The sequence below is a fragment of the Manis javanica genome, chromosome 3 (genome assembly GCF_040802235.1).
Source record: "Manis javanica isolate MJ-LG chromosome 3, MJ_LKY, whole genome shotgun sequence".
Classification (NCBI taxonomy): Eukaryota; Metazoa; Chordata; class Mammalia; order Pholidota; family Manidae; genus Manis; species Manis javanica.
The window spans coordinates 108,896,111-108,963,577 of record NC_133158.1 but is presented as its reverse complement, the minus strand read 5'-3'; the positions used below and the strand labels follow the sequence as shown (position 1 = coordinate 108,963,577).

Sequence of the window (67,467 nt, the reverse complement as noted above, 5' to 3'; positions counted from 1 at the left end):
TTTTGCTTAGTGTCTACAATTTTTTAAGATGATGTATGATCTATATTAGACTCAAAGTATTAGAATATTAACACTACTTAAGATGAGTCCTCTAACCTGTATGGTTTAGAAGCTTTTCATCTATTAGTACAGCTAAGGCAGTACATCTTTCCCCCCCACAGTATGGATTTGTGTCATTTAGATTGAAGAAACTGATCTTGTGTTATGGTAGGTGTAGTTCAGGGAGGAGGGGTTCCCCTCCCAGAGAAAGTTCCCAATGAATTTGATGGGACCAAAGGAAGGCAAGGGGTTTATTCTCAGTTTAGCCTCTCCTGGCTTGTACCAGCAGCTCTCTCTGGCACCACTAGGTACCCCCTCTTGCAGGGCTCCTGAGCTCTTTGTCTGGCTGCACTGTCAACCCTCCTCCCCGATGGGGAGGAGCTCTGTGGGCAGGTCACTGGTGACTGGCAGGCACCCAATCAGTTACATACCAGGAACTGAGGGGAGGAGAGAATGGGTGTTTCCTCTCAGCCACTAATGCTGGGGGTTCTTGTTCCCGAGACAAAGAATGAACTTAGCAAACACTCAAGGTAGGAGAATGAACTTAGCAAACACTCAAGGTAGGAGAGTCAGGGAGAGGTTTTTATTTAGAGATAAAGTGAGAGGACAGAGCTCCTAGTTCATGCCAGGAGCGAACAGGAGAGCCTGTAGTTGTGCTTTGCCTAGGTGATTTATAGGCAGCTGAGGATTTTTAGCAATGTGGTAAAGGGCTTAGGGGTATGGACTTGTTAAATGGTCTTAAGATGTTCATCCTTGATGAGACATTAAGTGTCTTTTCTCATCAGTCCTCCAGGTAATTCTGCAAAATTAACATAAGAAATTTACTGTAGATTCTTTCTCAGAATGGCAGCTTCTCAGTCTGAGAGCATATCAAGACTGCCTGCCCTGCCCTCAAGGTGGGCTGAGTTTTTGTCAGTTTGCTGAAGAGTTTAAAAGGCAATCTAAGATGGAATCTTTCTTGCTTTTACTATGTTGTTTATGGCTCAGCTTGCTTGTCATTATTAATTGCCCAGGTTGAAAATTACTTGATTAGGTCTGAAGGATGGAAAAACAGCATATAAGTCTGGGTCTTTTCGCATGCTAAAGTGAATCTTACAATGGCATGATTCTGAGATACTTTCCTTTATCTGGGAAATATTCAAACATTCTAGGCCAAGTTACTCCTGGCTTTTTGAGCTTTAACTGATCTCACTGAAGAATGACTCTAGAGAATTAATGTGCCTCTTTTTGTTGTTTTTATTTTTTTATTTTTATATCATTAATCTACAATTACAGAAAGAACATTATGTTTACTAGGTTCCCCCTTCACCAAGTCCACCCACATACCCCTTCACCGTCACTGTCCATCTGTGTAGTAAGATGCTGTAAAATCACTATTGTCTTCTCTGTGTTGCACAGCCCTCCCCGTGCCCCCCAGGCACTAAACATGCTAATCGTAATGCCCTCTTTCTTTTTCCCCACCCTTATCCCTCCCTTCCCACCTGTGGTCCCCAGTCCCTTTCCTTTTGGTAACTATTAGTCCATTCTTGGGTTCTGTGATTCTGCTGCTGTTTTGTTCCTTCAGTTTTCCTTTGTTCTTATATTCCACATATGAGTGAAATCATTTGGTACTTGTCTTTCTCCGCCTGGCTTATTTCACTGAGCATAATACCCTCTAGCTCCATCCATGTTGTTGCGAATGGTATGATCTGTTTTTTTCTTATGACTGAGTAATATTCCATTGTGTATATGTACCACATCTTCTTTATCCATTCATCTACTGATGGACACTTAGGTTGCTTCCAGTTCTTGGCTATTGTAAATAGTGCTGCGATAAACATAGGGGTGCATTTTTCTTCTTCAAACTGGGCTGCTGCATTCTTAGGGTAAATTCCTAGAAGTAGAATTCCTGGGTCAAATGGTATTTCTATTTTGAGCATTCTGAGGAACCTCCATACTGCTTTCCACAATGGTTGAACTAATTTACATTCCCACCAGCAGTGTAAGAGGGTTCCCCTTTGTCCACACCCTCGCCAACATTTGTTGTTGTTTGTCTTTTCAATGATAGTGATCCTTACTGGTGTGAGGTGATATCTCATTGTGGTTTTAATTTGCATTTCTCTGATGATTAGCGATGTGGAGCATCTTTTCATGTGCCTGTTAGCCATCTGGATTTCTTCTTTAGAGAACTGTCTATTCAGCTCCTCTGCCCATTTCTTAATTGGATTATTTGCTTTTTGTTTGTTGAGGTGTGTGAGCTCTTTATATATTTTGGATGTCAATCCTTTATCGGATCTGTCATTTTTGAATATATTCTCCCATACTCTAGGATACCTTTTTGTTCTATTGATGGTGTCCTTTGCTGTACAGAAGCTTCTTAGCTTGATATAGTCCCACTTGTTCATTTTTGCCTTTCTTTCCCTTGCTGGGGGAGATATGTTCATGAAGAAGTCACTCATGTTTATGCCCATGAAATTTTTGCCTATGTCTTTATTCAGGTCTTTGATCCATTTGGAGTTTACTTTTGTGTATGGGGTTAGACAGTGATCCAGTTTCATTCTCTTACATGTAGCTGTCCAGTTTTGCCAGCACCATCTGTTGAAGAGACTGTCCTTTCCCCATTGTATGTCCATGGCTCCTTTATCATATATTAATTGGCCATATATATTTGGGTTAATGTCTGGAGTCTCTATTCTGTTCCACTGGTCTGTGGCTCTGTTCTTGTGCCACTACCAAATTGTCTTGATTACTGTGGCTTTGTGGTAGAGCTTGAAGTTGGTGAGTGAGATAACCTCCCCCACCCCACTTTATTCTTCCATCTCAGGATTGCTTTTGCTATTTGGGGTCTTTGGTAATTCCATATAAATCTTTGAACTATTTGTTTCAGTTCATTGAAGAATGCTGTTGGTAATTTGATAGGGATTGCATCGAATCTGTATATTGCCTTGGCAGGATGGCCATTTTGACGATATTAACTCTTCCCAGCCAGGAGCATGGGAAGAGTTTCCATTTGTTAGCGACCTCGTTAATTTCTCTTAAGAGTGTCTTGTAGTTTTCAGGGTATAGGTCTTTCACTTTCTTGGTTAGGTTTATTCCTAGGTATTTTATTCTTTTTGATGCTATTGTGAATGGAATTCTTTTCCTGATTTCTCTTTCTATTGGTTCATTGTTAGTGTATAGGAAAGCTACAGATTTCTGTGTGTTAATTTTGTATCCTGCAACTTTGCTGAATTCCAATATTAGTTCTAGTAGCTTTGCAGTGGAGTCTTTAGGGGTTTTTATGTACAATATCATGTCATTGGCAAATAGTGACAGTTTGACTTCTTCTTTACCAATCTGGATTCCTTGTATTTCTTTGTTTTGTCTGATTGCCATGGCTAGGACCTCCAGTACTATGTTGAATAACAGTGGGGAGAGTGGGCATCCCTGTCTTGTTCCTGATCTCAGCCTCTCACTATTCTGTATGTTAGCTGTGGGTTTATGATATATGGCCTTTATTATGTTGAGGTATTTCCCCTCTATGCCCATTTTGTTGAGGGTTTTTATCATGAACGGATGTTGAATTTTGTTAAATGCTTTTTCAGCATCTATGGAGATGATCATGTGGTTTTGTCTTTCTTTCTGTTTATGTTTATGTGGGGGATGATGTTGATGGATTTTCAAATATTGTACCATCCTTGCATCTCTGGGAAGAATCTCACTTGGTCACGGTGTATGATCCTCTTGATGTATTTTTGAATTCGGTTTGCTAATATTTTGTTGAGTATTTTTGCATCTACTTTCATCAGGGATATTGGTCTGTAATTTTCTTTTTTGGTGGGGTCTTTGCCTGGTTTTGATATTAGGGTGATGTTGGCTTCATAGAATGAGTTTGGGAGTATTCCCTTCTCTTCTATTTTTTGGAAAACTTTAAGGAGAATGGGTATTATGTCTTCTCTGAATGTCTGATAAAATTCTGAGGTAAATCCATCTGGCCCGGGGCTTTTGTTCTTGGGTAATTTTTTGATTACTGATTCAATTTCATTGCTGGTAATTGATCTGTTTTAGATTTTCTGTTTGTTTCTGGGTCAGTCTTGGAAGGTTGTATTTTTCTAGGAAGCTGTCCATTTCTCCTAGGTTTTCCAGCTTGTTAGCATATAGGTTTTCATAGTATTCTCCAATAATTCTTTGTATTTCTGTGGGGTCTGTCGTGATTTTTCCATTCTCGTTTCTGATTCTGTTGATGTGTGTTGACTCTTTTTCTCTTAATAAGTCTGGCTAGAGGTTTATCTATTTTGTTTATTTTCTCATAGAACCAGCTCTTGGTTTCATTGATTTTTTTCTATTGTTTTATTCTTCTGAATTTTATTTATTTCTTCTCTGATCTTTATTATGTCCTTCCGTCTGCTGACCTTAGGCCTCATTTGTTCTTTTTTTCCCAATTTTGATAATTGTGACATTAGACTATTCATTTGGGATTGTTCTTCCTTCTTTAAATATGCCTCGATTGCTATATACTTTCCTCTTAAGACTGCTTTTGCTGCGTCCCACAGAAGTTGGGGTTTTGTGTTGTTGTTGTCATTTTTTTCCATATATTGCTGGATCTCCATTTTAATTTGGTCGTTGATCCATTGATTATTTAGGAGCATGTTGTCAAGCCTCCATGTGTTTGTGAGCCTTTTTGCTTTCTTTGTACAATTTATTTCTAGTTTTATACCTTTGTGGTCTGAAAAGTTGGTTGGTAGGATTTCAATCTTTTGGAATTTACTTAGGCTCTTTTTGTGGCCTAGTATGTGGTCTATTCTGGAGAATGTTCCATGTGCACTTGAGAAGAATGTATATCCTGTTGCTTTTGGATGTAGAGTTCTATAGATGTCTATTAGGTCTATCTGTTCTAGTGTGTTGTTCAGTGCCTCTGTGTCCTTACTTATTTTCTGTCTAGTGGATCTGTCCTTTGGAGTGAGTGGTGTGTTGAAGTCTCCCAAAATGAATGCATTGCATTCCATTTCCTCCTTTAATTCTGTTAGTATTTGTTTCACATATATTGGTGCTCCTGTTTTGGGTGCATATATGTTTATAATGGTTATATCCTCTTGTTGGACTGAGCCCTTTATCATTATGTAATGTCCTTCTTTATCTCTTGTTACTTTCTTTGTTTTGAAGTCTATTTTGTCCGATACTAGTATTGGAACACCTGCTTTTTTCTCTCTGTTGTTTGCATGAAATACCTTTCTCCATCCCTTGGCTTTTAATCTGTGCATGTCTTTGGGTTTGAGGTGAGTCTCTTGTAAGCAGCATATAGATGGGTCTTGCTTTTTTTATCAATTCTGTTACTCTGTGTCTTTCGATTGGTGCATTCAGTCCATTTACATTTAGGGTGATTATTGGAAGATATGTACTTTTTGCCATTGCAGGCTTTAGATTTGTGGTTACCAAATGTTCAAGGTTAGCTTGTTTACTACCTTACTGTCTGACTTAACTCGCTCATAAACACAGTCTGATGATTATTTCTCTCCCTTCTTTTTCCTCCTCCTCCATTCTTCATATGTTGGGTGTTTTGTTCTGTGCTCCTTTTAGGAGTGCTCCCATCTAGAGCAGTCCCTCTAAGATACCCTGTAGAGGTGGTTTGTGGGGGGCAAATTCCCTCAGCTTTTGCTTGTGTGGGAATTTTTTAATCCCTCCTTCATATTTAAATGATAATCGTGCTGGATACAGTATCCTTGGTTCAAGGTCCTTCTGTTTCATTGCATTAAATATATCATGCCATTCTCTTCTGGCCTGTAAGGTTTCTGTTGAGAAGTCTGATGATAGCCTGATGGATTTTCCTTTGTAGGTGACCTTTTTTCTCTCTCTGGCTGCCTTTAATACTCTGTCCTTGTCCTTGATCTTTGCCATTTTAATTATTATGTGTCTTGGTGTTGTCCTCTGGATCCCCTCTCTTGGGAGTTCTGTGTGCCTCTGTAGTCTGAGCAACTATTTCCTCCCCCAGATTGGGGAAGTTCTCAGCAATTATTTCTTCAAAGATACTTTCTATCCCTTTTTCTCTCTCTTCTTCCTCTGGTACCCCTTTAATGTGGATATTGTTCCTTTTGGATTGGTCACACAGTTCTCCTAATATTGTTTCATTCCTGGAGATCCTTTTATCTCTCTCTGCATCAGCTTCTATGCATTCCTGTTCTCTGGTTTCTATTCCATCAATGGCCTCTTGCATCTTGTTGATTCTGGTTATAAATCCTTCCAGAGTTTGTTTCACTTCTTTGATCTCCCTCTGGACGTCTGTAATCTCCCTCCAGACTTCATCCCTTAGCTCTTGCATATTTCTCTGCAGCTCTGTCAGCATGTTTATGATTTTTTTTTTGAATTCTTTTTCAGGGAGACTGGTTAGGTCTGCCTCTGCAGATCCTTTCTCAGGTGTTGTTTGAACTATCTTGGACTGCACTAAATTTTTTTGCCTTTTCATGGTTATAGTGGTGGCTGTAGGCAGGTTGCGGGTGTGTCAGCTGGGAGAAGAAAGTCCTTTCCTGCTTGCTGGATGCCTTGCCCTTCTCCACTGCCTGTGACAGTTATCCACCCTCCTTGAACAGCCACCAGGTTAGTCCCCTAAGCTGCTGTGGGCAAGGTCTCTGTCAGAGCAGCATGGAGCCCTGTGGGGAGTGGCAGGCACGCCAGGTGCGATTCTCCATGTTAGCAGTATCCTGCCAGGCAGCTGTGTGGCAGCAGCGGCCTTTGGGGCTGGCCTGGGCGGCTGTTCATTGGGCTGGGATTCCGGTCGGCTGCTGGGAGTGCACCTGCTCCCTCTGGCTCCACTGCAGGTGCACATGGGGCTCTCCTGCTTGGGCCTCTACCGGGCTCCTCTGGCTTCTCTGCCACTGGTGCATGCGAGCCGTGCACGGACTGTCCGGTCGCTCTGCTGTGGGCTTGCACAAGCCTCCCCTGGTCCCTTCTGGCGCTGCTATCCCTGGCACGTGCTGCCACTCTCCCGCTACTGGGCTGATGTGTCGGGGTCCACGCCAGTTGGAGGAATGACTGGCAGGCTGTTTAGTAACGTGAGGGGCTTCAGAGCTGCACTGCCTCCCTGGGGTTTAGAGCGCCTAAGTTTCCCCAGAATTCCCAGCTGCTGGCTATGTGTGCCGGGACAACTTTGTCCAGCTATGGGGTCCCTGTCTCTTTAAGACTTGCAGAAAGCACTCACTTTTCTTTTGTCTCAGGGGTGCTGGTTGTGGGGACCTGCCCACAGGTTTTGCTTTTCCGTTTCTCTAATATCCAGCACCCCATGCACCTTGTGTCTGTGTAAGGGGTGCGGATTTCTAGAGCTGGTTGTTTGGCAGTCCTGGGCTTTCACTCCCTCCGTGTTCTGACTCCTTTCTTCCCACCGGGTTCTGGGGTGGGGGAGCGTTCGGGTTCCGCCTGGCTGCAGCTTGTATCTTACCCGCTTCGTGTGATGCTGAGTTCTCGCAGATGTAGATGTATCCTGGCTGTTGTACTGCATCCACTGGTGTCTCTTTTAGGAATAGTTGTATTGTATTTTCATAAATATATATGTTTTGGGGAGGAGATTTCCTCTGAACTACTCACACCGCCATCTTCCTGTGATCCCCGACTCTGACTTTTCTTGATGTTTAACACAGGGTTTTGGTAGGGGATTTCTTTGCATATTGTTAACATTGTCCTCACTGTAATTATCTTGCCTTGCTTTTTCCGGAGGCCCTCACCCTACTCTGACTACACCCACGTTCCCTGTCTCACAACCTTGGACAGGAAATCTGTGACTGACCAGTTGCTCTATCCCTGGTAAAACATCCCAGGTGAGAATCCTGGTCACAAGGTTCCATTTTCCCCACAGTAGGTATACCTGAAGAGCCGTCTTTGAAACTTACATATAGCCTTGGCATGTGTCAATGCAAGAGGAAAGCATTCCTTAAACCAAAGAAAATCAAGGCAAGGGCAATGTTTAGCCTAAGTTCTTACAAGGTTTACAGACAGCATTTTTTCCATGCTTCACCTCCATGAGTTGGTATATTATGTGTATGAGCAAAATCCTGTCTCTGCCTGCTTTTTTAAATGAAGTTTTATTGGAATGCAAACATTTCATTCATGTAAAATAAACATGTAAACCAAACTCAGTGGCTGCTTCTGTGCTACATTTGGGAGAGTTAAGTAGTTGTAACAGGCACTAAATGGTCATATGGCTTAAAATACATACTATCTGGCCTTTTCATTAAATTGGGGGTAGGGTACATGCATCTTCCCAGTGACCTGGACCATATGCTAGTGCTTAACCCTTTTGTTTATCCAGTGAATCTTGGGGATTTGCTTTGCCAATTAAGCAACAAGAGTGGACTTCTTTAAAAGCAATTTAACCATGTTCCAAGTTATCACAAGTAGTAAATGACCTTTTCATTCAGATTTTCCCAGAACTGGAAATGATCTAGCCATATTTTGTTTTTAATACAAATTGAATAATCAAAATAAGTTATAGATAATTGTGCTTTTAACTCAGCCGCATTGGTTTTACTTTTACATGGATCATTGGAATTTTCCCTTTTTAACACTAGCTGGAGGCCTTTATCATTAAATCAGTTGAGAAATCAGATGATTAGACCTATTTTCTATTATAGCTACCACTTTTTTTGTGTCCTGTATGTATCAAACAGGGCACTAGATGCAGGGAACCACAGTGAACTCTCTCCTGATTTTATGTGTCAGACAACCACTTTTCTTCATACCCCTGGCTCTACCATAAGCAGGATTGGTAAATCACTGGCCATAATGGTAAGGGACTTGGCCTAGCCTAGAATTTCACAGCACAAATTTTAGAGGCAGATATGAAGTCACCATCACCAGGAAGGGTATCTGCAAGTTCTGCATGTGGGCTCCAGTGCTGAGTTCTGATGTCAAGGTCACAGATCTTGGGTGTTAAGGAAAGGAAGCAACAAGCAGCTTTGGGAGTGAAATAAGACGCCTGGGTTTCTATCAGACTCACAATTCTGTTTAATGAAGAAATCACTGACAAACACCAGATGAGTGAGATATGGTCGTTAGGTATCTGTGTTCATGTTGCTTTTTTTCTCAGAAATGAAGTAAACACAAAGTGCAAATCCCTTGGCTACAGGACCCACTCCCTTCTGTGGATATGTTAGTGGTAAATGAGAAGCAGAATAAGGATTATATTAGGGGAGAAAAGAGGATTCTGGTAGAAATGAGACCAGAGGTTCCTTTTGCATCCTCCAGAGTATTTTCTGAACCCTTACATCAGACTCTTGCACAGAGCATGCATGCAGCTTATACTTTCATGCTCTGTGGATTAATTTTACAGTCAATATGATATATTTTAGTAACTTCTTTAGAAACCCAAGAATATTACAAAGTATTGTGATTCTTTGAACTTAGTCCAGACACAAGAAGCCAGACTGTATTTTATTTAGGTGCTCACATAACTACTTGTTTAAAATAACACTTTTGAGTGATTTAGAGGTCATACAAATTTTAACGAAATACCAATTTCATTATTTCATGTACCTCTTTGCAAATGTAAGACAAAGCATTTTTAACAACTTTTAATAACTTGTATAACAGCTGAGGTGTGGTGTGTCTCAAAGATGGAATTCTTTTAAATTATAAAGGATTTTGTGTGCTTGAAATCCTAGGGAAAGAAAAAAAAGAAGTTTAAATATAATGTATTAACTCATATTTAAGGAGATACATAAATTTTATGAATGTAAAACTCCTAATACCCACAGTGAGAATATTACAGGTACAAACCAGCATCATGTACTTAACTAAATCTATTTGTGAAGACTTAAACAATTAAATCCTAGGAGATGGGTTTTTGAAACTGCCTAAAGGGTAGAAAAGCCGGAGCAGGAGTTAGAGGAGAAATCTTATTCACTAGGGGTACGCTACTGACACCTAGTGGGCAGAGGTTGGGGTGCTGCTGAGCATTCAACAGCACCCATTAGAGCCCCCCACAACAAAGGGCTTCGTGAAATAACAAGAATTCATTATATAAGAATTACAAGAAATTGTAATTAAAAAAAATCTAAGTTCTTATATAAGAATTACAAGAAGTTATCAATAGTGTCAAAGTTGAGACACCCTGCTATAGAGCAAAACTAGAATTGGAGACTAGCTCTCTTTTCATGCAGGCAACTGAGAGGAAGATGCAGACAAAGTGAGAGACTTTCATTCTTCCAATTCAGCCACAAGGTGTCTCTTACTGTTCGCTGGGACGAGGTTATTTTGTTCTACCTTCAAGGAGGATTCTCCACAAATTATAGGAATAAATATCGAATTACATATTGCTTGTCTGCTAATTTAAAAATACGCTTTTGGTGTAGTAAACTACAGAATAAGGTGACTTTTATGATAGATTCTGGAATTTTTAAAATAGTCAAATTTGGACAGAAAAAAACTATGGAGAAGTAAGGGGGTCTAAAGGTTAGTGTCCATTAAAATCACTTAAGTGTTTAAAATACTGATGCCCACTGCCACCCCCAGCTCTACCGAAAGGAAATCTAGAGAATCCTTGCCCTAGAGCACTAAGGAATTCATAGACCAACACTCTATTCTCAAGAAAGGGCTGTTGGCCACTAAAAACATTGGAACCTCCCTCTCCCCTTCCTGTATTCCTAAAAAATAATCTAGAAGGTTGTTCATCCGAAGAGCTACAAAATCTGAGCAGTGATGGAATTAGTGTTTCACGGTAGTGTTTATAAACATGAAAGTACACAAAGGTCCAAATGTCTGATTTCCATTGCCTAAACCCTCTGAGTTAGAATAATCACTACATTTTTTCAAGGATTTCTGAAATGCTCCTTTCAGGAAAAGCAGAGGATATTTCACATCCCTGAATTTCCCAAGTGCTTTGAATAACCAGAGGAGAGCCCTAGAACCACAGACCTGCAGAAAGCCATCTGCTGGGTCAAGCTGCAAACATCAGGGCACCTGAATCCCAGTTCCAGCACTGCAATCCTGTGAGAATTTGTGTCTTAATTTCCTCATCTATAAAATGTGGCTGATCAGAGACGGGTAAGATTCCTCAAGGGAGGAACAACCTAAGACAGGCACAGTCGCAGGGGGGCCATCAGTTGAGAAATTGGGGATCAACAGAGGTGAAGCTTAGAACCTCACCCCCCCTGTTTTGAGAGAAATCTTCTGCATCCGTGGATGTTTTAATGCCCTTGTCTAGCTTGGATTAATACTTAATCTATAGGCACAGACCTGATCATCTACATTTGCCCTCTTATAGCACTAAATTATGTTTTCTACCTTTATCTTGCATCTACCTACCACTTCAGCATTTTATTAAAATAATAATAATAATAATAATAATAATAGTAAGGGAGAAATGTGGGATTCACATATAAATCAAGTATAAAAATCAAACACATAATCATATCTGACTTGATTGTTTATAGTTCATGATGTGTGATCAAAACCGAAAGTTTCTGTGATGACTGCCCTTGCACTGTTCACCATGTAAGAACTTATTCACTATGTAAGAACTTGTTCACCATGTAAGAACTTGTTCGTTATGCTTCAGAAGATTGGAGACTGTTGAGAATTAGGCTTGGGGTTGATTAATAATTGTGCATTGAGTCCCCTATACAGAATTTTATTGTTGTTAACAACCATTTGATCAATAAATATGAGAGATGCCCTCTCAAAAAAAAAATGTGGCTGATAATGCCGGACCTAATGATACTAGGGAGGCTAATAGAGAAAAAAATGGTAAAGCCCCATTTGCTCTACAAATGTCAGGCAGCTTTATCATGCCGTGCCATACAGGGAGGAAAGCCAACATTTACTTAGCTCCTTCCAAAGACCAGCTGTAGACACTAGTACAAAGTATACTGAAAGTGAAGAATCCATCATTTTCATACAATTATTTCATTTCTCTGTCCTATTCCCTAAGCACATTCATTCTGTAAATATGCTTTAAAAATACTCACAGTTTCACTCATTGTAGTGACTTTAGATGCAGAACTACTCTTCCTGTTTGTGGAATATAAAAGACAACATTTACTATATTATCACTTCCAATTGTGAAATACATATCCTCTTAGTTAATGTTACCTCTATATATATTTTCAGCAGGAAGATGAACATTTATCTTAGCGGGATACAAAAAGTCAGTAACCCCTAACTGAATTTCTTATATTTCAACACAGTGTTCACAGGAAAAGCCATGCAACAAAACATCAGTGTGTGAGACGCCCTGTGTATCTATTTGTGGCCTAGGACTATTATACTAAAGATTTTTGTGGAATATAAAAAACAGAGACTTACTCACTTTTAACTTGCCAATTTATTAACATTTAACATTTTGAAAGATTGACCATTATAATCTCAAATTTTATTTTCCATGGAAAGAAAATTTTACATGTAGGGTTATGGGTTGAACTGTGTACAACTCAAAAATCACTGAAGTCCCAACTATCAGTATCTCAGAATGGGACTGTACTTGAAAACAGGGTCTTTAAAGAGGTGACTAAATTAAAATGAGGTCATCAGGATGGGCCCTAATCCAGGGGTCTTAAGAAGAGAGACTTTGGGCACGAACATGGACAGAGGGAAGACAATGTGAAGACAGGGAATTGTCCATAAGCCAAGGAGAGAGACCTGAACAGATCCTTCCTTCACAGCCTTCAGAAGAAACCAACCCTGCTGTGACCTTGATCTGGACTTCTAGCCTCCAGAACTATAAGAAAATTAATTTCTGTATAAGCCAACCAGTCTGTGGCACTTTGTTAACAGTGGGCGGGTTGGAGGTGGCTATGCCATAGGATACCCTGCCTTTCCAATCTTACCCCCTTTGCTACTGCCAGTTCTGATAACTTGAACCTCATCCTGCACTTGGACAGGGATATGGTGAGACTGAGGGACCAGGGTTGAGCAAGAAGTCTGGGAACAGGAATCAATGGCAGCCAAGTCTTCAAAAGACAGGCGATGGTACCTGGAGCCACAGCAGCTCAGAGGAGAGGGGAATGCCCATAGAACCAAAGCTGGGTCTGCATTCGCACACCTACAGATCAAGTGCACATGAACGCTGATCCTTATCCAGATCTCATGCACTAGTGACTCCTGAATTTCTAACTCTACTTATTTCCCCAAACTCCAGCTTTACGTATTCAGTTACTTTTACCCATGATTTCTTCTTGCAATCCTAACCAGCATCTCAAATATTAAAATTTCAAAACATTCCAGACCTTTCCACCTATGCCCTTACCACCACTTCCAAACCTGCTCCTCCTGAAATCTTTCACGCTTCAGTAAATGGTAACTCCATCCTTCTGATAGCCTTGGAGCCATCTCTGATTTCTTTCTTTTTCTCACAGCCCATATCTAATCAATCAAAAAAGTGTTTAAAATATATTCAGAATTCTACCACTTATCAACATCTCCAACACCACCGATTTGGAACCAGCTGCCATTTTCTCTTGCCTAGATTATTATTAAAGAGTTTCCCACTGGCCTCCCTGTTCTCTGCATACTTTGTCACCTTACAGGTTATTCTCAGCAGGGCTGCCAGTGTGAGCTTCTAAGAATTAAGAAAGAGGATGCCACTCTTCCACAGAAAGCCCTCCCATGATTTCCATCTTAATCAGAAGCAAAGCCAAACTCCTTGCAACTGCCTAGAAGGCCATAGTCTGGCCCCCCACTGCTGTGTACTCATTCCTCCCTCCATTGTCCTCACTCTGTTTCAGCCACACTGGCCCCCTTAATGTTCCTCAATATGTCAGGCATGCCTGGCCTCAGGATCTTTCTATTAGTTCTCTCCCCTCTGTTTGAGCACATTTTCTGTTGATGTCTGCATGACTTACTCATTTCAGCTCCTTCAAATTTTTCTTAAGTGCCACCTCATCAGTGAGGTTCTCCCTAACCACCCTTTTTAGAAGGATAATCTCTATTCCTACCCTATGGATTGCCTATTGTATTGTCTATTCTCTTACCTGCTTTATTTTTCTCCATCGCAGTTATCACCCCCTGACATACTGTAGAGTTTATGTATTTGTTTTCTTTCTGCTGTCTCTACTACAATGTAAGCTCCATGATGCAGGGGGTTTTGGGGGACCTGTTTTGTTAAGTGTTGTATTGCCAGTCTGTAGGACAGTGTTGGGCACAGAATTGGTATTCAATTAAATGTAAAAATGTTAGGTAAAATTTTACTTGAAAATTTTCAATTTAGCAAAATACAGTAAATACATTTTTTAAAGTAGCATTATAGAAATGCCTACAAAGTCAAATTACTCTTTCTTCTCTAAGTAATTAAGTATTGACAAGTAAGTATGAGGTAGGATGTATTTTTGATAAATTTGAGTCACTTCACATAGGATTAAACCTACACAAATAACACAACTTCCCACATTTGACTTTAAAATATAATTAACAGAAGAAGTAGTTGATTTGAGGAAAGTCATGCATTAAGAAAGTATACTTACTGAAAGGAGGTTTCTTCTACAAAAGAATAAGTATATATCATTAATGAGAGAGTTAATATAGTATAATACAGATTCATATAAAACTGAATTTTGGCTTAATTTCTTTTTCTAGGTTTTCTCTTTTCTTGACATATATACTTTCTAAATCAAGGGTTGGCAAGCATTTTCTGTAAATGACCACATGGCAAATATTGTAGAGTTTGTGGCCCAGGAAGTAAAATAGGATATTATGTAGGTACCTACATAACAAAAAAGAAAAAAATTTCCAAAAATTTTACCAATGGAATTAAAATAATAATAACAACTAAAGCCTTGTAACACAGGCCAACTAATTAGAAGAATGGAATTCTTTTTGGAGGGATAACATTTCTCTTACTTAGGGTTCAATGTTAGTGTTCTCTATTATAAATAGTTTGCAAATGTTCACCTGTAAAAACCATTCTTAGCTCATGGGCCATAGAAAGTCATGTGACAGGCTGGATTTCGTCCACAGGTCCTAGTTTGCCAAACCCTGTCTGAAATGCAAGTTCAAGAAAATGCTTCTCTTGGATAGAGAATGCTTTTCTGTCAGATGACATCAGAGTAACATTCTTATCTAATGAGCTACTAATACACCAAACAAATCTTTAAGTAACTCAGTATTTTAAGAAAAATTCGTTTGCCAAGTCTTCAATAAAAACACCCCAATTTTTTTTTTGAAGCAGAGAGATGATACGCATTTTGAAGTTATCTTATCTGTCTGTACTTTCACTGGAGGCCAGCAGGGGGCTCAGCTGGAGTCTGTTTATAAAATTACACGACCCTGGACAAGATTGGAGCATCACCCAAAGGACAGCTATTAATTCAAATACCAGTTACTCTGAAGTACACAGAATATCCTTGGACCCATGTTCATGGAAACATTTTATGACACTTAATACCTATTTATAGATATTACTAGTAAACCCTTTTAAATTTAAGTTTTATTTTGATTTAAAATATTTTTTAAACCTAAATTCCAAAATTAATGTTCACTGTAAAACAGTGGGTCTAAAACCTGTTCATGCTATAAATTTATTTATTATTCCATTTAAAAATTCTACTTTGTACACTATCCCCAATGGACTTGATGGAGTTGTAGCTTTTGAGCTCTCAAATAATTTTAAAGACTGGGAGTGAAGAAATGCAGTAAGAGAATAAAAAATTATTTTAAAATATCACCCATTTACATCAGATCTACTGCATCATCAAATAGGTGTATGGAGTTAGAAGAGGTCTAAATCTGAAGAATTTAAAACCTTGTTCAGAAGCAACTAATACAATAAGTTTCTAGTTTTTATTGAACAATTCTCTTCTAAATACAGTTAAGCTTGATATTCAATATTCCATTTTTCTACACTGAGAAAACATTTCACAGATTTATTTCAATGAAACTTCTTATCATAAAACTAGAAATCAATTTACATTTTGAGTATGCAATGCCTAACTTAAAGAGATCTTAAATACATGTAAATATGCTATAAAAATATCCACCCACACTGAGTTTCTCTCAGTACTGCTGCACCATGCCACTCCTCTCACATGTTCTGCTGTGTTCCCTGGAATCTGAAATGTTGTGATGAGGTGGCTCTGCTTTTCCTCCCTATGTGATAAGGTGCTTCAAGGCTCACCTACATGCCATCTGGGACATGTTCTGCTGCAGGAATATCAATGAAAAATATTCTCCAGAGTTTGTTAGGACATCTTAGGAGAAACAGTATCTCATGAGAACACTCTATATCCACAGAAAGTTGTCTAGCAAAGAAGGGTGAAATTCACTTACTTGAAAAGTAGCCTTTCCTCTGAGCATAGCACACGCCAAGGCCACAAACAGAAACCACTAAGGCCACGACTACCACAGCTGCTATGATGCCACTTACGTGGAGATCGTCTGGAATGCGAAAGAAGCCATGCATGAGGTCACATCAAATAGATGGGCAGATGGAGTCATTAAACTCAAAAGTTCAAGGAAGCTCCCCTTTGCAGTCATACCATAAATGTGGATAGTTTCATGTTGCTGAAGCCTGTTCAACTGACTCAACTTCCAGGACACAATTCAAAATTTATTGGAAATATTAACAACTAAGTTTTGTAAGGATCTTAAATTTTAAGAAGTCCTATGATCCAGATCTATGTATGATATTCTCTGACATTCATTTGAAGATGTAATAATTCATATGATTAACTATCAGATTGGAAGTTCTCTTCAAAGTTCACTGAGTTCACACAGTTTACTCCCTCCCCCCAAAATTTTACTTAAAATTCTTGTACATCATTATCTGTGTCCTTCCACAAATAAGAGAAAACTCATTCAGCCCCAAAGAAAGCCTGCGCTGTTGTTCTATAAAACTAAGTGTCAGGTATGTCTTCCTTCTTGAATTTGTATGGGCTTGTGTGTATGTACATATACACACATACATCCCTACATACATTTATGCCAGTAAACTGTCATCCCATTAAGTTTAAAATGAATTAAATACTACAAGGCTTTTTCCTGTTGATACTAAGTCATCCCTCCTCTAACCTAATACAACTGAATTTTTTGGACTCAAGTTTGAAATCATTACCATGTTAGAAGCTTGTGAGTTTTTTTTCAGATCATGATTCTGATTCCCAAGCATTGGATTATTAATCTTGCAAGGTTTATATTTCTGCACTTGGGAACTCCATAAAAATACCCTCATGCAAATCACTAGTAAAATGACAAATATGGCTTTTTTATGGAAATAACTATATAACAAGCTATTTGATGTAACTCTTCACATAAGACAATTTATTAGTATGGTCTGGGTGTGAGATCCAACTACATGTGAATCCATCTCAGCATTTAATTTGGGTCACATCTCTCCATTTTGTCCATAAAGATTTCATGAGCCATACTCTTCTGTCTTTTATAATTCCTATGTTTTAACATGTAAATTACCTGAACTTTTTAAAGGAGTAATCCCTCAAAGAGTTCTGGTTTTTAAAAGCAAGTATTAATTGGCATGACATTAAATAACTTGGAGAAAATATTAGGTGTCACTTTCTCAACAGCAATGTTAAATATTTAAAAGCAGTGCTCATTTTGAGAAAGATTTTTCTAGAAAAATTAAGTGAGTCTGCTTATCTTAAAACTTCTGGTCTCAAAATTCTTTCTAAATGCCAAACCTAAATAATTTTCTCAGATAACTGAAATATTAACTGTTTTTGTTTTGTTTTGTTTTATAAAAATAAACTGAATAAATCTTTTGAAAGGGCAAATAATTTGACCAGAGTGATAAACATTAACTGTTGCTTGGTATAAACTCAGTTCATTTTTGCTTGAATATTGAGAGGTCAATGAAATTCAGCTATTATTGGATGAAAACTATCAGAGAGAGAGAGAAAAAAACCCCACAATAATCATATTCTAATGCAAAATTAAATTAATAGCTAAATGAAACTCCTGAGGAACAAACTGTGCCTACTATTTTCTTTGTAGTAGTCAATGAATTTAACATCTATAAAAGGTTCAACCTAAAAGCAAATTCTAACAAAAATTCTTATCCTGTAAGTGCTAAGTCATGGGTAAATTTTATTTTACTTCCTTCAATGAAATAGAAGATAGAAGACTTTAAGTTAGAGGAACGTTTTCATCTCATTTGCTATTTACCATGAGATACTGAGAAAGTCATATAACCACCTTATGCTTCACTGAAAAGAAAATGTAACAACACACATGAGAATATTTTGTGTTCTTTCTCTGGAAAAAAAAAAAAGAGCCACTGTAGAAGGAAGGTATCATTCCCTTAACCAAAAGGAAAGGAACCAAACCCCTAAGATGCTAAGTGTGAGTGGGGTCTTCTGGAGTTACAGAATAAAGCAGCCTGGGAGTAATCAGCAAACCCATGATTTACTGTCTTTCTATACTTTAAGGACTTCTTTAGAACAGTTAACAGATTCTGTCTGTGGTTATAAGTTATTAGTGATAATTCACAAAGAAAACTGGACATGAGATTTCATGAATTCTTATGTATTTCAAAAGATCTAAGTTCCAAACCAAGGGCATGAAACACTTAGGATTGATAGATGAGCATTAAGCAAACTTATTTTAATTTTAAAGCGAACTTATACCAAAAGGAGTAGATATACAGAACTAGTATGTCAACAGCATGACTTCACAGATATTATTCTTAAGATGAGACTAAATTAGATATTGAAATTAAGCAGGACCACTTAAAGAAAATGTAAAAAGTAATAGCGTAGATGGTAGAAGGCTATGGTAAAAACTACGAGGATAGTATGTGAATGAATGAAGTTAGGAAAACACTGGATTAATGCATTAATTTTTAAGCATGTTCTGATGAAATTTTTTAATAACTCCAAAGCACCATTAAGAGGGTCACTTTCTTATATTTTAAGCAAACGTTTATGTTTGACTATATATGTCAATACTTGACTGAATTTGGTAGATAATATGTATCCCTGAATTTATTTATTTATTTATTTTTATTAAGTAATTTTTGATATACACTCTTATGAATGTTTCACATGAAAAACAATGTGGTTTCTACATTCACCCATGTTATTGTGTCCCCCCCATACCCCACTGCAGTCACTGTCCATCAGTGTAATAAGATGCCACAGATTTACTATTTGCCTTCTCTGTGCTACGCTGTCTTCCCTGTGATCCTACACACACCATGTGTACTAAACATAATACCCCGCAATCCCCTTCTCCTTCCCTCCCCAGCCATCCTCCCACAACCCTTCCTTTGGTAACCGCTAGTCCCTTCTTGGAGTCTGTGAGTCTGTTGCTGTTTTGTTCCTTCAGTTTTGCTTCGTTGTTATACTCCATGAATGAGGGAAAACATTTGGTATTTGTCTCTCTCCACCTGGCTTATTTCACTGAGTATAATACCCTCTAGCTCCATCCATGTTGTTGCAAATGGTAGGATTTGTTTCTTTCTTATGGCTGAATAGTATTCCAGTGTGTATATGTACCACCTCTTTATCCATTCATCTACTGATGGACACTTAAGTTGCTTCCATATCTTGGCTACTGTAAACAGTGCTGCGATAAACATAGGGGTGCATATGTCTTTTTGAATCTGAGAAATCATATTCTTTGGGTAAATTCCTAGGAGTGGAATTTCTAGGTCAAATGGTAACTCTATTCTTAGTTTTTTGAGGAACCTCCATATTGCTTTCCACAGTGGTTGAACTAGCTTACATTCCCACCAGCAGTGTAGGAGGGTTCCCCTTTCTCCACATTTGTTGTTCTTAGTCTTTTCAATACTGGCCATCCTAACTGGTGTGAAGTGATATCTCATTGTGGTTTTTATTTGCATTTCCCTGATAATTAGTGATGTGGAGCATCTTTTCATGTGCCCTTTGGCCATCTGAATTTCTTTTTTGGTGAACTGTTTGTTCACATTCTCCACCCAATTTTTAATAGGGTTATTTGCCTTTTGGGTGTTGAGATGTGTGAGTTCTTTATATATTTTGGATGTTAACCCCTTGTCTATATCCCTGAATTTAAAAGACTTGAAATTAAAACTTAACTTGTGTGAAATTAAAATATATTATTGTCTTGTGCTTTAGAATATCCTGAAGTCTAGTAAGATTATATTTTCTTTAAAAAACAATGCTGAGTTTAACTGTAGATAGACAATACAAACTAGTGTGCATGTAACTGCATACCTCTAATTACACACAAAAAAATGAATTTCCAACCCCACAAAGCTCAGAACAAGCTGCTGAACCAAGAAGATCCCTCAGTATTCTGCTTCGGGCTGTAGCCCTCCTGGGTGACCTTTAATGTTTCAGGTGCCATCTCCAGATATCCCTATCAATTACACAAACATTTCCAAAACATATGGCTAATGCAAGGAAGAATTAAACCAAATTATTAGAAATAAAATGAAAAAAGTTTGCTCTGAAACTCAAATAATCTGAAAAGAGTCTATAGCATTTATTTTATTGGATTCGAAGAAGGTTATTTTGTGAAATATAATGTATGGCAGCCATGTTTGATAGCAAACTAGATCCATAACTACATTCAGCATCTTTCTTGAGAGCCTACTCTGTGATAAGTATAAGCAGAGTATTTTAGGGGATTAAAAGTATTATCAACCACAACCTGAAAACAACTAAAAAGGCAACTCATAATACAGTACTCTAGCACTATTCTAACACTTTCAAATATTGATCATTTAAATCTTCATAATAGCTCTATGAAGACAGCATGTTACTACTTCCCTTTTGAGGAGGCTAAGGCACAGAGATTAAATAATTTGCCCAAGAGTATGTAGTTAGTAAATGATGGAGCCAGAATTCAAACTCTGCCTCCCCTACACACACACCAAATCCTTGACCCTGAAGAACTCACAAGACTTTTATCTTTCATTTGAATGAAGATTGTTCAGATGAGAATATTTTTTAAAACAATTATTTGAAAAATTCCAATATTTGTAAAGTGTGATGCTAAGTATTAGGAGATGATTAAAAATTAAAAACAGAAGCTTTGCTTCTTGCAACACATTGTCAAGCCAATTTTAAACATTACTCTGGTTTATACTTCATATCACTCAGCCCTTTCCTATACCTTGCTCCTTCCCATCCCCATATATTTGCATGCTCTAATTGCAAACCATTTGTTTCTTCCAATATTTCATGCTTACCTACTTGCATTCGTTTCCCAGGACACCTACGATAGCCAACAGAATTACGTGCTTCACAGGAATATTCTCCGCTGTCCACTTTTGAAACGGTGTTAAATTGCTGTTTGTGGAATGAAATATGTTTTTTAAGCAGTAAATTCATAAGTAGACTCCTAAAACAATTTTTTCCCTTGAATTTTACCATTAAGTTGGTCTTTCTGTAGGACTTTATATCTTGACTGCATAAAAAAATCTGCCATACCTTCAAGGAGTGAATAGCTGGGCCTCCTGTTTATTTTGACAGAGAAAGAAAAAATATATATAGGGAAATATCTCTTCTGTGTGATACAAGAAAGCAGTACAGTTAGGAAGGCAGTGGATGTTTTTTAAAGTTTATAGCACATGGAAGTATTGAGTATAGCAGGTATTTCTAATTCCTAGGAGACACCATTTGTAAACGAAGGCCTCCTTGCCCTGAAAGGGCTAATGCAGTTTCTACGTCATAGTGAGTTCATTGCAGCAGCACACATTTAACACTTCCTCCTAAAAGCCAGACCTAGTACCAGGAAGTAGCCTAGGGGCTAAAAAAGTCTTAATCAAGGTAGTTCCTAGAATAAAAATTCTATTGATTATAGAATTTTTGAAAACTCTGAAAAGATGAAAATGAAAGTCCAACCCTTGCTCCTTGCACTTCCTGTCAAAGCAACTGAAAGGTAAGACTTGGATATAAACAGCTTCGTAATTGTTACTAACTTTATCCCCTTGGAGAATTTCTGGAAGGAAGGGAGGAGGGATAAAGGGAGGGAGACAAGAAGGATGGGAAGAGAGATGGTTGGATGGAAGGAAGGAAGAAAGAAAGGAGGAAGGGAGGGAGGGAGGGAGGGAAGCGGGAAGAAGGGATAGATGAATAAATGGAAGTTAGTTAGTTAGTAGAGACGGAAAGCAGTGGGTCCTGGACACCCTAAAGTATCCTGCCAGGACCAGTGCAGAGCTAAGAAGAGTGCTGAGACTCATTCTTTCAGCACCCTCTTGCCACAACTCAACCTCGGGTCACTGCGGACTACACCCAAGAGACCCATGAACCTCCAAGGAGCACCTCCTCATTGTCTTAGATTTTCATGCAATATATGTTCGTAAGAACAGCCAGGATTTTGATCTGTTACCTTCTTTTCCTCTCTCCCTTCCCTTTACCCACTACCTACATGCCCCTTCTTTCTGTATACTTCAACAGACTGGGACAGAAAGCATCTCCTTGTGTATTTTCACTTTATGGAATCATCTCTCACTGTCTTAAAAGCCAGACTACTTTAAAAATATTCACCACAAACTCAAGGCCAATGCTGCATATAAACAACAGATTTAACTAAAACCCCAAATAATCTTCCAGCACATTATAACTGGTAATTAAAAGGAAATCATTATCATCCCTACAATGAAGTCTTTGTTGCTCATTTCTCAGAAAATAACCCATCCCAGGTCTGCCCTGGTGCCTCCCTTTGACATCATGAGATATTTCAAGGGTTGAGGCTAACTGAGGAAAGTGAATCTATATCGTTTTAGATGTGCCCCAGGGCTTTTATCACCTGCTCTGAGAAAAAATAAGTTTGAAAAGTAAATATAGCAGAGTGTGACGGCAGATTTTCTGCTCAGTTTCTCAGTGTAAACATCAGTTGGAACTGCTGACTGAGCCTGCTGACACCTGAAAGGGCCGGAGCACAGCCTTCCTCAGGCAGTAGCCACATCCATCAGTATGCTTTATTACTTACCACTTTATCAATATGCTTTATTATTTGTCAGAGAATCTAGTTTTAAAATGACATTGTGCACTTACAGATTGAAGGAATGAAGGGGAACAATTATACACTCCTTTTAAAATTCTCTAAAATCATTAATTACTATGCCTTTAAGATTTTTTGATAATGGCCCTGGCAGTGATTCTGCATAATTGGAAATCAGACATTTTAAAACTGGTATTTTCTATTACTTTGAATGAAGGAAAAAAAAAACTTCTTTTTTTTTACCCTGACCTCTAACCTGGAAGTCAGAGACAAAAAGGTAAAAATACCTTGATTTTTAAATGTCATTAACCTTAAGAACTTATTTTATTTATAGGTTTCTGTCAGTAGTCCTAGAAAGGCATTTCAATTGATCAGAAAGTTTGGGCTAAATCTAAAGTAATAGATACTTAAGTCAGAGGGTCAATAGCTGGCAGCCTAGTCATGGAAGAGTTTAATGACACAGACATCCTATTCTAGGTTGGCAAGAGTGACTATTCTCACATGGCTGGCACTGGGGTCAGGACATCCCCAAGAGAGCATTCATGCAATTCCCAGACACTGTAAAGATGAGATTGCACTTACCTTTTGAGGCCAGGACAGCTGCTATAGTGAGCGGCCTGGTCCCTCATCATGAATTACACTTGGCCTGCTTCAGGTCCCTGGTGCAGACCTTTGTGCCCCCAGCACCTTACTCCTCTGAACTGACATCCCATATCCTGTAGCAGCCTGTTCCATCACTTCTCTGGGCACATACTGCTGCCCCTTCCTCTTTCCACTTACCAAGCAATGGTATCAGCCCTCTATTGGCCATTACTTTAGTCCTAATAATATTTTTTCCCCAATGCAAGACAGCTGTTAGGCCAGTACTTGAAATGACCTTACCAGAGTTCCAGATTTTGTATTCATTGTGTATGAGCTGTTGGTGCTTTGGGAGCCAAGTTTTGGATTTCCTAACAAACGAATGCCATCCTTAAACCATGTGTACTCAGGAGCTGGATTCCCTTCTTTGTCCTGACATCGCAGCTCTACCACAGTCCCACTCAGAGCAGAATTGGGTACTTCACAGGATGGAACTCCTGGAGCCACTGAGGATGGAAGTCAAATTATACTGGTTATTTATAAGCTAAACAAGGATTTTAACAGCCAGGTAAAGATGGACTTAGTGGATGCCTGGGATAGAGATCCGCTACTTGTCCCAGAGACCCGTTTCCTTTCTTCCTGGGCACACAGCCAGACCACATTTTACCAGCCCCCTTGCAGCCAGATAGGGTAATTGCATGAGTTCTGGCCAATGGATGATGGGGAAAGTAACGCATGCCATTTCCAGGCCTGATCCATAAAAGCCTCCTCTGTGAGTTCCCATTCAGTCACTCTCTCTATTCCCATCCGCTACCAAGTAGGTGTCAACACCTCAGAAAGCTATGTGTTAAAGATGTGAGACTTACACCAGGTTGGGTCTCTAATGATTTCATGAAGTGAAACAATACAGTTCCACCATACTGTCTCTGCCCCAAGTGTTTGGACTTGACTTACATGAGAAAGAAACTTCTATAATATTAAGCCACTCACGGAGAGTTCAGGGTTTTACCTGTTATAACAGCAAGCATTACATTAGCTACTACAATAATTATCCCCTTTTTGCATAAACAATTTCTACTTTTTCCCTCACCAATGGTTTTAATGTATTATTATCAACTATATTCAAAAGAAGTCAAACCTAAGTATATTTTTTAGGCCCAATACTCAAACTAAAAATTTCGTGCTGGCCAAGTTAAACAATACCGAAGTTAAGGTTATTCTGGTCCCAGGGATTTACAAAGTAAACCAGACTTCACTTTGAAGTTCCTTCAAATCCAGGAAAACCAGAACTGTCTGTGGTAAAATTCAAAGATGGTACCCCAAGTTCCCTAGCCCTGGTATATATATCCTTTCTCTCAGCTATTCAATCAAACACTAAGCTAGGTATTACTCTGAAGGTATTTTGGAGATGTAATTAAGGTCCCAAATCCAGTGTCTTTTAAGATAGGGAGATTATATAGATGGGTCTGACCTAAACACATGACCTCTTTAAGAGCAGTTTTCTCTGGTTGGTCACAGCAGGGAAAGTCACAGATTCAAAGAACAGGAAAGATTCAACATGATTTTGTTGGACTGTAGAGGACCACACGGCAAGGAGTGTGGTGGCTCTAGGAGCTGAGCACAGACCCCCGCTCACAGCCAGCATGGAACGGGGGCCTCACCTCCAAAACCACGAGGAGCTGGAGTCTGCCAACACACATGACCTTGGCAGAAGCTGTTTCCCCAAACTCAGCCAGGCTGACATCTTGATTTCAGCCAGTGATACCTGGGGCAGAGCACCAGCCTCACTTACAATGTTGGACTTACCATGCTGGACTTCTGATCTACAAAATTATGAGCTAATAAATGGGTTTTAAACTGCTAGTTTTTGGTCATCTGCTGCATAGCAGTGGAAGACATACCAGCTGATTCTCTTGCAAGGTTTTCTAAATTAAATTTGTTCTATCATCACTAGTAGTTTAGAAAGAGTTTGGATTGCTTAGGAAAAGGAAGAGAGGTTATTTTATTCTTTTTGGTAGTTTATACTAACATGTTTGGAGAAGAAAAGGTTGTATTCTTCCACCAGTTGTCATCAGGAGCTGTTAATATCTATCTGGGGTACTTATAGTAACTAAATATATTGATTTTGGAGTTGACCCCATCAGGATTCAAATCCTGGTCCAGACACTTACTAGCTGTGTATACTTGCGGAAATCATTTAATTTCTATTTCCTCATCTGTAAAAATCCCATTGTTAGTGAAGAGTAAGTAAAATTACATATGTGAAAGAGCCTAACACTTACTAGTTGCACAATAAGTTCTAATTTCCTTTCTTTGACAAATAACTTTTAATATTTCTGCTGGCCTACCTTTTTTATTGCTTTTCTATCATCTCATGTGATACAAGTTTACACAGTAGGAAAATACTTCATAAGCTGAAAGCTATCAAAAAATGAACTCATAGGGGAAATGCACTCATAAGATCATTAAGATTTACCTCAATCTTAAGTGAAAAGAGAATTTTTCATAATGAATTAGTAATAGTAGAATTTCAGCCAATGAGGGGAAGGGAGAAATAGCCTCTCCATAGAAAAGGAGCTGGTGGTAACTTTACTGACTGGGACCAGGGCCAGGTAATGGGGAGGAGGGCGGGAACAGTAATCACACAGCTATAGCACTTCACCTAATACTTCTAGAGTGACTGTATCCTCTTCTAGGTTTTGGCCTTGCTCAGATGGGGCACTAACTTCACAGCGATATTTCCCAGCGTCATTTCTTGTAACATTTTTGATCCGTATACTGAAATCTATCATCTCAGCTCGATCTTTAAAATCACCTTTCAGAAAAACAAGACAATGATGTTAATAATAATGTAAATAACTTTCTACATATAACCCCCCTCAAGACCCTTTATTCAGTAACCAATGCACTGATATTCCCATTAATAAACTCAATTTAATATTTAAAAGTTATGTATATATGGTGCTATTTCAAATTTCTCCTTCTTTTAGAATGACATACTGCTCACAAAAGAACATTCAGTTCCAATTTCCATATTTTATTTTAAAGAATTCAACCCTCTTTCCTGGTCTCACTCCCTTGCTAGTATACTTATAAAAATATTCCCATGTTTACAAGATACTGGAGTGATTAGCTTAATTAGCTGGAAGAGTAACTTTATGTGTGGTGGCCCACATAATACTACTACAAAAATAAAGGAGAGGAGGTCTTAAGAACATTATTTTGGCTAATTTTTGATAGTAATGTGTATGGAATTAAAACAGTGTTTGTACAATGTTGAGGTGCCAGAATGGCAACTGTAGAAAATACAAGTAAAGACAGCTGTGTTATTAGCAACCCGTTGTCTATAGTCTTTATCATGACACTTAAGAACCAAGAGATATTTTAAATTATCTATGAACTTTAAGCATTAGTGCACTTGTTTTAATTCTTTAAAGTACAACATGGGTTTGAACTGCACAGTCCACTTATATAAATGTGGACTTTCTTCAGTAAATATATTGGAAAATTTTTATGGAGATTTTTGACAACTTGAAAAAACATTTTCTCTAGCTTACTTTATTGTAAGAGTACAGTATACAATACATATAACATACAAAATATGTGTTAATTGACTGTTTATGTTATCTGTACAGTCTCTAGTCAACAGCAGGCTATTAGTATTTAAGTTCTGGGGAGTCAAAAGTTACGTATTTTTGATAGCATGGGAGTTGGTGACCCTGATCCCCATGTTGGTCAAGGGCCAGCTGCAATATGCAGTACTTTTAAATAGTGACATGTTATTACACTCTTAAAATTACATTTCCAACTTTAAAAATATTTATGATGGAAAATTTCAAGCATACACAAAATTTGAGATACTGTATAGTAGAGTGAACTCAACGTACCCATCACCCAGTTCTAACAGTAATCAATGCATGGCCTATCTCATTACACCTGTACCTCTAACCACTGGGTCATTTTGAAGGAAATCCCAGACATCATAGCATTTTATCTATGTTTATTAACAGTTTAAATTAAAAGCTCATTACATATTCAACAGGAAGACAAGGGAGTAGAAAGAAATGTAATACAAATTAAAAATTAAGAAGTAATGCACTGGATGAAGGTAGTTGTACTGACCCTTCTACAAGTCTTAGCTCTCTGAGCTTCTCAGGGAAGGCTGAGCTTTCTAGATGGTGATGTGAAAACAGGGTAAAGCTATCACAGCATGCAGTGACCCTCCGTCCAACCCTGCACCATCTTTCTTTGTCTCAAAAGTTTAATCTTTTGGGCCAGCAAGAACAATCTCAATGTACTTCATAGGCTAGGACTGAACTGAGAAATGAGGGTCCGCCGTGATGCTTGCCTGCTTCTGTTCTGCCCTCTGCTTTTGTGGTGGTCGCGTTCTGGGTCTCAGCGACTGCTGGTTTCACCTCACACTTACAAAAACACATTTTCAGTAATCAGCCATGCCTTGCTCTCATTTGCAAATTAAAGGATTTGGCTGTACTTGGGGATCTTGATATCTCACCTCGTCAGGTCTGCAGCTTCTTACCTTGAAGAGCCTGTTGATAATAGACAAAGGAAACACTCCTCCCCAGTTTCTTCCACTCCAATCTGGAGGAAGTGGTCTTCCTTGGGTATTTACAGGCTAAAATAACCTCTAGGAGCAATAACAAAGATACTTAAGTAAATTTTTAAACATCTTTAAGTTATTCCTTTATATTTTCATCCATCCATCCATCCATTCAAAGATTACCTCAACAAGTACCATGTCGGCTTAAACCAAAGATGAAATGAAAGCCTTATAGCTCTTCTACACACTGTGTGACACTATGCTGTATTCCCTAGTTCTTTAGTCTCAGTTACCATCTGTAAAATCAGATAGTATCTCATAGAATTGTCATGAGTCTTCAAATACAAAAATGTATGCAAGCACACATGCCTGGACATAGAAAACAATTTTAAAAAGGTATTATTAAAAATATACAGATAGATATGGACAAAAAGCACATTTAAACATACTAACCCAGTGATGATTTCTATGATAGAATTATGAGTTTTCTTTTTTTCTATGTAGTTTCTAAATTTTTTTAATGCCACATATATTGATAGAAATACAGAAATAGAATAAAAGATAATAGAAAAGGGAAAGTAGGGCAGAAAAGGCAAAGAAAAAAAAAACAACAACACCCAGAAGTTGTTTTCAAGAATACCTAAAGTTTTTAAAGCTGGTTTTACATAACAAAGAGATCATTTTACAGACATGTTTACAATTATGCTACGGAGACAAATGTGTGCTGAGGGACTTGTCTGAGGAAACACGATTCTGTTCTGTTGATGAAGGAGAATGGGTGGTGACCTTCCGGAGTCTTGAGTTTTAGATAGGTTTCCTTCCCGTATTTTGTTGAGTTTCCAACAATTAAACACACACCCACACTCATTTTTAGCCCACACTCCTAGGTCTTAGGAATAAATTTATATTAAAAAAAATCACATTGCCTCATATATTTAACTACACACACAAACACACACACTCACACACACCCCTCCTGGTGAATTATTCTTCCTGATTTCTGTTCTCACTGCTCTGTGAAAAATGTCTGCAGAAATGTATCTGAAAATGAAATCAATGATTTTCCTAAATGTAATGACACCACTCCAGACTCACTCTCACTGACCATAAAACATGGAGAAATGATCTGCCCAGTTTGTCCAACCTATTGAATCCCTATTGTGTGTCTAACATTATTCTTGAGCTACATCAGTGAGCAAAACAAAGACCCCTGTCCTTTTGGATCTTAAAATTTGCAGGGGGAACCAGGCACACAAGAAACACCATTAAGTGAATTATGTAGTACATTAGGAGGTGATGAGTATATGGAAATAAAAGAGAGTAGATCAGAGCATGGGAAGTTTGGGAGTGCTGCGGGACAGGGATGCAATTTTTAAAAAACTGTGTGGTTAGAGTTCACTTCTTAGAAGATAACATTTGGCCAAAGACTTAGAAGAAGGGACTAGCATTCCTTAGAATTTGAATGACAGTCCCTTAGAATTTAAATTTAGAAATAACCACGTGGTACTATGGGAGGGTTCCAAGAAAGGAAACAGCCAGTGCCTGAATCCCAAGGTGCCAAAACCTTGACCTCCAGAATTGTGAGAAACACTCCATCTACTGGAATCACGGGGTCAACATGTGAGAAAAGGGACCAAGTGAATTTAGAAGCTACCACAGACTCCCCTCTTTCCAGCCAAAATTCAACACTCGTGGCCAGCATAATTCTGCATCTCGATCTCAGGTATATTATGCCATAATATAGTAGATTAACACACAGGCTTTGGAGTTAAGCCTTTGCCATGCACTAGGTGTGTGATATTGGGCAAAATTACCGAACTTTTTCTGAATGTTATGTCCACATCTGTAAAATGAACTCATCTCACAGAGTTGGTGTAAAGATTAAATGAGATAATGCATTTATATACTTGGGTACCCACAGTAATTTGTACATAGCACATGCTCCAAAAATGGTCATTATTACTTTTCACTGGGAGGAACTTCTTAGCTATAGTTGTCAGCTTGCTTGACATGACAGAAATCCATACTTCATACATCGCAAATTACCTAAAAACACTCAAATCTGAACTAGCCTGTTACCTTTGTTCAATATAGCAAATATGTAATATAGACATAAATCATATTTTCTCAAAACAAGGCATATTAAAACAGAAAAATGCACCAAGTTTTTTAGTTAAGATAATTATTTCATTGCCAAAATTTGTTTCACTTGAATGGAGAAAAGATAAATTCTTTGTTTAGAAAAACCATTAGCATTAGCAACAATTTTTAGGAATTACATAGAATCATTGTGAGTTTTAATTTTTCTAGGATTCTATTCTGCTATCTGCTCAAATTAAAAATCATCAAAAGTTTATATAACACAAAAAGAAAATCAATACTACCAAAGTGTGGAGAAAAGCATGTTATTACACTCTGATTTTTTGTTGTTGAAGTATTACTGATAAACAATCTTACATTGGTTGCAAGTATACAACAACAGAGTGGTTCAACAGTTACCCATATTAGTAAATCCTCACTCCCACTAGTGAAGTTACTATCTGTCAACATAGGAGGATGTCACAGAACCACTGGCCATATCTTCCATGCCATACTACCATCCCCGTGACCAACTTACATTATGATGCACTCTGATTTATAGCTCTCAGGGTTAGACACTGTCTGCATAAGGCTGCTCATATAATTTACAAACGTGGCAGAACTGCCCCTATTTGATCTCATCCTGCTTTTGGTACTAACATGGGAAGTTCTATAGAATAGCAGTAGTGAAAATAAGGAAGGATTTCATGATTTGCCAACATTACAGAGACAAGAGACAAAAAATTGAGTTCATTGGGTGGAACACACATACACATACACACAAATCATAAAGACTTTAGACTATACCTAAAATTAAGTTATGGCATAAAATATCCTAAAACTAAAATGTGGAAGAAGACAGAAATTTATTTTTGCTTTATGAAGAGCCAAGTTGGCATGATTGGGCACATATAAAAAATAGAATCAAAATGTAGTTCTTAATTAAAAGCAGAGGTCAAACAGACAAACAAAAAATAGTTATTTGAGAATAAGATGAACATTTGATTGCAATAAATTATAGAAGGATTTTCTGTTAAAATAAAACACCCATTAAAAAGTAAGGTAAATGGTTTAAGGTTTTAATTTGGAATGATGGACATGTTTTGGAAGTAGAAGAGGTAGTAGTTACACCACACACTGAATTGTTCAGTGGAACATGGTAGATTTTATGTTATGTGAATTTCACCTCAATAAAGTTTTTTAAAAGCAATGTAGAACTAAAAAACATAATTTTGGTACGCTAATTCAGATATCATGGCATAGAGCTGGCTGGCAGAGATGCTATCCATGATATCCAGTTTGATCCAACAGTGAGAACCTCCAGGAAGTAAAAAGTAGGAGAAATTAACGTCACATCCTGACCCATTTTTCCTCTCACTGTGCTCATGCGCTTGGCCTTGTCTATCACCTTTCTGGCATCTCGTGCAGCCCCATTGATCCCCCCTATGAATGCTCCGTAGTTCCATTCACTCCCAAGCATCAATTTTATCTTCCCACTTTCCCTATTTAAAACTACTTCATGATAAAGAATGAGTGCTTTATTAGCTTAATCATGTAAAATATTAGGACTTAACTTGATTAACCTAAATAGTTATTTAAGTGATTTGTTAAGCTATTTTATAATTATTTCATTTTTCTTATTTCTTAAACCACCTATTTAAGTGGTTTGTTACTTTTGAATGATGGGCTGATTCTTATTATGGGATATTTTTACTGGACAAGCATATTTAACACTACATACCAGGTGCTGTTGTAAGCACTGGTTCAAGACTAATTTGTTTAATTCCCTCCTCACCTAAGCTCTTTTCTTTCATCTTTGTCCCTTTCCTTCAAACTAATCTGTCTTCAACTCCAAGAACCTAAGATATGCCTGAAGAAGAGGGATCAGATAGTCAGGACTTGTTTCTTCAAAGTTCATGATCCCTGGCCTAAACAAGCATCACATTTAAGAAAAAGTAATTCTTGTGGCAAGCAACTAGTAATGTATATAATTATCAAGTCACTACATTGTACATCTGAAACCCCAAAATAATATTGTGTATCAAATTTATTCCAATAAAGAAAAAAGAAATAGTAATTCTTCTGGTTGCCTAGTATTATTGTGTTCTAGGTAAAAGATCCTTAAGAAAAGTAGAAGACTCATTATTTGAAATAAACTTATAAAAGCCCTTATTACATTTTTCTTGGTTATTGGAGCTTTAAAAATTTTTTAATTGTGGTAAAATACCTGTAACTTAAAATTTACCTTCTTAATAATTTTTTATGATACAGTGTTAAGTATCTTCATACTGTTGGGCAACCAGTCTACAGAACATTTTCATCTTCAAAACTGAAGCTTCATACCCATTAAAGACCAACTCCCCCTTATAAATATTTTTAAGAAGCTGAAATAAATAACAAAGTGGTGCCCCAAAATAGGCTATATTAATGTCATCTGAAATATATTAAACAGAGTGGGATTTGCAGTGTTAATCTCCATTAACCATATCTAGCTGGCCAGAAACTTTGATTTTGCCATTTCCCAATTTCCCAAATTAGATTTGAAGATAATTTACATAGTAAGAGACCATCTTTGTATATCAGGTCTTGCAGCAAATGCCCAATATTTCCACTGAAGAGGTGGAGAAAGTTCTCAAGGTTGAAACAGCAGGGAGTGGCACTTCAGACAGAAAAATTAGTGTAAGACAAAGGGTCCCAACAAATAGAAGATATCCCATGCATCATACTCATGAGTCATTTAACCAACACGGTCTGTGTTTGGGTGCAAACTTCCATTTACCCCACAACCAGTAAGGTACTCTACCTTGATACTCTATTGCTGTGACAACTTGATGGTCTTTTGGGGCAGAGAATCCATAGGCCTTATGATCTGAAAGATTAAAACAGGATTTAAAAAATGTCAATTTTTAATAAACATAAATGTAGGAAAAAAACTAGATGCAGGATAATTAAAACAGTACAAAAGGCCATTTTCAAAAATTTAAATGGGATGCAATGTTAAGGAAAACTGGCTTCAAGTTTGGTGAGTTTCACATAGCTTGTAACACTTAAGTTTTAAAATATGAAAGTAAGAAAAATCAAGCCCGACCATATATGTCTCTGCCATTTTCTGTATTGTGGTTTTTCCCTTTCCCAAAGCAGAAACAATGAATTAGTTAGGACCCCATCACAGACAACATACTCACACAAGCCCATTTGTTAAGTATGAGTTTATGTCCGTAATTCAGCCAAATATGCAATCTAGTGTCACAGGTATTGCCTCCTGAAAATAAAATCTAATTACTTTTGTGGCTTGTTTAAAGGTATATATGGATTTATGAACTTAGCCCTAACTATATCATATCATAAAGAAATAAGCCACAACATATTTTGACTATGAAATGTACATATAGTATATAATGCATATAAACTTTGTATATAAAATTATGTAAAATGCAAACAAAACATCTTTATTTTCCCCCCAAATATTCCAGTGTTTTTCCAGGATTGGTCTATAGACTGAAACGACTGATTGGTCACAGTGGCTAATGTGATCTGAGAGTGACATAATGACTGACTGTGGTGAGAGGGTCATGGCTCTTATAAACTCATACAGAAATTTTCATTTTAAACAGTACTTTCACATACACTTTTTGGATGAAATTTGATATTCAAAATGACTTGGTATGACAGGCATGATTAAGATTTAAATAACAAAGTAGCAGAACCAGGAATTACAACTTTCTAAATCAACCTGATATGTATCAGTTTGTGTTAGTTCACTTTGTGGATGTCATTCTTATGACATCAACTTTAATGATCACGCTTAAAAATAATTTAAATCACTACCTCTAAGTATATAACTCTGAAATACAAATGCCACCATGGCAAGAATTTTGCCTGTTGTGTTCTCTGATACAGTCCGAACACCTAGGACAGTGCATGGCATAAAGCAAGGCACAATATTTGTTCAACAAATAAATGGAACTACTCCTTACTGTCTACTAATGAGAAGAATCCAGTAAATGGGGTCAGATCAAACTGATACTAATGGAGGATTCCTGCAGGCAAGTAATTCTTTGGGGAAGGTGTTATAAGTATATATTATTGGGTTGGCATTGATTATTTCAAAATCAGAATAACACAGAGCATTTTCTCCTTTAGCAATACGTAAAGTAGTGCCCTCAGGTAAGTTCTGATTATGACTGGCATTTGTTGTGATTTTTTTGAACTTTTTTAGTACACTTTTTAGACCAAACAATGAGGATTTATATTCCCTAGAAGCCAGTTGAGGAAAAAACCTGGGCAAAATAGAGAAAGATACTATTTGTTCCTGCCACATCATCCTATCTTTGAACTTTTCAAACACTGAGCTGCCTGTATTTTCTTCAGTAAGCTTGGGCCTCTTTTCGAAGCAAATGTTAGTTCAATCTGAGACGGGAAGATTTAGGACTGGGGTCAATCATTTTCCCCTTTTCTCAATTCCAGTTTTCTACTTGCTACTTCCTTTGTGAAAGATTTCTTAAATTTTTAAAAATCACTGAATTTCTATGGAAAATAACAACTGTTAACTTCAGGAATATTATTATTTTCCTCATAATTTTATATTTATATATTTAGGAAAAAAATATGTCCCAGACACTAAAAAAGAGAGAACTGGTGGGACTGGCAAAACAATGAAGAAAAAAAATTATAAAGGGGATTAGCTTAAAAGTCTTCTCCTTACAGCTATGGCTGCTTCCTCAACCTTCTTTGAGGTTTGCTTTTAATAAGTATTTAAAATACATTGTCACTTATGACGAACTTACTTAAATAAAAAGCTCCAAATCTTTAAAAAATGCATTTATTTTAAGATTTCTACCTTGTTCCAGCCTTTCTAGTCTTAGAATCCAGTTTTTTTTTAACTTGCACCCGATAACTCTTTTAATGAAAATATAATGTTGGATTTTATATCAACATTTCACTAACAGATGTTAGGAAAAGTCTCTGTTGGCTGCTTTCTTGAACTGATGTTTATCTTTTCTTCACTTTTCCAGAATAAGTTAATACAAAAATAAACAAAAATTGTCATGTAAGTCTGCTGGTTAAGGTCAGCAATTGTTTTAAAGTTAGCTACAAAACATCTTTAATAGTTATGGATGTGTTCCAAAATTGCTGGCAGAAGTTCATAAAACAGGTTAAGAGATGATTATTTTCATAACTGTTAACAACTCCAGCTCCTAGTCAAATGAAAGGAATTCCTAGTCAAATGAAAACTTTTGTGTTTCTTTTGCCCCAACTATAAGAATAAAAGTTCTTACAATGTCTATTATTTATCTAAAATAATATGGTTTGATTAAGAATAAATATTTATGCTATCACAATTCTTAAATTTACTATCAAAGTGTTGTTCAGATTAACACTTTTTATTGAAAATATGCTTAGGAAAAACTGACGTGTTATGGAAGTTTCTTGTTTGTTTTAAAAGGACATTACAGAACCTCATGCCAGTTAGGATGGCCAACCTAGAAAAGACTTGGAACAACAAATGCTGGCGAGGAGGCAGGGAAAGGAGAACTGTCTTACACTGCTGGTAGGAATGTAAACTGGTTCAACCATTGTGGAGAGTAATATGGAGGTTCCTCAAAAAACTAAAAATAGAAATACCATTTGACCCGGGAATTCCACTCCTAGGAATTTATCCAAAGAAAACAACTTCTCAGATTCAAAAAGACATATGCACCCCTATGTTTATTGCAGCAACTATTTACAATAGACAAGAAATGGAAGCAACCTAAGTGTCTATCAGTAGATGAATGGCTAAAGAAGATGTGGTACATATTCACAATGGAATACTATTCAGCCGTTAGAAACAAATCCTTTGCAACAACGTGGATGGAGCTAGAGGGTATTATGCTCAGTGAAATAAGTCAGAGAAGAGAAAGATAGAAAGACAAATACCAAATGATTTCCCTCATTTGTGGAGTATAACAAAGAAGCAAAACTGAAGGAACACAACAACAGCAGACTCACAGACTCCAAGAAGGGATTAGTGGTTATTAAAGGGGAAGGGTGGGGGAGGGAGGGTGGAGAGGGAGGGAGAAGGGGATAGTGGGGTATCATGATTGGTATACATGGTGTGTTTGGGGTCACGGGGAAGACAGTGTAGCTCAGAGAAGACAAATAGGGACTCTGTGGCATCTTACTACACTGATGGACAGTGACTGCAATGGGGTATGGGGGGGACTCAATAATAAGGGTGAATGTAATAACTGCATTGTTTTTCTTGTGAAACCTTCATAATAGTATGAGTATGAATAATAAATGATACCTTAATAAAAAAATACTTAGAACCAAATGATAATAAAAAGTATGTTCTTATTGGAAAAATAGGACATTACAGAGAGTACCATGCATCAAAGCAAGTTATAATACTATGGATATAAGTTATTTCATGAGTTTTCAAAAATAAAAATTAATAACCATTTCGTTTTGGCAATCTCTGATATACATTTTTATACTAACAAATATAAAAAAGATGCACAGGGCTAGCAGCAACAAATAAAGTAATACCATCAAGTATTTTTTATGGATAAATATTTATATGGGTAGAAAGTAACCCAATGCGGCAGGAATTAGGAGTTAGATAATATACTCATCTATCTCATTACCACTCAACCATAGCCGGTCTGAGAGTAGGGAGAGGAGAGAGGAGAAGAAAAGAGGGAGAGGGAATGAAAGACAGACACATAGATATATCCTTTAGTCCCTCAAATTGGACATCTGGCTATTCCCTTAATGAGACACTGATATCCTATTTTCAGAGAAAGGGAAGCCATACCAAAGTGCAAGGAAATAAAAGATGTGCTTGACTATACAGCTACTCATGGCTGGTGTCCTGATGAGTTGATAATAACCTAAGAATTTAAGGGTGATTTTGACTATAAATAAATTTTCCCCTTAAGAACCTAGCCTCTAAGTAACATATGACTCCACTCTGTTAATATCCTCATTTGACAAATGTGACTATTGATAAGGGTTAAGTAGCTTGCTGATGGTTACAGCACTAGAAAGCAGAAAAGCTGTATGGATCTACATCTAGTTAGTATAGTTACTCTACATCTACAATGTATGGATCTACATCTAGTTAGTATAGTTCCACAAATCTGTCTCCCTCCCTCCCACCAGTTCTCAAATCAGCACAAGGCATTGTAAGAAAGTACCAAACATGATATTGTCAGACACTCTGCAGATGGCTTCACATCCATCTTCAATCTTTAGCGTTGTAAAGATATTATTCAGAAAGTATATAACAAATTACCATTTAATGGAGAAAGTGTTAATGGGCAAATGTTTATGGTGAATGAACTAATTGGAATAAAGCAGATATTTTTATTATATACTGCACAAAAATTTTATGACCTCTTTTTTTCTGTTTCTTTTTCTTAATCATTTGAGTACAAGGAAAATGGTGTTTCAGAATTGAGTATAAAATTTTTTTCATACAAATTAACATGCATTAGTAAATTTAGGGAAACTTTCAGGGTATTCCATTACCTAAACAACTGAATGATTAAAATTTTCAGGTGATATTAGAGAGAAATGAAGTAAGTAACTCTTCACAGTAAAATCAATTCTCAAAATTTTCAAAGAAATGTCCTTTAAGCCCATCTCCAAATGTTTAATGGGGGCCAGTGGCATTGAAAAACTATCAATGGCTGAATTTCTCACCAGCTACTCCCCACTAGGACATGAAGGAAGCCATTTAGGATTCTGAGATCTCTCTTGGATATTTCCCAAGTGACGATCGCAGTCAAACACAATTCATTCACCAGTGGCATTAACTATGGATTTTAGATATATGACAATAGTCAATTCAAATCCAGTAGACTCTCAAGACAAGATGAACAAATGTCAGCTTCTGTAACTGATGCTATTAAGAATCACATACTCAATGGAAGGCATGGATGTTGACCATTCTGTGTTTTAATTGGTTCTCCATAGGATTAAGGTGCAGAAAACAAACAGCCCTAAAACTTTATTAGTGTACAATAAGTAATCATTATCAAAGATGTCAGATATCAAAACAGACACAGATGTAATGGCTAAGAACACTAAAATGGGAGAGGTTAAGAATAATAAACTTGTGTATCTCTTCTCACTGATGTGATCTGGGGAGGTCTTTGCCATATTCTTATAGTAGAGATGGTGTATCAGGCTTTGATAGCTTGATGACATTTTTATTTAAAATTATTTACTGTTCGTTAGTCTGAAATTGTAGTGACTAACTCCTAAACCTCAATGTGGTTTTTCAAGAAGAAAAATCTAGAACAACCGGCCATATTTGACAGTTATGTTTCTCAGCAGAAATAAACACACTAATATAATTGCCAAATAAACAATTTTTGGAAGTAGGTATTGTTAATCATTCCCCTGGAGTTTTGATCACCTCTGGGCAAATCTAAAACCAAGGTTCTGAATCTGGATTCCAAGAATCCAAGGAGAATCTGGGAATTCCTGCACAAAATGTGCGAACATAAGATTCCCTACATAAAGTGTCCTATCAACTGATACACATACAGATTCCTCAGTGGCTGTTTGGGTCAGGGGATAATGAAACGGTTATTCTGCCATCATTTAATATTTAAAAATCCACATAAACAACCTATGTGAGAAGACAATGTGAGTAGAACTCTACCATGTACTAAACTCTCTTCATGCATTACCCTATATAGACATTTGTTTTAAACTTTCTTTTTATCCTCAGACTTTTATAATTCCACCTTACTGAATGAATTTGGGGGATAACAACAACTTAATGTATCAAATGTTCTCATTTCTTGAAAGCATGAACATGCAGTTTGAATACAAATCTGTTTTGCAGGGATTAGCATAAAAAGTTTCAAAAAGATTCGCTAATATCACCAATCCGTTAAATTTAAAACCTGCAAATTATGTTTGCATTTCTCAAATGAAGATAAAGCATTGCTAATGTTTTCAATCTTTCTCTGCTTAGAAGATTTAGAAAATATAATGAACAGACACATAAAAGGAGGCATGAATTTAATGAGGCATAAGCCTCCCTTTAGGGGCCTTTTGGGGTCCCCCCTTGCATAGGCAGATCCTAAGGTGCTAGAGAGGGTTAGGGAGGGCCTAGCAATGTGTGCACATTTTGTAAAATTTGCAAGAATAAGATATTTGAACACTTTTTCCTAGTGAGGGCTCAAATAGTCCATCGCTACACACAACTATAGGCTTTTCCTTATCAATAAGTTTATTTAGCCTTCTAGATTTGTCCACCTGTAATAAAGTCTGATAGTGCAACATTTAAAATCCTGAAGATTTTTATATGACTAGCAACTTAAGGTATGCCCTATCAAATTTCAATTCTTAAAATATGAGTTGTATGAATTTTATTTTTCAACTCTCCTGTGGGATGATTCATAAAAACATAAGCCCGTACAGTACATACATATGTTATTAATTAAATTCTATTACCATAAATGTTGCCAGAAGAGATTTTAAAACTAAGGGAAACCATCCCAGCTTATTGTTGTTCCATGTTTCCTTTGCTTAGTCTTCAGGAAGCCAGAGGAACAAGAACCACTTATTTTGAAGTGCAGGCATGGAAACAATGTTCTGGCATTGCTCAAGTATCATATTTTACAACTGTCAGGCAAGTTTGCTCAGAATTAGTTGCCCTGATTTCTCAGAGACTATAACTTCTGGGTTTTTTTTGATGAAGGCAGTTCTCCAATTCACTGTTTTATTTCAAAACTGGTATTACACACCCAACAGTAAGCTAACACCAAAATGCACTGTTTAGTGGAAGAAATAGTTTAGTGAACATCTATATTACAACTGAATATTTATGTCCCATCATTTACATTGAATTCTTAACCCCCAATGTGATGGTATTAGGAGTTGGAACCTTTGGGAAGTGATTAAGGCATGAGGGCAGAGACCTCCTGATGGATTAGTGCCCTTAGGAAAGGGACCCCAGAGAGCTCTCTCCCTGTCTCTGCCATGTGAAAACCCAAGTTGGCAGTCTACAACCAGGAAGCAGGCTCTCACCAGACATTGACGCTGAAGCACCTTTGATCTGGGACTTCCAGCCTCCAGAACTGTGAGAAATAAGTGTTTGTTGCTTGAGCCACCCAATCTATGGTATTTTTGTTATAGCAGCTGAACTGACTAACCTACATACATTCAAATCAGGGGGCCTACAGAACTGCATCCTGGAATAATCATGAGATGAGTCTGTGCCATTAGAGATTCAATTTTTGAAACTTACTCAGATCAAGTATTAAAAATATGGACAAAGGTATTGGTGTCCTACAATGGTAGGCAAAAGCCTAACTGTCACAGCATCATTCTGGCGAAATGGTTGTTTGGTATCCTGTGTAGTATGAAGATGATTGGGTTTGTGAAAGAAGCAACCAGATATTTTGAAATTGTGTAGAGTTGGTCTTAGGATTTGATTTTTTGTTGAGGTGGTATCAGAACTGACTTCTTACCCATCGGGATAAAGCGATAAATAGTATTGTACCAGCACCACCATTTTCAAGTGCGGCTTTTTGAAATCAAACAAAAAGCAACATTAAAGTCCAGATGGGTGAGAAAAAGACAGTCTGCTATAAACATGGGCTGTCTTTATAATATCTGGAAATGGGGCCACACTTTGTCTTCAGGAAATCATAAGTGATAGAGAAGAAATGAGACTTAGCTAGATTTGAAAACCAGTGCTGTGAACTACTTACTAGTCACATCACCTTGGGCAAACACAGCTTTAACCTTCTAAATCATAGTTTCCATTTAGGTAAAATGAAGCTAATAATGCTTTCCTGAATTGGTTGTTAAGGATCAAACTAAATAAAGTACATAATTGCTTAGCCTACTTCCTATCACACAGTAGATACTCTATAAATAGTTACTATTTATTCCTCTCCTTTCACTCCACAGTGCTTTTTATCCAATGTGGTGATGCAAATTTAGTGTTTCATAAATAATTCTACAATAACCATGTACTGGGATGGATTATAAAAATAGAGAATGAATTGTTAGGGTTATATATTTTTCTTCCTTTTAAAAAAAATGATTAGTATATCTTCTTGATTACAGTGGCTGACCTGTCATTAGTGGGAAGCCTTGAGTTTAAATTCTACCTTCTCTTTTGTCCTTGTTATGACATGTTTGGGAGAGTTACAGGTTTTTTTGGGCTGTGTTTCTTCATCTGTAAAACATGATCTATGATGATGAAGCCTTCCCTAACTATGTTAATTGACACAATTCATCAAATCCTTTACCTTGTTACACTTTCCACACTTAACCATCTAAGACAACATATGTTCCTAGATATCCTTCTCATGGATCTTATCCTTGGCATCTCCTCTTCTCTGTCCATATTTCCTTCATTAATGGTATGATCCAGACTCCTGGCCTTAAGAACTTCCAGATGCTAACAACTCCCAAATGTATATCTCCAGTCTAGACTTTGCTGAACTCTGGACTCAGATCCAAATGCCTATTCAACATTGCCACTTGAAGTTTTAAAAGACATTTCAAACACTATATCCAAACTTCATGTTTCTTTCTAAACCTGCTCTACCTTCCACACCTTAGATGAAGGCAACACTATTATGCTCCAGTTGTTCTGGCTAAAAACTTGCAGTTATCCTTAATGATTCTGCCTATTATAGCCCATATCCAATTCATCAGCAAATCCTGATGAATTTTCAAAACGCACCCAGAATCTCACTGCTTCTTACAATACTTCCATTGCTGTCACCTGCTCTGAGCACCATCATCTCTGCCTGAATCATTGCAATAGACTATTGACTGGCTGCCTATTCTATTCTGCCTCTCCAGCCACTAATCTCAACACATTTGCTAGAGTTATCCTTTAAAATGCACAATCAAATCACAGCACTCTTTTGCTCAAAACCTTGGATTAGTTCTTCATTTTCTCCAGAGCATAGGTAAAAGCCCTTACATTGGCCTAGAAGAACTTACACAGTCTGGCTTCATTGCCTTTCAGACTTCTCTCCTCAGCTCTTCCCTCCCTCTGCTCCAGAGACACTGGCCTCCTTGTTCATCCTCAAAACAGGAGTTTCCTCTGCCTGAAAGACTCTTCCTTTGGATACCCATTAACTTCAAATTTTTGCTCAAAAGACATCTCCTAAATGAAGTCTACTCTGCCCTATTTAATATAGCAGCCACACTTTCATCTGACCTGTTCCCTTCCAAACTCCTGATTCCCTTAATCCTGCTTTGATTATTCTTTTTTCCAAAGCATCTCTCATCTTCTAACATACTATATTATGTACTTATGCACTAAGGGCAGGGGTCTTTATTTTCTTTATTTATATCCCAAGGACCAAAAATAATGCTTGATATGTAGGAGATAATAAATATTTGCCAAATGAATGGAAATGAAGTTAACTATGGAGAAAATGAAAATGGAATATAAAGAGCTATGCTTAATTTTTTTAAATTAAGGGATGAGCTGCACAAGATTAATCAGTGAAAGATTTTGAAGCAGCTAATTTTGAAACTAAAAAGATTTAGTTTATCACAGCATCAGCATACAGAATCAATTTTCATATTAGGCTGCAAACAAAAATTAAACATGAATATGCTTGATACAAAAAGTGATGAGTCAACAGCAAAAATATCTGAGAAAATAAAATGTGATTTTAAAAGCCATGAATCACTGTCTTTGTTTCTAAAATATCTTTTTAAAATTAATACACATTCTAATTTTAATAATACAAGTAAGAAGTTTTATTTTTTAAATAAAAATTATTTCCTTTTATAAAGTTTTGATACACAATTTAAAATAGCATTGTGATGGTGAATTTTGTGCTAACTTAGATGGGCCACAGTGTCCAGATAAGTGGTCAAACACTAATCTGGATGTTTCCATAAGAGTGTTTTTGGATGGGCTTAACATCAGTAGACTTTGAGTAAAGCAAATTGCCCTTCCTAATGTGGGTAGACTTCATCCAAACAGTTTAAGGCCTGAATATAACAAAAGACTGACCATCCTTGAGCAAGAGGGCATTCTGCCAGTAGACAGCCTTTGGACTTGAATTGCAGCATCAGCTCTTCGTGGCTCTCCAGTCTGCTGGCCCACTCTGCATATTTTGGACTTGCCTGTGTCTTTAATTACATGAGGCAATTTCTTAAAATAAATCTTTTTATTTATATACACATTCTATTGATTCTGTTCCTCTGGAGAATTCTCATAAAAACATCACAATGAATTACTGTAATAAATTAATTTGGGGTATCTGTATTTTAATACAAGTGTGTGTTGTATCTTAACAGTTCCTTTTGGAGGTTCAGCAACATACTGTATTTTAAAAAAATGTTCCATAGTCACTTACGTTCTGAGAATACTGATCTAAAACAGTTTTACATAGTCAATCACTCATCTTTAAACCTTAACACCTTCCTTAGACCTATGTCTATATCCTCATGGACAAGGGACATGTTGATTTAATCTTTCTTGGCCTTTTTCACAGTCTTCATGTGGTGGGGAAGTGGGGACTGGGCTTTGGGCTCTGTCTCTGCTCCACTAAGATTCTCTGAAATCTCTAGGAAGCTGTCCTGTCAAAGCTCTAAATAGTATCTTGACTACCTATGGAATTCTCCTTACCAATCCACTTGGACAAAGTTAAACAGCATTTTATGGTCTGTCATATTTGATGGCTTTTGTGACTCCTTTCTAGGTTCTCTTCTCTGAAGCTCCTTTCCTGTCTCCTCTCCTTCAGACTGGCCATTGAACATTCAGCATTTTATAGAAGGATGAGGGTTCCACAGTATAGAGGTTTTAGATATATTAGGTTAACAAGTTAAAATTCTCTATTGTAGGACTTATTCTAGCTTTTAACATGCTAAGGAGCACTGTGAATCGCCAAGGAGAAATGTAATTTAGAGCATGAAACACTGGAGCTAAACAAGAGAGGAAAAAGTCCAAGAGGACTGAGAAGAGACATTCAGAGAAATAAGAAAAACTAGGACAGAATGATGTCATGGAGTCAAGGATAGGCAGAATTTCAAGGGGGGAATATCAACAGTGTTTGATGTTCCAGAGAGGTCAGGTAAGGTTTTGACTGAAAACTGTGCATTTAGGAACGAGTAAATTATTGGTGAAACAATGATAGCAATTTCAATAGCATGGAAAAAGGACAGTTTGCAGTGGACTGAATGGTCAGTAAAACTATGGAGATAATATAGACCATCAATTCAAGATGTTTGATTATAGAATTATGGTGGGTTTCTTTCCGACTCAAAATTATAGACTTGTACTTGTTTATAGCCTGTGATAAAATTAGTAATGAAGAAAAATTGAAGATATTTGAGAGGAGTTAACTGCATGACACAAAGAACCCAAGGAGACTGGAAGCATCATGAGTCCAGGTGAGAAACTGGCTTTCAACAGCTAGGATGAAAGTAGATGTGGACAAGTCTGCGATTCATCTGCCTCATTTCTACAAGAGTTGGGCTCTTAAAGTATCATTTAATCATACTAAGCTCCCTTCAGAAGTCTCCCCTTGTCTTCCGGGTGAATTCCAAATTTCATGAAATGGCCTTTCAGAACTGGCTCTTGTTTTCCCTGCCTCCCCCTCAGTCACTGCTCCCCACAAACCCTATGCTCAAGTTCTTCTCCGTTGTTCTCCCACTGCTCTTGGCACTCCACAGACCTTTGCTTTATCTATTCTCTTTGCCAGGAACCCCCTTCCTTCAACACTCCCGATGCAAAAGGAGAACTATGGATAATTCAATGCCCCCCTCAAATGTCAGCAAAGATAAAGTTCCCTGGCCCTTCCGTCCTTCTATACATTATCATCCCTCCTTTTATCTGATACAGCACTTTTTATAGGCCTTTACTCATTTTGTATCATAATGATAAATGATAATATTAGAAACTGTATGGTACATGTTTGTACCTACAGCATGTTTAACACACAATAGGAGATAGTTAAATGTCTGTTGTAGACAAAACTGAATATATTTTGTCTTCAAATCAGATGTATAAACTTCTTACTGCATTTTATATATAAATACATAAGATTATATACATTTATATTTCAATATAAATATAAAATATATTTTAAATATAGTATAAACTGTGTTTTCTTAATCTAGCAAAACATCTGTCATACTAGACCCACAAATAATACCAGTAGAATTAAAATAAAGTACTAAGCTTTAGTTATAACATTTCTTTGATAATATTAAATGATTGTAGACTCTTGCACAAAAGTCTAAAAGTAGCTTTGACACTGCATAACTCTCAACTATCCTCACCATAACTATGTACAAAAGGAAAAAATGGCAAACATTTTAGTTTGAAATGTGTGTACACATACATACACAGTTCTTCAGCACATTCTGTGGAATCGTTATTTTAACATTTTTCCCCATCTTTTTATCCCATATCACCTAAAAATTAACCTTGGAAGTGGAAAAGTCATTCTCTAAAAATAGAATATATAGTGAATCTATTGGGTTTGACTGCCACAAACCAAAGAATTTAGTGTGGTGATGAAATATACGTAATTTAATAGGTTGGTCTGCAACATTATCAGAACCTCTTTTTATGATAAATTTCTGATGCTTCCTTCACTATCCTAAAACAAAATTTACAGGTAATATAATACTTGATAGGTTTATTTGTATATATATATGTATGTATGTATGTATAAAACTTGGAAAAATAAATAATATTATTTTAATACTAAAGAGAAATAAAAGGAAAATATAGTGAAATATATATTTAAATTCATAAATGCATGCATATGAATATACTAGAAGATACAATCCTTTGAAATACAGCATATTAGTCAGATATTAGTCTATACTTATAACGTTAAATTGGACTAAAGAGAAAAAGACCAGAAACCATTCCAAATGGTACAGGAAAGCAAAGAACAGGGTTACTGTGGACATTAAAACAGAAGTTTGTATGGTTACTTCTACATGAAGGCTGTGCAAAAGAAAATTTGTGTTTGTATGTAAAATTGTGTATGTTAGAGACTCAGCTATATAAAGTACTCATTTATAAAAACATGCAATGGGATTTGGGAGAGTCACGAACAATGAAGGGTGAGGGACACAGGGAAATTTTTTATTTTATAGCATTGTCTGGCACACACAGATTTGTCAGCCCTGGTTCCTGCCTAGCAGATGTATGGTGCCCACCCATCACTGTGACAAACAAAGAAGTCCCCCAGAACCCTACAATGTTCCCCAGGGTAGTAACACCCCTCCTATCGGTATTCACTGTTGAATTCCTTAAACATGCTCTTAGCTAACAAAGATGAAAGCTTTGTTTTATAAACTGAGAGAGCTCTCCTCTTGCACACTTGATGTAACATGACCATAGAGTTAATTTGTAAGAGTAAATCCTATGATTTGCATTACGTTCCATGGGTCATACCTTTTCTCACAATAAAACTCTAAAGGAAGTCTGGGAAGCACAAAGGATTTATTCAAGACCTTTGGGTACAGTTTGGAGACTTTGCAATTCTGTCATTTTCTCTTACCTCTTTCCACTTTTAAATACTCACTACTCCAAATCTAAGCCCAATATAATTCTTCCCACTCACAATATGCTGTATTTCAAAGGATGACACTTTCAGCTAAGAAACATTTAACCAATTTTGATGAGTTTAACTGGAATAATTGGTGCCTCTTAAATTTCCTAATCTGCCAAGATCAGCATGCCTAAAGATATTTCTTTTTTTTTTTTAGGCATGTACTCCCACACCTCTAATGATTTAAAGCTCTGTGGTCCAAATCTTTAATAAAAATCTTGGAAAAGGCAAACATACTGTGAAATCATAACCGAGTTTTCTCCACCTTCAAAAATATAACAGAGAGACTCATATTAATTAAGCTGTAAGTGCCTGAAGCCTAATTAGGAATCCTGGACTCAACACTTTGAGAGTCCCAAATACTTTCTGACTGATCCTGCTCCCATGGAGACTAAAGTTGGGAAGTAGTAAATGGCAAAAGAAATTACTAAATGGTATCAAAGAAACTTTTAGCTAAAAGAGTCATTTTTTATTTCAAAATAAAGGAAAAAGCATCCTTGTGTCATACTACCACATAAAACATAACAATTTAAAAAATAACATATATATAAAGTTTAGGAAATGTGTGATTTATAGAAATATTTATTTTTGCTTAAAACAACATTAATTTTTTTGGTTTAATAGTAACTTTTAGAAAAAAGGCCAGAATATTATGGGGACTTTTTCTGTTTCCCGGTTAAATGACCTATGATGCTGTTAGGGTAACTAAATTTGATAATATATCCCTCACAATATTGGATGTGCTCATGTTCGGATTTTTTTCCCATTTAGTTAAACAATATTTTCAGATCATGAAGTACTTATTACAGGCTTATGGCTTACCCTTCGGGTTAATATTGCTTTGAATCCAGTTTAAGGCTGGAATGTGGAAGGCATTTGTGTAAGTTAAGAGACAGCCACACTACATACTAACTGCCAAAGAGTATTTGAATAGACACATCAAGATATTTAAACCATTAACCACATTCTAAACAGAACATTCAGATTATTTTCTTATTATGACAGAAAAAATTGGTCATCCTGGAAGTGCCTCTGCGGGACACAGTCTGTTTATTCTACACCTCTACATAACAGACAGAGGCTTCCCTTTCCTCTCCTTGTGCCTTTACATTGCTGAAGTGAACAGAAAAGAGCACCTTAACTTCCCCTAAAATCTCTTCAGCCTTCTCCCTTTCCTCACACTTTTCAGTACCCACGCCTCCCAGACAGGAAAGAAACTGGGCTGGGAGTCAGCAGTTCTAACATCTGTGTATCCCTCAAAATATTCTGAGTCTCTGTTTCTCACTTAAGAATTTGTGATACATTAAAATGGTTCTAGATACCTGTACAGGGATGTTAATAGGAGAATTAAGGAATATAATTCCTGTGAAAATATTTTGTCAATTGTAAATTTCCACTCAAATGCTAATTTTGTTTTCTTTACTTTTTAATCCCACGGTTGGCCATCACTTTCCTCTGATCTTCTCTCTGCCTTCTTCCTGGCCTCGAGATAATAACTGACTTTGCAAAATTCCTCCCCATTTCTGTGGCACTGCTTCTGTTGGCTGTCTCTTATTTCCCTGGGCACTTTTTCTTCATTGTCTCTGCTCTTTCATGTTCTTCAATTGGCATATTCTCCTGAGCGCAGTTCTTTGCCGCTAACTAATCTACCACCATGTATTCTCCCAGAGTGAGTGTTTTTCTTCCAGAGTGAATCTATATTTTCCCTTTTCATTTACCACTTAAATAACAGGGATAGATAAGAATGATTTATATTTCTCATCCTCTTTCTAATGGTCTATAGAGACAGTTTTACATGGATATTTGTTGCCTCCAAAAATATCAAAATAATCATTCCCTATCAACTTAAGTACTATGATTTCTCTGCTTCTTCATTTTGCAACCTCAGAGTTACTATTTTGATTTCTTTGGTGTCTCCCATATTTAATCAACCACTAAATCTCACCAATTTCTATTTTTAATGTCTTCTGGATATAACTCTTCCTAAACAATTTTGACAGTAGCCACCTTAATCCTGGACCTTGTCACCTAGTACCTGGGCTGTAGTCAACTATTTCCTCTTAAATCTATCCCATATACAAGACTCAAAATTATTGTTTATCCCAAATGCCACCATTTTGGGTTTTTTTTGGTATATTGCTTCATTCTTCAAAACTTCCAGCAACTTCCTGCTGCCTACTGCATCAAACAGAAAATGTATACATCATTTACAGTCAACTCCGTGAATGCCAAGCCATGTTTGGAGCCCCTTTCTTGCTCCTTTTCCAAACACACTCTTGTGTTCTAAGTTTAGAGTGCAAACATGTCCTCAACTGCATTATTTTATCATCTAAATATTATAAATATAGTACATTTTTCCCATTTGAAAATATAACATGTTCAATTATATTTAGAACACTAATCATCATTAAACCCCCCATTTACAAATAAGGAAAACAAGACCCCCCAAAATATTTTTCTAAAGCTATCTCATTACTAAGAGCAGAACTGATAAATCTTGGCTATTTGGATCCCACGTTTCATTTTTTTTACGTCACATTTTTTTGCTTCTTTGTGAACAAACATGACACTTAGGTTTAAAGTATAAGAAGGTTCTTTGAACCTCCAGCAGAAAGAATTCAAATAGACACTGAACTTATGAATTCAATAATGTATCACTGTCAAATATACTTAGAAATATAATTTATAAAATTAATCAATTTAAAAAGTGAAGGTGATTCTGCCTACCTTCTCTGTCAGTGTGAACATACCTCTGAGTTATCCTGTCAGGGAAGGTGTAGCTGTTATCTTTTATGTAAAAGATGAGAATCCTTTATCCTCTGAAGCAAAACATCTATATGCAACACACTCAGTGGTGAAATAACTTGGCTCATAAAAGAGATATTTCTGCCTAATTTCCAAAAATTATTTGTTCTTTTATTTTCTAATAATTAGAAATAAATTTCCTGAGACATTCTAGTCCATGTAATCAAGAAGGGTGGTCCTGGCAGGTCTCAACATTACTTAGTAGATTTTAGTATCTCTATCTCACCACTAAAGATAAATAGCTAAGGTATGATATGGCATAAGCAAGAGAGATACAACTTGTTTGCTCAAATAATTAGGACTCTAAACATAAATTCTATTAGAGGGCAGCAATATAATCGTGCTTTTGCTCTAAAATCAGTAAGTAATTGAACAGGAAGTTAAGTAAAACTCCTTTCTCTTAGCATCTACGTTCTCTTGCTCATGAATTCACAGTATATTTGGGGAAAGTGTTATCCCGGCATGGAAATAGCTTCTGACATAAATGACTACATTGATAGTGTGCTTAAGCTGCTGACACTGCTCTTGGCTGCTTCTAAAGGCCTCCATTTCTTCCACTCTTTACCCACAAGAGTCTTCTCCAAGAATCCTTAGAGCTTTGGGGTCTTCAGGGTTAAAAGAATTATGGGAAATTTAATCATGGACCAAACTCATTGGGAAGTTGATATTAAGTTATTAATGACATAGATTTGAACGTTAAATGAATATTTTAGAAAGTATGAGCAATTTTAAAATGTGCTTGAGTTGATACGTCAAATGCTGGCTGTGCCCCTATCCTATAAAAAGGCTGCTATTCCTTTTGGCTATTTAGGAAGGCCAGAGCACTGACAGGAAACGCTTGACTGAACCAACCTCCATTAAATAAATTCAAGCGAAAAAATTTAAACATTCAGGAATTTATTCAACTCTCTTTTTTACACTCACTTTTTCTTGTCATCATCTATGAATGTGACATGCACTCATCTAATGGGTACTTTTACATTTTAGGGAATAAAATATTAAAGTTCTTTTCAAAACAAATGACCTGAAAGGCCCGCTGATATGCAGTGGATTTACTAATGGACTTTGCTGTGTGACTCAGGATCTTGGAGTTCCTGTTAATGACAAAGCGTTTGTTTGTTTTAAGGCATTTTATTTTCCTGCTAGTGTGAAATAGACTAAGTAGATTAAAAAGGGGCTATTCGAATGGAATTTTGGTCTTTTTTACCGACATCCTGGTTAAGGGGCAGAGGTTAAGAGAATAGATATGTCAGGTATTTCAAACAGACTCGCTTTGGTCCATGCACTTGCTCTTTGAGCCACCTGACCCTAGGGTGGAGTGCACAACAAAACCCAGAGGGATGAAGAAAAGAAATATTAGAATTTCTGTATATGGATCACACTCTTCTCTTTCTCCTGTTTTTTTTTGGGTTTGAATAGTTTTTTTATCATGTACAATTTTCCAATATACACAAAAGTAGAGAGAACAGTACAATAAATCTCATATATTCATTATTTGGGTTAAAGACTTTGCCACATTCCCTTGTCTATTCTTTTTGTTGTCAAGGAATTTTAAAGCAAATCATATATGCCCGACAATTTTCAAACCATTTTAGTAGGTATCAATACAAATTAAAGACATATATCTAAAACAACATTAGCACAACTAATGAAATCAGAAATGATTCCTTCGCATAACCTAATATCCAGTCCTAGTCACATTCCCTGACAGTTTATGTGCATCAAGATCATGTCTCTGCATTACGTTTGCTTCTTGGGCTTTTTGTTTCGTTCTGCTGTTAATCCAGAGCCAACTTGCCTTTCCCCCCCTTTCTCTCTGTCTTTTTTCCTTTCATGTCTTTGACTTGTTGTGGAAACCTGGACAGTTATCCTGTAGAATAACCCACTTCCTGAGTTTGTCTGTGTTCAGCCTTGTGCTGTCATTTAATCTGTGCACCTACATACATTTCTGTAAAAGGAAATATGCTGGTTTAGAATGCTGCTTCAAGTGAAGGTAAATTTTTTTTTTTTTGAGGGATGGGCAAGAATACTACATAGGGAATGCTATGGACTTCCTGTTGTATCACACAATGCTTGTTTGTCCTACTTTCAGTGATACTCATGAATCAATGGTTTCAGGTGATAATAAACTGATTTGTCCATTGTAAAATTCCCCACTGATACTTTGTCTAATTTTTAATCACCCATTAATAATCATGTCCTGAATAAATTACATGTTGCGAGATGATGATTATTAGATTCTATTATTTTTTCTATTACCTGTTATCTTTGCACATTGATTAGCTTGAATTCCATAAAGAACTTTCCTTATCAATTAAAGTTATGTGGTTACACATACAAACATAAAAAGAAAGCAGGATAAAGTCGTACTGCTTTATTTTGATTGCCAAAAATCAGAGTAAGAAGCAATTCACCTGTAGTTCTAATGATGACCAAAGAGAGGTGACTTCTTTTTTCTTCTATTGACTTTCTGTTCCTTTTTAGTATCTGTATAATTAATACATTGAAAAAATATGTCCAACATCTTTAAATCAATTCTGTTCTGTATTCTTTTTTCATTTTTCATTCTCAAACTGCCTTCAGTTGGGTCAAAGGGTGAGTGTTGATTCCTGTGTCCTTTAGACACAATCCCATTGCTTTGAAGGATAACTTGCTTTCTGGTTATTTAGCTAACTTGTTAACTAACATTTGTTGAGACAAAATGATTCAGGTTCATCTGATATATGCCCAGCCCTAAACATGAAATCAGCTATTTCTCCAAGATCCTGAGTCACTACTAGTGTGGAATGGTATTTAGAGATCACAATCTGTATGCTCATTTCTAGGGGTTTATAGGATAGATAAGATTATTATTCCCAACTACACACTCCCTCGCCACTTAATCATCACATGATTTCCAAGGCATCCTAGCAGGCAGAATATACTTGCCCACCCCAGTTCCAGGCGCGGCCACATGATGTGCTTTGACCAATGGACATACACCATGTTAAAGAGCTGTTACATGGGTTAGCTCTTCCTCATGCTTTTCCTTGGCCACAAGGACTGTCTGTCCCAAACAGGGCCAGCTCCTTCAGCCTGGGGCCTGGAAGGAGAAAATGTATAGAGAAGAGATTGTGCAACTGACCTGGAGCTACCAAAATGGAATGTAAGCAGAAAACAACACGTATGGTGGCAAACTACTGAGGATTTTTAGGTTACTTGTTACTTCATGAAAGCTGACTGGTACAGGCTGTGATGGCGCCTAAGCATTTTCAGGGGACAGAGATAGGAACTACACAGTTTTGTAAAGAAAAAAGCATGATGAGTTCATACTGACATTTCTAACTCAAATATAACATTAGATGTCTTTTACTTAACTTTTAAAAAGCATACATGTATCTTTTCCCCAGGCATGAATAAGTTTATATCATCTATATTAATATAATTACCAATTTGCATTATTCTATAATATAGTTTCAAAATAGCAAAACCACTATTTTAAATTGCTTCAGTTTAAAACATATTGACAGGTTTGTTTATCTTTAAAATATATTCTACTATTCAGTAGAGTATTGAGTTCTGGAATAATCTTTCCTCCGTATGGTCACATCATTGATTTGATATACAATAAGTCCATTTCTTTCAATTTGTTTTCAAATTTTAAAGATGACTGTTTTGGTAAACTTCCTCTCTTAAAAAGAACACTTAAGTTTTCGAAGTCAAATCCATGTAATAAGTTATTAAGAGAAATCTACTCCATTTCTGTCCCGTCTAACCACTGTGAACAGTTTTCATTTAACCTCCCAGCATGCTACATTATACTGTTCTGCACCTTGCTTTTTTCACTTACTATATCCACACATGAAGATCACCCTCATTCCTTGCTACATTGCACACCATTCTGTCATTTATTCAGCCAATCCCCTATTGGTGGTTACTGTATTACAATCTTTTTTATTATAAATACTTGTGAAATAAATATTATCATGCATAAATTACATCCTGTTTTTTCAATAACAACTTTAGACAGGCTCCCAGTAATGAGAGTGGTAAATCAAAGAGTAGGTATGTATGTAATTTTTGTACACAGTGCTGAATTCCCTTCCATAGCAGATATATCATTACACAGGGTGTCAGCAGTATAGAGCTGCTGTTTTCACAAGCTTCAGTAATAGAGCATGCAGATGAATATTATGTTATGTGTTTTTGCTAATCTGGTAGGGGAAAGATGCTATCTTTGTTATGGTTTAATTTGTATTTTAAGTTAGGTTGAGCAGAGCTTCATATTTGAAGAACCATTAAAATTTTTCTTCTGGGAACTCATGTGTGTGTGTGTGCATGTGCTTGTGCTTGTGTGCGTGTGTGTGTACCATTTTTCTACTTTGTTCTTTATTTTTTTTCTTTCCATTTTTAGGAGTTCTTTGTATATCAGTGACAATACTCTTTGAGACTTAAACTGCAAATAAAGTCATTTTCCCAATTAGTCATTCATCTCTGATTTGTTTATGGTGTGTTATTTTTTTCTATGCAGCTGATTTTTTGATACATAGCCCAATTTATAGAAGAACACACCTTTTTTTGGTGAGGGGAGGGCAATAGTCGTATTTATTTACTTTCTTACACTTAGACTTTTGATCTATTTGGAGTTTATCCTCATGTACACTGCCAGGTTCAGATCTGTTTTCCCTCAAATGGTTACCTAATTGTAGCAACATTTATTTAGCATTCCCTATGGTACAAGATGCTACCAGTTTGGAGAGATAGATAGATCTAGATAACCAGATTGATCTCTGTCATATCTATATCTGTCATCTATCTATACATACTAAATTTTCAAATGAACTTGAGCCAACTTCTGGACTTCATGGTCTATTCATTGATCTGTTGGTGTATTCATGTACCAATCCCACAGTATTTTAATTACAGAGGCTTTATCAAATGCTGTAATACAAAGCTGTCACCACCTCGTTTCTGCCCAAGGGTATTATTGTTTATTTGTTTTTTCATTATTTTACTTGTTTGATATTTACTTTACACATATTTAATAGTTAATATAACACAATGAATCAGAAGTACATCTATATAATCTATAACCAAAAGCTTATGTTGGAGCCTATCTTCTTTTTAAGAGAAGCAGGATATAGAATCAAAGAAGTTCATTTACCAGCACTCCAGCCTGCATTCTGAACATTGCAGCACCCTCAGATAGCTCTTTTGAGGGAATAGCACAATACAGCTGAAATTCTTTGGATGTATCTAATCTTGGCATTTGCCTAATGCCGAACTATGAGATAATACCTTTGGACCTAGATATGAGTCACCTGGGTACAGGAAAATTTTTTCAGTGCTAATAAGGAGGTGTCAAGATCCCACAAGAAGATAGGATTACTAGACACAACGCCTAGGAAAGCCACCTTTGGTTTGGAAACAAAGATTGTCTTAGCAGGCCCTGTCCTCTCCTGTCTCTCAATATACTTTGCCTATTATGAGACATGGATTGCTATGATATCAGGTGAGTGGCAAAGAGATTGGATCATATGGGGAGAGTCTGGAATTCTCTGCTCCAGAGAGGACTGTTGCACTTTCTAACATCCAATGTTGTGTTCTGGCTCACTCAACATGTGAAGAGGTTGTTTGGTTCATCTAGTTTTAAAATGATGCTTACTTATTCAAGAGGAGTTTATGTGTTTTTAAGATAGAAGGAGGCATCAGGCAATCAGCAAAATTCATTTAAAGTGTATAAGGCAGACCAGTCTCTGTATTTCCAGGTAATTCTAAACTCTAGAGGCTGTAGTTAATAAGAGAGGAATGAGTTCTAAGAGCAGTAAAATTATGCATTCATTAGGGACTATTAATTTTACATGTGTCCTAGGATTTTTATTATTAAAAAGCTATGTAATTTTATGAAGCTAAGAAACAAATAAACAAACAAAGCTTCAGGTTACTTACTTTTAATTAACTCATTATTCAATAACCACTATGTGCCAGGCACTGTGCTCAGGGCCAGGGGCACAAGGATGTGCTGTCTCAACCCTCAACAAACTCACAACCCAGAGAGAGCCACATGCAAGAATGGTACTAGTTCAACCCAGTAAATGCTGCTCAGAGAACCAGTAAAACACCAAGAGCACCAGGAGTATAATATGCAGTAGACTTGGGCTCTGAAGAATGCATGAGTTGGGAAAGTCTAAGAGATAAGGGTTTTGGAGTTAGACCTTCAGTGAGGAATTGCACTTGGTCACATGGAGAGCATTTCAGCAATAACAGCAGCAGCAGAGATGATGGTTGGGAAGGAGAGACACTGTCTTAACAAAATGGTACAGATGTTCACTCCCTTATACACACACACACTCAGGACACAAAGGAACCTGACTTTTTCTGGGGACCAAAAGCATTATATGGGGCCAAAGTACCACAATCCAGTGGCTTCAGTCAGTTTATGTAAAATTTTTATCGTATTTTTATGACATAGCTAGCTATGTGTGTGGATTATTGGTTAGACACTTGGGTTACTATATTCCACTGTGGGAGTCGTACTTATGATTAGATTCTATTCCTATTTTAAAGTTCCTCTAGAGCATTTTTTAAAACATTAGCACAATTCTCCCTTTTCAAATGTAGCACTTTTCCAGTGGCTCACTGTGTTCCCTTTTTATCTGTGGTCATTACTTCTTCCCCGGTCTCCTGCAAAAATAGCACCAGCTTGCACTTGTCTGTGAATCTTAGCTGATCTGCAGTCTGCCCTCCCTGGGTGCTGGCCCTCATACTCTTCTCCTTTAGACTTTTCACTGGGTCTGCATTGGAATCTTTACCTTTCTAGATTTTGTCACTGGTTTGGGGTTTATTTCCTTTTGTTTCACTACTGATTTTCAGTGGTTTTAACAAAAAAGTAGCCCCTACTGCATTTTGGCATAAGTTTAAAGACCTCTGCAAGATGTTATTATGAGTCCTGTTTGTGAGATGTAGCTTGGGGTTGTAGCTTAATTACTATTAAAAACAAATTTTTGTAGGAAGGTACCGAATATTATATATAAACAACATGATTTGATCCATTAGAAGGTGCAGAACAATAAGCATAGTACATTTTTATTTTGATTTTTAATGGAGGTACGCTCATATATGCTGGAACTACATTTCCCCCCATTTTTCTGGAACTATAGAGTGTGTTAGAACTGTGAGGAGTGGATAGAAGTCAGGAGAGCTGGAAAGGGGACTTCTTTTTCATTTCATAACCTTTCTGTGTTGTTTGAATTTACCATACACATACGTTGTTCTTGGTTAAACATGTAAGTAAACACATTTGACAATGACCTATTTTTGTCTGTGTATGCCATAATAAAGTATTAAGCAAGTTTTTACCTTGTGAGCCAAGCAAAAACTAAATACAGCAGGAGATGCTCGGACAAACTGAGAACAAGCAAATACAAAGGAATCTGTCTGAAACTGTCCCTGGGAGAAATTTTGAAACTGAAAAAGAAGACAAAATCTAACAAAACTGATGAAAACTTGATGCCAATGACATAACACAGAGACAGAGAGAGAAAGGCAAGACTCCAGTTAAGAACTATAAAACCACTATCTGCTAAACTCACAAGGATTCTTGCTCAGGACTTTTTAAGTCAAGACAGCGGGGAGCCTGAAGTACTGGCATGGGACTGAGTCTGGGATAGTTCTTTGCTTCTCTGTTCATAAAAGGTCGGAACAATTTCAACTGCAGAACATTTCTGACCCTTTCACTGGTCTCAAGGTCCCAAGAAAAGGGCTTTGTGGTCCTGTCAGTGGGACTTCATCCGAGCCCACCATTCCCGCCCGCCCTCTCCCTCCGGCTCTCTTTCCCTTGCTCTCCCCCTCTCTCTTTCTCTCTCTCAAGCATGCACACACAAACCTAGTGATGCACACCGCCACCACTCTTCTCCCCATCAAATCAAACCAAATCACCCTCCCAAAGGTGGTGACTTGGGAAACTCTAGAAACACTTAAAACAATACTGCAGGAAAACAATCCCAGGGATGGGAAAGAGAATAATATTGAACAAGATAAATAGTAACCAAAAGAGCTACCGTTACTCTTCACCTTGCTAGCATATTCTCTTCAGAGAGATAGATATGAATATAGATGTATTGAGAAATGAAACTTTATAAAGCACATTAAAAATAAATTCTTGAAATAATAAAAGTAAAACAACCTGTTTCAACTAGTATAATAATTATGAAACAGCCCATTATTTGTCTTTGGATATGTCTCCCAAAAATGTAAGAAATCAATTATAAGTGATAATATGAATGTTTAAGTCCATTTCCCCCACATTTTAACAATAATAACAGTATTGTTTTTCTAAGTATGTTATACACGTGGACACATTTAACAACTTCTTAACAAGTAAAAGGCAAGTACTATGGCGGTTATCACCATTACAGATGGACAAACTGACACACAGAAGTCAAACTTGTACAAGGTCACACATCTAGCTGGTAAGTGAGCAAAGTTCAGCATCAGAGTACATGTTCTTTGCCACTACATTATGCAGTCTGAAATACAACTCATAAAATATACAGCTCTATGTTACTATGAATCATAATTTAAAGGTAAAAGTTATGGTTGCTCCATGAGATCTAGAATATTGTTACAACACTGATTATACTGTTTCTGGGCACATCCTAATTTTAGTTGGTGTGATGGTCCCCTAAAGATATCCACATCCTAATCCTAGAGTCTATAAATATGTTACCCCATGGTAAGTAGGAATTAAGGTTGTAGATGGTATAAAGTTGCTAATCAGCTGACCTTGAAATGGGTAGATTATCTTGTATTACCTGGGTGGACCCAATGTAATTACAAGTGTCGTTCTAACTGGAAGAGAGAGGCAGAAGAGAGAAAACTAGACAAGGGCAGTTTGGCATTGCTGGCTTTAAAGATGGAAGAATGGGACCATGAGCAGGTGGCCTCTAGGAGCTGGAAAAAGCATTAGAATAGATTCTCTACTAGAATCTCTGGAACAAGTGCTGCCTTTTCCAAATTTTGATTTTATTCCAGGGAGACCTTTTTCAGACTTCTGACATCTAGAATTTTAAGATAATAAATCTGAGTTGTATTAAATTTGTGATAATTGTTACCACAGCAATAGGAAACGAATGCATCTTGAGCTGTTTTCTGAGTTAACATGTTAGCCATGTTAACAGTAATACCTTCCAAGAAAACAGTGCCCAGTTTTAAGTATTCTTTCTTTGCTTTTGCCAAAGAAAACCCTTGACCCACATTCTGATTCCCCTTTCTGTCTCACCCTCACCTTCCTCCAAACATCAGTCTGGCAATAAGGGTGCACTGGACAGCTGACTTAGCAATGCTTCCACTATATTGCCATGGAAAGAAAAGCAAGGTTATCTTAAATGATGGTCTTTACAGATTTCTTTTGGTCTGACTTCAATAAACACAGCAGGCAGCTCTTGCCTCTATAGTCCAAAACATCTTCGCCACCAAAAAGGCCCACAGGAGGGAACCAGTGTGATAGAAACCATGGGGAGAGCAAATGTGTACATTTACACAAGTTCTTCTCACTACGGTGCTCATGTGGAAGGAAAAGTGAGTGTTTTCAGCCATAAGGAACTCACTGTACTTTTTTTTTGCTGATGTTTTTGTATTTTACTTCTTCCTTTTTAATGTCACTTCAGTCACAGTCTGGACACGGTTATCAGATCTACCATCAAGCCCAATTTGACCTTTATGATCATCAGATATTAAGACCATGCCAGGATGGGACCAGTCCTCTTTAGCAAACTCATGATGATGCTTTGTTCTTAACAATGTTTACAGAGGGTAAAACTTTCCTGGCACTGGTTCCCTGGAGGCTGTTTTGGGTCTTCCACAACAGAGGCAGAACCCAGTGATTCTGCAGAGATCCATACCTCTCTCTCCCTCCATAGTCCTTATCAGTTGATAAGGGATTACAGACTCCAGCCAAGTTGCCTGGTTTGGGTCTCCAGTCCAGATGTGAGGACCAGTTGCTACAAGCCACGTGGCATCAAGAACAGCACACTGCTCTCATTTACATGTAGCTCCTTGGCTTAAATGTCACTTTGGAGAAATCTGACATCTCACATACTTAGAATGTTAGAGCTTCATGATTTATATTGCAATAGCACCCACCCCACCTCCCCTTTCCCATCTGATCAACAGGTATACATTTACACCTACTCTTAGCCAGCCCTGGACATACAACAGTGACCAAACATCAAGAAATTCCTTCCTTCATGAAAGTTGGTTTTAATGGTAAAGAAAAATATAATTCAACTGAACACACAAATAAATTTGTATATAGCAACAGGTACACTGAATCAGAGTTTAAATGATAGCAACCACAATAAAAAGCAATCCTTCAGACTACTCAGAAACAAAGAACACTGACAAAAAAGGAAAGGATGGAAGAAATATGATATTACGCACACTGGGATTGGGACAAAAGGGTGGTACAGTTATATTTGGGATGAATATTAAGAAGATGAATATGTAATTAGAACATAAGAAATCCACTAAGTCTTTTCCTGAATGAAGATAGCAAAAAGGGTTAAGCACTCAGAAGAATAAGGAGAAGAGGGAAGGCCAGCTACAAACAAATCCTCAGATCTTCAAATCCCAGTTCCATCTCTTTCCAGCCTAGATAAGTGAACCTGGACAAGGAACAGCTTTCCTGAACCTTGGCATCACTACCTGTAAGTTGAAGAACTATTCTGCGTTGAGTATTTGTAGAGAACTTAAAAAGAGTGATAAACTGAAAACATCCTTAGAACAGTGTCTGATATATATGTAAACCTTCAATAGACTGTTTTTGGATCTGGATGTGAAACCTGAGTAGACAGATCACAAATCAGACTGCAGTATGAAACTTAGCCCTGCAAAATTTTCTTGTTTTTCAACAACCCCCTAATAGCAATGAGCATACACAGTGCCGAGAACTTGGTTTCTAACACCAGCTTCAAATACACCAGATCAGCCTGAAGCATTTTGCAGTGCCAGAAAGTAAGGAAGTGCTAAAATCAAACAAAAACACATAACAGCTGACCCTCGAACAACAAATGTTTGAACAGCATGGGTGCACCTATATGTGGATTTTTTTCAATAAATACACTGGAAAAATTTTTGGAGATTTTCAACAATTTGAAAAAGCATTTCCTTTTCTCTAGCTTACTTTATTATAAGAATGCAGTATGTAATAATATAACATACAAAATATGTGTTAATCAACTGTTTATATTATTGGTAAGCCTTCCAGTCAACAGTAGGCTGTTAGTAGTTTTGGGGGAATCAGAATTTATACATGGGTTTTTGACTGTGTGTGTGTTGGGGGGTGTCAGTGCCCTTAACTACTGCATTGTTCAAGGGTCAACTGTATACATACAATGATGGGGGTATGTCAAAGGGATATAAGAATTACTGAAAGAACTCCCAATGGTCAAAGCTAGTGGAACAATCTGAACATCAAAATAAATAGAATAGTATTGGACTGTAATCCAAAGTATAAAAAGAAACTTCCTTAAGTGCATTTGTATACAGTGACTCCCTTCCAAGAAATATAGTATGAAAATGGGAGAAAGACGGTCACCTGCACAGAATCCCTCACATCAGCCAGATGATGGTTAAATTAACATCCACAGTGATGTCATGTTCATAGTATGTACCCTTAATATGATGTGATTAAAATAGCTCTTTACCTCTGATCTTCCTTCAAAAAACCCTATAGACCCAATCCAGTCATGAGAAAAACATCTAAGAAATACCACTTAAGGGACATTCTACAAAATACTTCACCAGTACTCCTCAAACCTGTCAAGGTAATAAAAAAACAAGGGAAGTCTGAGAAACTGTCACAGCTAAAAGGAGCCTTTGGAGACCTATTAAATGGAATAGGACATTAGATAAGAATGAAGGCACTCTGAATAAAGGGTGGACTGTAATTAATAGTAATGTATCAATATTGGCTCATTAATTGTGACAAATGTATCATACTAATATAAAATATTAATAATAGTGGTTGTGGTATATATGAGAATTCTCTGTATGATCTTCATAATATTTCTTTAAATTGCAGCTGTTGTTTTTTTTAAAAGGTTTATCTTTTAAAAAGAAAAGAACATTCTTGCAGTGTCAGACCTTTGGCATCACAGGAACAGTATAGGAAATATCCATACACATTTCTACATCAGTCCCCTGTAGGACTGGGGCTTGGACAGCCAATATGCCAGATTTACCCAAAGCTCCAAGCAGAGGTTATGCTGCCCATTCAGCGGAGCCTGTTTGCCTCTTGGTTATTCCTTGGCTACAACATAATATTACTGCGTTGTCTCTATTTTGATGACTGAATAGGAATAGCAGAGTAAAACCATTTTCCCTGCTTTTAATTAGTGACACCAAAGTCAGTCTTTTTTATCTGAAGTTTGGCCTTGTCAGTGGGATACATCGCTTTCCCAGTAGTTTTGTTACAATTCCTCCTGCCTGCCTCTTTGTTGCCTTTCAGCGCTGTGGTATTTTTCTTTCTCTGAGTGTTCAACATGATACCAATTTACATTTCAAAATTGTGTGATGGTCTTGTGAAGCCTTGCTTTCCTGGTTTGATGTTCTATAATGTAGGTCAGCACAGGCCCCTTGCCTGAGACAGCTTGCACCTTCCTCCCCCGTCAAGGGACAAAGCTCACATCACGCTGGGCTCAGCATTACTCACTTCAGCAATGAAAGCGTGAGAAAAAGTCATTGTATTATGGTATTAGACACTCATCCGGCAGGTTAAGTATTATATTACCAGAACTTGATAGCAAGAGTAATAACCCATTCTATTAAAATAAAGGGAGGGGGAAGTGACGGAAAACGAAAAAGGAGGACTTCATTGCTTAAGCGTTCACGCTCTATTGTAATTTCTTCCATTTTCCTAAAAAGTTAGCGCGAAGAAAACAAAGTAAGAGGAAACGTTCCCAGGATTTTAAATCTCATGAGCCCAGAATCCGGGAAAATCCTGTTGAGAACCATGCCGTGAAATTGGCTTCGGGCCGCGTACCCACACCCCGCTCCTCGGTCGTTCCGCTTCTGCATCTTTCTAACAGTCATCCCGTCGGACGTCCCCTGAGGACACAGCAGCTGGCCGGAGTCCCCAGACCAGACATCTCAGAGTGAGTATGTGCAGGTGGAGAAAATCAAAGTAATTCTGGCTCAGCGGCGCTGAATTCCACACAGCCACCCCCGCGCCCCGCCCCACAAGTGCGCTGCCTATTACCGGCACCACTGGTGCCCTGAGAAGCCAAGAGGACTCCAACACTGTCCCAGACTCTGGCACTCGCGTGCTGCCGGCGCCTGCCTCCCGGTGATGCCATCTTGAGATCTTAGCATCTCTAAGTAGTTAGTGACTTGTGCATTCTGTTCACGTCTTGGAAAACTTAACGCAACTTTGCAAGAAGATGAGAACCTGCTGGTTTGGACCCTTAGCTGGCGAAATTAGATGTTATTTACAATAGATCGAGGAGCTCCGAGCCCCCGCCCCGCGTCTGCCCGCCCCCAGGGTTCCCGGCTCGCCGGGTGCCAAGTCGGACGCCCCGGCAGCCCCCAGCCCGCGGCCCAGAGGCAGCGTCCGCGGCGCCGCGTCCAGGGGCGGGAGGTCTGCCGGCGCAGGTCCCCGCACCCGAGCGCAGGAGGGCGAAGGTGCCCCAGAACTCACAGCCCAGGGCGACCACCAGATAGCGCAGCAGCAGGAGGAGGAGGCGGTGGCGGCTCCTCCTCGCCATCTTCCCGGGGTCCGCGCTAGCTGCGCCGGGGAAGCCAAGGATACGGCGGCGGGAGCGCGGGAGGCCCGGCGGGCTGGGCCCCCGAACTTCTGGAGCGGAGCTGGGGGACGAGGCGAGCAGGGCAGGGGCGGCGGGTCCTGGCCGTCGTCGGTTTTCCTCGGCCCGGGCGCCGGCTCAGCCGGCTGACGAGAGGCAGGTCTGGCCTAGCCAGCCCGTGGCTGGGGGGTCTGTGCTGTTGTTTTTTTTTTTTGGGGGGGGGGGTGCTTTGAGAGGAGGCGGGCCGTGGAGGCCGGACGGGGTGTCGGCTGGGTCCTAAGGAGGAGACAGGAGGCGAGGGGCGGAAGGGAAGCCCTGGCGGGGCGTCCTCGCCCTCGCGCCGCCGGATTGATCCGCTTTGTGTCTGGTCCCGCGCGGGGCTGCCAGCTGTCCCCAGGGCAGGAGCCCAGGGCCGGGGGCGGAGGCGCGGGGGGTCGGGCGTCTGCGGTGGAGGGGACAACGCCGCCTGCCCCGCTCCAGCTCCTCTCTTCCCTTCCTGGGCGCAAAACTTCTTTTGGGTTTTCAACCTAGGGGTGGAGGTTTTTGGAAAATTTCTGGCCAACCGGCGAAGCTGCGAAGGAGGCGCTCTGGGGAGATGGGGTTCGCCAGCTCCGCCTTGGAAGCAGGGGAGAAAAAAACTCGCGCTGGAAGGCAGGTCTCAGATTTGAGCAATAGCCTTGGCCCCTTCTCAGTGTAAGCTTTTTGCTCCTTGCGAGTTAAGGTGTGTTTTGTGTTCTTTGCTTTCCATGTGTCAGAGTCGGGAGTTCATCTAACGGTGTGAAATATTTATCATGGTTCTTTCCAATTACATAACTGCCGCCTGTGGAGTTTTCCACATGTTAAAACTCTACAGCTGCCCTTTGTCAGGTTTATTTTTGGTCTGCTGTGTTTTTAAAAGGAAAGCCCATTATGAATGCTCTGCTGCCTGCTTTAAAATTGGCCCGCACTTAGATTGTACACACTACAAGGGCTAAACAATTTTTATATTTGATCCTATGGACCAAAAATGTCTGGTGTATTTAAGAATATTGACAGGACTGTCAATCAGGCCATTCTCAAGAGAAGAAATTGTACATATTTTCTTTAAAGGTAGAATAATGGAAAAGTTCTGTATAGAAGATAGTTGATTTACTGGTGTGCACGCAAAGAATTTAGCTAGCTCAGTGGACAAAGGCACCCAGAGTTTAAATATGCAGGATTGTGGGGGATGAGGCATCCCTGCTGCTTCTTTGATGACAGTGATGGAAGCTTAACACAGAGCAGGAGAGAAGCAGAGGACCCAGAAGGGAGAGTCAAAGGGCAAAAATGTTAAAGCTGTACTCCACTCAAGCAAGGATAAGGGTACAGATTTAACAATAGATTTATACCAGTTTTGGGGGGCAGTAATAAGAAAGATTTAGTGCTTTACAAGAAAAGTTTTTGGCATTTTCTCTCATTCTTGCCACAACTCTATGTCTCTTTGCTCCTCCCTAAACATACAGAAAGGCATACTTCTTTCCTTTAATTGTGACATCCTATAAGAATTATTGATTCACTTATTTGTCACCCAGTGAAGGCATTTGTCAAATAGCTACAATGTGACAGATGCTGGTGGACAATGATAAACAAGATCAGGTCTTTGCTGCTGATGAGCTCAGTCTTGAGGAGCCAGTGAGACCCATCTGGAAAGACCTCTAATACCACACAGAAGTGTAACAGAAGGACAGAAAAGAAAAAGAACCCAGCAGTTTTTTTATTGAGTGCTTGTCAGTGGTGGAGTCTGAATAGTGCAATATCTAATCCCCTAACAGCTCTGTAAGGGAGAAAATACTATTATTCCCACTGTGCTAGATAACCCTAGGTTTGGTGATAATATTTTACATATATGAAAGTGTGATTCTTGAAGGAAAAATTGATAAATGGGCTTAACTAAAATAAAAACTTCTCTTCAAAGCAATTTCAAGGAAATTGGAAGACAAGCCACAGACAGGGAGAAAATATTTGCAAAAAGTGTATCTGATAAAGGACTATTATCCAAAATATCAAAGAACTCTTAAAACTCAACAATCAGAAAAGAATCTGATTAAACAATGGACCACAGACAATAATAGACACCTCATCAAAGAAGATATACAGAATGGAAGTAAGCATATGAAGAGATGCTCCATATCATATGCTATCAGGAAAATGCCATTAAAACAATGAGATGCCTACTAGAATGACAGAAATCCAGCATACTAACACCCCCATCACCAGGTGCTGCTGAGGATGTGGAGCAACAGGAACCCTCATTCATGGCTGTGCAAATGCAAGATGGTTCAGCCACTTTGGAAGATAGTTTGGCAGGTTCTACAAAACTAAACTTTCTCTTTGTATGTAAGAGAAGACTGAACAAACAGGCCCTGCTGGGCTCCCCTGCAGCTTGTGACATCTAGCCCATACTCTTTGTAGTTATCTCTGGTGCTCTTCCTGGACCACACTAGCTTTCTAATTACTTCAGGCAGTTAAGGGGCAAGTAAAAGCTTTTCCTGAGTCTTTTGGGCCTAGACTGTCTTCAGCTCAAAGCAGTCCACATACCAAAGTGACACATTCTGGGTGAGATTTGCTCTGAGCCCCATCATCCCACAGGTTAAGGACTCAGTCCCACAACACTGCCTTCACTTCAGACACCAATGGTAGGTATTTGGTACCCAGGGTACCCACACTTCTGTCCAACTTAGCTACAAAGTTGAAGGTTCACAACTTCCTCCTTAAGAAGCAGAAAGCTAGAACTTTCTGTTCCCTGTTTACTCTAAAGGGCACAACTGAACAGCCAGAAAAGGTACATATGGTGAGATCTGGAAGAGTCCTGAGCACAGGAGCTTCTGTCCCAATGGAATTGGGATGTGCCACCCTGCATAGGGATACTCCCAGCAGCTTGGAAGGTCTCTGTCCCTGTAGCTTAGGTTTTTTTTTTTTGGAGGTTTTGTTAGGCAGCCATGATTGATGAAATCATTGGCCTTCGAGATTAACTCAATAACTAGCCCTCACCCCCCACCCCAACCCTGCCCCCCTGTGGGGCTGCAGGTCTCAATACTCTAATTATACCTTGCTTTCTGGTGACCCACCCACAACCTAAAGCTATCTAAGGGCCCCCAACCACTATTCACCTCACTGTCATACAAAAGACACTCTTGATACTCTGAAGATTCCAAAGTTCTTAGAAACTGTTGTGTCCAGAACCAGGGACTAAGACCAAATATATATTTCTTATTATATCCCAATATCACACTATATAATCCATCAATCATGTTTCTTGTTATTTATTCAAAGGAGTTGAAAATTTATGTCCACACAAAAACCTGCTCATGGTTGTTTATAGCAGCTTTATGCGTAATTGCAGAAACTTGGAACCAACTAAAGTGACATGGATAATGGATAAACTAGTACATCCAGACAATGGAATGTTATTTGGAACTAAAAAGAAATAAACCCATAAAAAGACTTAGAGGAGCTTTAAATGCATATTGCTAGGTGAAAAAAGCCAGTCTAAAATGGCTATATACTGTATGATTCCAACTAAACGACATTCTGGAAAAGTCAAAACTATAGAGGAATTTAAAAAACTTGTTTCTAGGGATTAGGGGAGAGGAAAGGATGGATATTCAGAGCATAGAAGATTTTTAGGGCACTGAAAGTACTCCTTATGATACTATAATGATGATGGATAATATTATACATTTGTCGAAAACCCTAGAATGTACAACATCGAAAATGAACCGTAATGTGAACTATGGACTCTGGGTGATTATGATGCGTCAGTGTAGGTTCATCAGCTGTAACAAATGTATCACTCTAGTTAGGGATGGACATAATGGGGAGGCTCTGAGTAGCTTTGGGAGTAAGGGAGTTCCCCTCCTGGGCCAAGTTCCCTATGAATCTGGTGAAACCAAAGAAGGACAAAGGGAAGGGCCAGTTGGGAGAAAGAGTTTTTATTGCTCACAACCTGCTCGAGTTCGCGCTAGCCAGGCTGGGCTCTGTCCATCCCCTCAGGTCGCAGCTCATGCTCTCCTTTTTCCCACCTGTCCCTTCCAGAAGGAACTCCATAGGTGGGTCCTTGGTGACTGGTGAGCGCCAGGCCAATTAGGTACTATGAATGGAGGGGAGGAGAGAATGGCCGATTTCTTTGCACCCCTTGTCCTGGATCAACCGGAGGCTCTATTGTGGTAAACACCCATTGATATGTGAATGGTAAGTTCAGGTGGGAAATTCTGGAAATTCTGGGTTAAAA

The 67,467-nt window shown here is 37.9% G+C and overlaps 1 protein-coding gene across 3 annotated transcripts; it reads right to left on the bottom strand.

The window, feature by feature from the left end:
- Positions 1-9,367: 9,367 nt before the first annotated feature.
- On the bottom strand, positions 9,368-63,410 carry JAM2 (junctional adhesion molecule 2). 3 transcript variants are annotated; one of them, XM_017654225.3, is made up of 10 exons: positions 63,116-63,407; positions 32,877-32,942; positions 27,974-28,081; positions 26,099-26,251; positions 23,740-23,942; positions 21,101-21,200; positions 16,240-16,347; positions 14,439-14,454; positions 11,949-11,991; positions 9,368-9,640 (listed from the first exon to the last, which is right to left on the bottom strand). In XM_017654225.3, exons 1-10 carry the CDS (start codon positions 63,180-63,182, stop codon positions 9,608-9,610), a joined length of 897 nt encoding a protein of 298 aa, XP_017509714.2. In that variant the 5' UTR covers positions 63,183-63,407; the 3' UTR covers positions 9,368-9,607. The 3 variants fall into 3 exon arrangements, with proteins under 3 accessions (XP_017509714.2, XP_073087942.1, XP_073087943.1); XM_073231841.1 differs by lacking the exons at positions 9,368-9,640; positions 11,949-11,991; positions 14,439-14,454 and adding an exon at positions 14,504-14,953 and having other exon boundaries at positions 63,116-63,410; XM_073231842.1 differs by lacking the exons at positions 9,368-9,640; positions 11,949-11,991; positions 14,439-14,454 and adding an exon at positions 14,972-16,113 and having other exon boundaries at positions 63,116-63,408.
- Positions 63,411-67,467: the final 4,057 nt, after the last annotated feature.

Excerpts from the sequence above, each read along its gene's own strand:
- JAM2 (XM_017654225.3), bottom strand. The coding sequence starts at position 63,182 with ATGGCGAGGAGGAGCCGCCACCGCCTCCTCCTCCTGCTGCTGCGCTAT. Across the intron at positions 26,252-27,973 it reads TTATCAACAGGCTCTTCAAG|GTGATTTTAAAGATCGAGCT; the intron begins GTAAGAAGCTGC and ends TTTTTCTGAAAG. Across the intron at positions 16,348-21,100 it reads TGGGAAACGAATGCAAGTAG|ACGATCTCCACGTAAGTGGC; the intron begins GTAAGCATGAAA and ends TTCGCATTCCAG.